Source organism: Lactuca sativa, chromosome 5 (assembly GCF_002870075.4).
Source record: "Lactuca sativa cultivar Salinas chromosome 5, Lsat_Salinas_v11, whole genome shotgun sequence".
NCBI classification, from domain to species: Eukaryota; Viridiplantae; Streptophyta; class Magnoliopsida; order Asterales; family Asteraceae; genus Lactuca; species Lactuca sativa.
Window position 1 is genome coordinate 80515324 of NC_056627.2, and position 72089 is coordinate 80587412.

A 72089-nucleotide genomic window follows, 5' to 3' on the forward strand; every position below is an offset into this window, starting at 1 on the left:
TTGTGAGGTGAGTTATCCTCACTATATCGACAGGGTCTAAGGCACTAAGGCCGGCCCTTTATCGGATGGAAATCCGGGTAGTTGTTATGTTATTGCTTTGATATATGTTTGCATCCTAGTAGTTAGGATGGTATATGTTAGAGACCTAGTTAAGGTCGGAATCCTGGTATATAGGATGATGCTATGTTATTGACTGGTTAGGTTGGTATCCTGATTAGAGTGTGCTATGTATGTGATCTGCTAGATCGGTTGATTAGTGATGAATTGTTATATGATTACATGTTTATGTGCACATGGTTGATTGACTGGGGTTGGGTTGAGGCAGGTCCTACTTTGTGATGTAGGCCAACATACTCAGGGAGGACCGGATATCCCGAAGGCCCAGCGAGCGGTCCAGATAGGCTGTAGGCTCCACGAGGGCGGACCAGACGTGTCGAGGCTCGGAGAGTGGACCAGGCCGACTGAAGGCCTAGCGCGGGCGGACCAGTCATAATGTAGACTCAGAGAGTGGACCAGGTGGGTTGAAGGCCCGGTGCGGGCGGACCAACCACACTGCAGACTCGATGTATGTTGCTAGACTCGGAGGGTGGACCAGGTGGACTGATGTCACACCCCAAAACCGGAACGGCGAAAACGTTCTGGGGTGGATGACGTCATATCAAGTATCACAACACATGCATTATAGTAATCAAATTACAACAAAATATTGCATTAATAGTAATATTTTTACATGATTTACATTACAATATATCAAAGTAATACAAGTAAATATAATAAGTACAGCATGGTACTAAGCTATCTTCATCAATAGCTCCGGGGATGTACCTGTCTAATGCTAACCTGAGAATACAAGTTATTTGAAAAGCGAGTATCAACATTTTTACAAATGTTGGTGAGTTCATAAGTATTTAGTGACATTTCATTCAAATAGCTTTATAAAGTAATAGTTTAAGTGTTTACAGTGCATTAGAGTTCTTTCCAGAAAATCCTATATTTTCTTTAATAAAAGCAGCCTTCTACCAAGACTGGTCAGAGTTATGTGGTAAAAAGTGGTTTTCCCTTAACTGCTATCATTATCAAAATACTGAATTTGAGTATTGAAGAAAGCAAGAGACAACACGGAAATAACATATGCCTCAGTAGTGAGGACTGCTGACTAAGGCAAAGGAATCATAGACTCCAGGAGAGTATCGAACTAACGACACGCCTGGCTCAGTCTAACAAGTAGAGACTCAGACCCTAGAAGATACCAAATGAAAGGTACAGCTGATAAGGTCTAAAACAGTGAAAAACAGACCCCAGACATTATCAAATGAAAGATACGTCTTGTAAGGTCAAAACAGAGAAACAGACCCCAGACAGTATCAAATGAAAGATACGTCTTGTAAGGTCAAAACAATGTGACTATGGAAATGAATTACCAGCATACAGTGTAAATTGCCGGTGAAATACTGTTACCTTAAGGCCAATGAATTATAAAGTAACCCAGGATACTCGTAACCGTACTGACTAGAGTACCAGACGCCCTACAAGCGTCCGAAATATGACATTTGTCACCCGTTGGCTTGGTAGGCCGGGACTGTAGCTAGCAGTCTGGGTGCGGGGTTGTCAATCCCGTATAGATCTATACACACAATGTCCGCTCTCCCTACAGGAGATTCTGGTTACCATCTAGACGATGGAGAAGGCCGTGTCCTGAAGATGCATCCCAAATAGTGGGTAGAGACTTCCAAATAGTGGGTAGTGTGTTTCTAATGTAAGTATAGACTAGAGGTAGAGACTCTTAATTGAACTGACTAGAGAATTCCTGTATGTCCATACTCATATACATAATATATACCTAATGAAACAAACGACCTTCGGACGGCCATCCAATCCAACAGACCACATCTCAACGAAGAAAAGGAAATAGGGCGGACGAGCCTTCCTAAGTCTTTCAATCATTACTTATATGTACCTATATAAGCACAGACATACATCTAACTACGACTGAGTGTGTATCAAGTAGAAGTGATTCTTGTGAAGTAGGAGTGTCTAAAAAGTGAAGTAGGAGCGGTCGCAAGTGAAGTAGGAGTGTCGAACAAGTATAAGCGTATCACGAAGTAGAGACGACAATAAGTGAAGTAAGAGCGTTTATCAGGTATAAGCGACTACAAGTATAAGTGAAATAGAGACAATAACAAGTATAAGCATATCACGAAGAGAAAGCATTATCAAGTAGGAGTTTAAAATACATGAAAGCGAAGCAGTAGCAACTAACAAGTAAGAATATACGTCGTAAAAGGGAACTTTGAGGAAAAGCCTTTATACTCGGGGAAAAATCATAATTTGTATTCTTTTGTAAAAACATGTTTGAAAACCTTTGGAAATCTTTCATAAACCAGTTTAGAATGAATTTAGATAAAACAGTATAAGTAAGAGTTTTGAAACAAATGAAAACCTTTTAGAAAAACCATTATGGTGTCCTACTCGGTAAAACAGTATACAGTGTGGTCAAATCTTGTGCATGCGGGTTATCAATCACATGCGATTGATATGATAACTGGCATGTTTAACTTGTATTCCCCCCCCCCCCTATAAAACATGTAAAAACATTTAAAAGGTTCATTCAGGGGTATGAACTCACCTGGCGTAAGTGGATCCGACGAAGGCGCCGGTTGGGTGCTCGGTGTCAAGTAAAGACTTGGACACACTTAGTGACCTATTTAACATATGATAACATATGTTTACATACAATTAGTATATTTAATACTAATTAAACACGTATATGCACTCAAAGGAGCGGAAAACACTTTGGTTAAGTGTTTGGGGTGTCCCGGGTAGCATCTAAGGGCTCAAATGGCTTAGGAATGGAGTTTACTCTCTGAGAGTAAACTCTTAATACCATGTTTACGGCCCAGGGAATACTCACCATGAGTTTACGGCCGTAAACTCATGGTGATGGGTTCTAGGATGTTTTAAGGCTTCTAACTTGTTCATGGAATTATTCTAGGTCCAAAACTATATAACGTGAATGAGTTTAAGGTCTTTAAGGGCATCTTAATGGAGTTTACGGCCCAGGGACAACTCCTAAGGGAGTTTACGGCCGTAAACTCTTATTTCTTGAGTTTTGTGAAGTTTCAAGCCCCTAATACCTTGCTAGTAATTTATAATGAAGTGTGAGGCCATTTGGGGGGATTAAAACTATCATTTGGGTACGTTTAGGGATGTTTACGGCCCTGGTACATGCCTGGGCCGTAAACTCCTTTTGTCCCTCCATTTTGATGTGTTTAAATGGTTTAAACCCGAAATGATAAGCCCCTAATTTATGTATTAAGTCCAAGGGTGGTTTGGGAGTGTTTTTGGGGCTTTTAGACATGTTTAAGAGGTGTTTATGGCCTTGGCATATGCTTGGGCCGTAAACTCTCTTTTACCCCCTAAAATCATGTGATTTAATGTTTAAACACTCCTAGGCAAATCCCTCAATTTATTTCCAAGCCTTTAGGGACATTTTGGGGTCATTTTGGCCTCTTTTAAGGTGTTTACGGCCTAAGGAGGAGCTTAGGCCGTAAACTCCTCTTCCTTAGCTTCTAAGTCCAATTTTTGGGCTATAAACACAAATCATAATGTTTAGACTAAGCTAGGGTAAGCGGACTTACGATTTGGAAGCGTTTGGTTGCGGATTTGGGTCGAAAACGAATCTAGAGAGAGTATAGAGAGAGAGGGTAAAAAGTCTCCAAATGGAGTTTACTCCCCTTTATATATGGGTGGGAGTTGGAGCTCAGTGGAATTCTACCCAATACTGCCGTTAAACGGGGCTTTTGGTCGCGCCCGATTTAGTGGTCGTAATAATAAAAACTAACTTTTCCAATTAAATGGAAATATGTATTATGTGCTTTTATTTCCTTTTATCACGACTTAACGGCATATTAAATGTAAACAAATGGAATGTTTATTAAATTGACGACCTCTAATTAACGGAACTTTCATAAACTGGAATATTCCGTTAACGGTAACGGGGAAATGAAACGGAACAACTTGGGTTGTCACAACTGAAGGCCCGGTGCGGCGGACCAATCACACAGTAGACCCGAAGTGCATGGTTGTTCTGTTTATGATATGTTATGAGTATGGTATATGTGGTTGGTATTTTAGGGGTAACTCACTAAGCTTTCGGGCTTACAGTTTTCAGTTTATTGTTTCAGGTAGTTCAGGAGATTGTGGCAAGGCGAAGGCGTGATCGTACCGCTCCTCATGTTTTATGTATTTATGATGTGGTTCTGGGAAATAGTCTGATAATAAATGAATTGAAAACCTTTTTGTAATGAATTAATGAATATGGGTTGTTTTTGAAAAGTTTAAATTGGTTGAAAATTTTTGGATGTTACATGTGGATGTCAAATTGATGTTTGGATTGGGGTCTAATTTTGAATATTTCTTGAGATTGGGTTCTAGATATCGAAGGTTGTGACTTGAGTTTCGTTCGACTCTTGACCGTGTTTTGGAATCAAAGTCATAGTTGAATGTTGTAGTCGACTGGGACAAGATCGATTGGTGATCTTTGGAGTTTCAAAGTGGGTGGATTAAATCGGGAAGTTGTTTGTGTTGGATATAGTGTCTAAGTCCATAACTATATTTGGTATGTACTTGACCCGACCCGACATGGTCCATTTCGGTTGCATGGCATCATGCACTTGGATAGACTAAATGAGATAAATAAGACACTTATGGTTTATTAATATATTATAAGTTCTAATATATTAATAATAAGAAGAATAATATTTAGTTAGTATTGATCAATAATTAATTTAGAATTAATTATGTTATCAAAAGAAGACTAATTAAATATATAGGTTGATTGTGTCAATCATCCATAACTTATATAGTGGGCCAAGGCTCCATGGATTATCAAGTTGGGTTAAACCCATAAGATGCTCCGTGGATGCTCCATGGGAGTTACGTAACCCATGGGTCATGGAAATGAAAGGTCATGACAATTAGGGTTTACATGATGAAACCCTAATTGTGACACACTATATAAAGGTTATTCTATTCACCAAAATCAGCCACTAGAAAGAAAGAGGAGGGCAAACCGATTTTGCAAGTGATCTTATTCTCTTAGAGTTTATTCCAAGTGTACTTGGTGTTGTGTGAGACATTTGAGACATCACACTTGAGGTGCTAGGCTCACAATGTTTCAAAGGAATCCAAGCTACAAAGAGGTATGTAATTCTTACTAACTATTAGAATAAAAGATCCCCATGTATGCTAGATAAGATTACGAACCTTGAAAAATCATTTTGCATGTATCTTAGTCAAACATAGATCCAAGGTTTTTAGGGTTGCATGTACACCATAGGAGTGTTAGAATGCTCAAAGCCCAACAGATGGTTCGTCAGTGAATCATTGGAAAGAAGCCTTGAGAAATTTTGATGATGGCTGCTAATGAATGAGTCAGGTAGAATATGGAATTGTCAATTTTGGCATGAATATTTGATTTAGAAGGATTGTTGAGTTGATTGCGAGTGGATTCGACTGATATTGGAAATGAGATGAACTAGAAAACAAATTCTTTATGTTTAATGATGATTTTGAAAGTTTTGATTTTAACGATCCATTGATAAAATCAGTGGATGATGATATTCTTGCAAGTAAAAGCGAAGCCTGTGTTGGAGATTACAAGCTTGATAACGAAAGTTTTTCGTTGAAGTCGATAGTTAATGTCGAGTTTTTATCTTGATTTTGAAATGGGTGTAATGAAATGGGATTCGATGTCAAGAGTCCTTACTTGGATTTGATGTCGATGGATGTAAGTTTAATTTCGAAGGGATGATACCGTTGGTTGTTGGTTTCAAAATGGAAACACTGATTAAGTATTATTTGATTTCGTTATCCATTTTGATCATTAGTGTAGAATAATGACCCATTTAACGAATTAAAGAAGAAAACAGAAGCTTTCGACATTGCTAAACGAATTGGGGGAAGAAAGCATAAATTTTCGAAAGTGATCCCTGCAGTTTCGAAAGTTCGATACATTTAAACATTTCGACATTTGGAGTTACTTTCGATAGTTTGGAAGAAGGAGGAAAAATTTTCGAAAACAGTCCCTAAACTTTCGACAGTTTGGCACAACATAACCAACTTCGACATTTGGGTTAAGTTTTGACATTTTGGCACAATTTCGAAATTTGGAGTTAATTTCGACATTTGGGGTATAATTTCGAAAGTTTGAAGATGTGGTCAGAATTGTCGAAATGAGTTCCTAAAGTTTCGAAATTTTGTCAGATTATACCAAATTTCGAAAATGATATCTCAAAGCTGAGAAAAGGAAGATTTTTCATTTCTGGTCCCTGCAGTTTATGCGAATTGACACTTTCTACCCAGATTCGGAAAAGGGGGAGAGTTTCGCATTTTTGGCTGTTTTGGGCACACCGGGTCACTGCAGAATTTTGAAATTGACAATTTCTACCCATTTTTGAGAAATTTTGCCAAAGGCGGTCCATGAACGAAACTAAAAATTGAAGATCTTTAGGATTTTCCGGAATAAAGCACAAAGTTTATCCACATGTTAAGGGAAGGTTTTGACACTAAAAATTTCAAATAGAGCACGTTCTCTTTCCTTGAAGATTTTATAATCAAATGTCGATTATAAAAAGGGGGAGAATTTTATATGGAAATTCGAACTTGAATTTTTCCTATTACGCGAATTTGAAGACCGGAGTGACCTTGAATTTTTGAAGTTTATGAAATGATACGATTGGATATTTGGAAGTGATTTCGATTCGAAATGGGTTTGAATTTATTGAAGATTTTAGGGGTGTGTTTTTATGCTCAACTTTTGGGTGAATAATTAGAGTTTGCGAAGCTCGTAATCAATCGTTGATGCTCGGTTTGTATGGTCTCATATCCTAGAGCCCAAATTGAAGAATCATGGAAGAATTGAAGATTTAAAATTCATTTCGACATGTGTCACCCTTAAGGCTCGGATCGCATAGTTGCTCGATTGTCGAAGATTTGAATTGGGTCATCTATTCCTAACTTTGAGGGGGAGAATGTTGGGGTGCAAAGTTATCCATGTATGACTTTGTAATGTGTTGACTTTTGTAAGACCCACTTGCATGTAGTGCATTAGCCTTTTGACTCATGAGATAGAGAGTGAGAGAGAGACATGTAAACACCTCCATATAAGGTGGGTTCATTCCACATATAGAGGTGTGCTTGAGAGGTGTAAAAGTTGAGTGTGTAAGTGTGTGTTATTTATGTAGATTTAGATCTAGATCCTTTTTTGTAACACCATACATATTCAAATACATCTCTTAAACACCCAAATCACCATGTTCACTGTGTAATCTTTAATTCTGCATGTCAAACCATGTTCTTAAGTCACTACAACTTTTTAGGAGAAAAAGTGGGTTTTTGGGAGTAAAGTGTAGAAATGAGATTGAAATCTCCTTGAGGTGGGTTTTATATATAATTTGGATATAATACAATAAGGCAAGTGGATTGGCCTTGAAATGTGTAATGGATAATGATTTGACCAATGGGAAGTATGGAAGTGACATAAAGGTGGCAAGTGGGGAGCCACTTGACCCACTTGTATAGTATAATATCTATTTATCTTTAGATATTTCTTAATGTAAAAATATGATTTCTAGTCAATAAATATTTAAGATGTAGATAAAATATGAGTTTAGGGGTCTAAAGTGTGAAAAATATGATTTGGTTGAAAATCCCACCTAAAAAGCTCCAAAACTGATGAAAAATGCGAAACTGATCAAAAATCCGGAAATGAGTGTGAGGGTGCGAAGGTCGGATGCGAAGGGAGGCTCGCTGTGAAGGTCGGAGAAGATGCGAAACTCGGATCAGAAGCAAAATTCCGATAGGATGCGAAAGTCTCTGGATTCGTATGCGAAAGTTTCCAGATTTGGTCCGAGAGGAAGAGTTTCGGTGCGAGACTTGTCGATAACAAGCGAAACTCTCCGGTTCCTGTGCGAAAGTTAGGTTTCGGTCCGAAAGGTGAGGTTCACAAGTGGTAAATGCTCTGATTGCCTGCGAAGGTTCGCAGGTGAATAATAACCGACGAACCCTCCTTGGACTTTTTGGTTTTCTTCTTCGATTTTGAGCTGTTTTAGACCAAGGGAAGGTTTGTGATGGTATGGATGTTCATGGGAAAGTTGGAAAATGTAATTTTTATTACCGAGAGAGATTTGGGGAGCTTTGAGAAAGATTGAGAGAGATTTGGAGAGATTGTGTTTGTAGCCTGTGTTATGGTTTTTACCCCGTAGTGCTAATATTATGGACTCCACTACGTCATGTTACGGGTGTTATCAATCCCCAAAGGATCCATATTTGATTTTATTGAGTTGTTACGCACACACCCTATTTAGAGTTTAAATTTCTGAACACATGAAACTTTCCGAGTGATAATTTGTATTACAATATTAAGTTATACATTAGAAAACATAGAGTAAACCCTAATCATACTAATACTAGTTGAGTTGACTGAGTTGACTCGTTAACTTTGTTTGATCCTTAGTTGATGGTTGTTACACATGCATAGCATGAAAATGTCACGAAGACAACTATCATCCTACTAACATAATCTAGTAGGTCGGAATTGGTGCCTTTGACCCACGAGTACAGTGGAGGAAACTCACCTCAGACTGAAGATATCAAATCACACTCGAGCTGCTGAATCGTGAAATCTTCTTACTAATTCACAAATAATAAAACTCAAATTAGAAATTAGGTTAATAACCCAACCCGAGAGTTCAAATACCTAAATCCCGACTTTAAGGGAAAAAGGTTGATTGATCCTTGCCTTATTGGGCCTACCCCACCGAGGCCTAAATCTGAACCAGGCCAAAAGGCATTCCAAGTCCAACAAAAAGGACCCTATGGCTCAACATAAGCCTAAAAGCTCCATGATGACTTAAAGCCCACAAATGGCCTGATACCATAAAATGCCTAAGGCCCTACTCAATCAAGGAAAAGCCCAACTAATCCCTAGCCCAAAATTCTGAAGGACCACAGATGGATGGACGAGCGGCGTGCCTGGCTCGTACTCTCGGCATACATTGTCGATCTAGAATCGGGGAGCTGGCCCAATATGCCCAGCGTACTCAGGAGTACGCTAGACGTATTGGTCAAACAGTCCAACTCACTCCAAATATCTTAACCCATTAAGCTTATAAGGACCAAACTCGATCTAAGCTCAAGAAAGCGTATTAAGCCATAAAGTTGCAAACTTTATGCTTTTGCAAGTCTTAATGGGGCCCAATCCAAGGATTAAGCCTTCTATCTCCCTTAAGTGGTCACTAACTCATGCGTGGTTGTGTTCTAACCTTCAAGATCCGATTTTTATGACTCCATGCACTCATAAGTGGTCAAAAGGACAACTCAAATATTGGAGTAGTCCATATTCCATGAGACCAAAGTTATGGGACCAAAACTTCTAAACCTACCCACCAAAAGAGATCTAACCAAGGAACCATCAAGGTAAGAACATTTTAGCTCTAAAAGCTTGCAATGAAGAAGATATCCCTGGATCTTGAAGCTCCAACTCCAACAATGCTCCACCACCAAGTTCCTACTTTTACAACATCACAAAAGAACAACCAAAACTCTCAATAAGCTCAATAACACTCTCAAGATGGCTAGGGTTTGAAGATTAGCTAAAAAAGGTAATGGAGGCAGATAAGGTAAGGGGTTTGAAGGACTTAATGAGCTTAAATAGGGTGCAAACCCTAAAAATTAGGGTTTGTCCCTGGCTCACGTACACCCTGTGTAAGCATGGGTACACCCAATATACCTGGGGAACTCCGCGCCTCAGGCAAACATAGGAGTATGACGTGTGTACCTTATGCATGCCTAGCATAATGAAGTCTAGTCCATGGACAATTGAAATACTATGCAAGAGTTTTACCTGCCAAAACGGGTGTTACAATATAAATACTATTGGTTATTTTCTATAGTTGTTGAAAAAGAATGTTATATAGACCGAAGGGTATACCCTTTACAATCAAGGAAGTTGTCTATCTTCCTCTATCTTCTTCCTCTCTTCCACGATCATGGTTATATGGAGAATACCATTTTATCATCCATTTATCTTTTGCCCTTTAACATGGGAAGTATACCCCATAGCCTTTAACTATAAATTTTAAAATAAGTAAAATGCAATAGCAAGACACCTACAAATGATTAAATGTCAAATAAAAATTAAGAAACAGGGGCTATACAAGCAATAGTATTTGGAAATGATATTTTATATTGTCAGATAAAAGTTTAGAAACTCAAAGTAGAAAGTCAAGAAGGAAAGTTAAAAGCTAGAACAGGCTAGGAGCGTGATACCGACAGGGGGGTACCAAAAATTAAAAATTTAAACGTAACTTGTTGAGGCTTTTATTGCAAAGTCCAAAGTTTGTAGCCAGACGAGAGATAAAAATAACAAAACATTGTTATTAGGAGGGGTTGAGTAGAAAGGATGTGGTGGATGCAAAGTTGGATGAAACACAAGCGAGTGGTTACCTATGTCCAGAAAGAGGAAAATGTAGTTTGTAGCGATAATGTAGTTTGTAGTGGTGGTGCTGAAGTGTGCTACACTAGGAAAAGGGAATATATGGGTATGGGCCTATAGGAAAGGGAGATAAACTATAAAGACAATGTGATAGCTAGCAGGTGTCGAAGTTTGTGTGTCGTAAGATATGGTAAGAGTAGCGATCGAAGTAGAGTTGCCTCTAGTCGATAAGTTGTCGACTTATCGAGCCAAAGAGCAGGTATTGCCGAAGTTTTACCGAAAATGGTAACTTGCAAAATTCACTAAGTGGCAACGTGTCCAAGTAATCCTAGAGAGACATAAGACTACCCCCATTGGGGTTTCTTGCGAGCGGATCGTGAGAAAAGTAACATTAAAAAATAAGAATTATGTGATCCTTTGTGAACTAGTTTGCTCCATGCCCTTCTCTCGTCTTAGATTGCAAAGGAGCCCACGTGTATGTGTCCATGTTTATTAATATTTATTAGAAGAAACCAATTACATTTTATATCAAAAACTAAATTTAGTTAATAAATTAACTTTATCTTTAATAAAAAATAAAATAAAATATATCAAAATATTTCATTGATTTTTCTCTATAAAATAAGACCAATATTGATATAGTTTTATAAATATAAAAATCTCCTATCCTAATAAATAAGTACTTTTATGCCACATGGCATTCTCTAAGCCCTCTCCTAGCTTATATTCCCGCTCATTTTATCAAAGTGAAATTCCTAAATTATCCCTCGGCTTTATACAGTCAGATACTTTCCTCTTCAATTTTCATATTTCAATAAGAAAATCAAGAATCATCCTCAAATCTCGGTCCCTTGATTAGTGCAAGAAATCAATTTTCAAAAATCTTATCTTTGATTTTTGTTGATTTCATTGTGATTTCCTACTATTAAAATTTCAAACACTGATAGCAATAAATCAGAACGCTAATAGCAAGAAATCAGGATTCAATCTCCAAATTTGAATCGGTCTTTTGTCGACTTCGTATATACCTCGAAAGCACATTCATCTCCAACAAAGCTAATCATCTCTTTCACCTTCGTATCTCACTCTCATTTCAGGTATGATTCACCTGTGGGTCTCTCATCTTAGTATGCGTCGAGTCACCATTTTGATTGTTGATACTTCTTTTCCCAGACGCCTCTTTGCTCATTGTCTTCATCTTTTCTCTCTCGGCAACTCAATCATGACACTAAACCCCTACTACATTAAATCCCTCATTAATAGATACCAATGTAACCTTTAGGGTTTACTTCATCATTAGAATTTTCGCGAAGCTTTACCAAATCTTACTAGGATAAGCCGTCTGTTTTTCGTGGATCCGAAGATGAGCTATCGCAGGTTCGATCTCTAATATCTATAAATATAATGGGCTCTATAGCTATCAATGTTGATAATGAATTCATGATAATTATTCATTATTGGTACTATTTTGTGCATCCGAGTTGATTGTTTTGGGTTATTAGAACATGTTAACAGGATACACCAGTTTGAAATCAATGCTAAACATGGTTGTGTTATAAATAGTGAAATGAAAAATGTTGAACGCTATGTAAAGGCTTAGAAAAAGTTTAGGAGCTAAACAGTTCCTTAACAAGGAAATCTTTGATTTCTTAATTCGCATTGTTGATTTGCATCGACTAATGAAAGGCATAGCTGTTAATAGTACCTTTAATGGTGAAAATGTCTCCTTATCTTTAGGATAGATCGATCTTACTTGAAATAATGTGTAGCCTGAAATCTTTTATAGCTTTTTGTTGCAAATTCAGTAATATAAACTCAACTGACATGTTTGAAAAAACTCAGAGAAAGGGCTTACAGTTAACACTTCTCTCAAATGTGGTGACATGGTAAAGTAAAGCTTGTAATACTATTGACTAAAGTAAGCCAAATATGCATATTTTTTTTGGTTGATTTTGAGTTTTGGATAATGGCAATTGTAGAATCTTGGTTGTGTTTATTGTATATGAGTTATTTTCCACTAACTATAAAATCATGCACATGATTTTATCTTTTTTGTTTGTAGGGACAATTGTGCATCTAGAAATGCTCTATTTGATAAATTTGATGGCATTGAGGAAGGTGGTCTCAGAGCTTCTTCATCATATTCGTGTGATACATATGAACAAGAAAATGATAAATCTTTAAATTTTCTGCAAGATAAAGTTGTCTTTCTAAAGAGAGTCAGTTCTTCAACTTTAATTTTTAATGAAGCTTAGACACCATCTTTATTTTTCTCAAAATACTTAATTGATAACTGTCAATTTCAGTTGACTGGTGATATACATGAGGAGGGGTAGAGTCATAATCGCATGTTGGATCGAATGGCACACATAGATTATACATACTTCAATTTTATATATATATATATATATATATATATATATATATATATATATATATATATATATATATATATATATATATATATATAATTTCTTTTTTTATTATTTTTTATTTATGGTTATTTATTTAATCAACAGGGCAATGGGATGGATTTAGCAAGGGGGATTATGTTAGGAACTATGGATAGCTTCCAAATGGTAAAAATTTTGATTCATGTTTTACTAAAATGCCCTTTAGTTTGAAAAATAAAAGTTGGTTGTTATTTTGAGTGAAGAGTAAACTACATTAACTATTTTGGTAATTGATAAAGTACGTTGTTGTTTGGCTAACTGCGTAGTTATTTTGTTGACTAAAATGCTCTTTTAGTTTGAAAGAACAATAGTTAGGGACTAATTTGGGTAAAAAAATAAAGTACAAGGTCTATTTTGGTAAATGAAAGCGAATTTTAATCATGCAGGTTTTTGAACAAAAATCAAGTAGAAGAACATGTAAATTTGTGATGTATTTTGTCATGTCATTCTTCATCATATACTACTTGTTCAGGTATGGATTTGTTTTTATATTTCTTTTAAAAAAACTTATTTTATCATTAAATTAAGGTGGTATTATGGCATTATTGTTGAAGTATTTTTTTTTAAATTATAAAATGTTGTAAATTTGATTTCAATTAATTATTTGTAGATTGCCTTTGTTTTTTGCAGGTTCCTGATGTATTATATGTATGATTAAATTGTAACTTTCATGCATCTTTTATAATCTATAGACGTTTATATATTGGTGTTTAGTTTACAAAATGTTTTTTTTTTTGAATTATTGAAATATGTCGAAAGGAAATAGAATTTGTCAAGTGTTTTTGGTTGATAGAAAATGGAATGGAATTCATTTATATTTCTTTGTTATAGTTTGTTAAGTTTTTTAATCCATCAAATAAACTCTGTATGTTATAGGAGAAAAAAATAAAAATTTACCATATATTCTTAGAAAAAATTTAACCTCAGAAATGAAATTTTTAAGAACATTTTGCAATTCATTTATGATGATGAAAAAAGAACCTTGTCCTTGTATTTGTTATGAAGTATACAAAATTATAATTTTTATATAAACCAATAAAACGTAAAATTACTAATAAATAAATAATTAAGGGTAAATTTTATAAAAGCACAACCTATTATACACTTATATTTAAAAAAGTAATTACATTACCTTTTTGTTTAAAAAATACAATCGATGATATGTCTACAACTCTATATATATGAAAACATTTTGTTCTTTTTTCTTTTCCTTCGATAACAAGGAATGTTCTTTTTCAATAAACCATACCATATTGAAGTGATAATGTATTCCTTCTCAGATAATTCTGAAAGCAGGTTTGAAATTAGGGAGCATCTAGATATTATGATCGATGTTAGTTCATGTAATTACATATTTGCATACATATACATGTATCTTTATACTAACATTCTTAAGAGATTAATGGATTATTAAAAAAATCTTGGTTTTTCTCATATAGATTTAACAATAATCTAGAGATATAGTCATTTAATATATTGATTACTGATAAATTATGTGCAAAAGTTGCTGGTCTTTAATTTATCAATAATCCACAAATATGTTGTGCTATTTTATAAAGGAAATTCTTCTTTTTCTAAAATCAATATTAAGAAGAAAGAAATGGAAGAGGGATGTTATAATGAAATAAAAAACATAGAGACATTGTAGTTGAAGATTTATTGGAATGGCAAGTTACAATAGGAAAAGTGATGTTTTAACCAATAAACTTTTTTTTCTTCCCACGTGCTTCCTTGTGGTTGATTTTACAACCTGTATATGTTCAAGAAGAATAATGCATCAAAAGTAAGGGTTTAATAAGAATAAAGCATTTTTTACAACCCACGTGCTTGTCTTCTGAGTGATACTATGTTGCATTATACAAACTCATGACTTTTATAAAATAGGCAGATTTACATGTGTAATTTAATACTTACAAATTACGAAGTTATTAAAAAAAATACAATATTACAATTCATAAGTTTTTCTAAATTAATGATATATTAGTTTATTATATAATCACATTTTTAATTGTATTTAACCTAGTTTAATATAAAATAGATTAAATTGGATTGCTAAAAAACGTACAATTGGGTTGAATTGTACAATTTAAAGAGTTTGAAGAGAGATATATTAATTTTTTATTAAAAAGTTTGATTGAATTAGATTGTTAATCACTAGTACAAGCGAACTATGTAATTTACTTTAAATTTTATAATATAAACAAATTAAATAGGGAATATTACTTGTTAAGGTAATTAACTTTTCGGTATGTTCACATCTGGGTAACTATCTTTTTTTTGTACACATCTAGGTAACAAACTTGTTGTAAGTGTTCACATATGACCATTATGACCTGCTATAGCAGGTTAAATCCTAGATGTGAACGCTTTCAACAAGTTCGTTACCTAGATGTGTACAAAAAAATAGTTACCCAAATATGAACAAAACGAAAAGTAAAAATTAAATTACATGAATGGCCCCTGTGGTTTGGGAGAATTTGTGTGTTTGGTCCCTAACTTATTTTTTTTAACTTGGATGGTCCCTATTGTTTATTTTTGTTGCGCGTTTGATCCTTCTCTTTCTTAAAAAGATTATTATGCCCTTATTAATTTAATTTTTAATTAAATTTCTTATTTATGTATTTATTTTTTTACATATTTAAAAAAAATTACTAGACCCACATATTTGTATCTCTCATCGGATGATCCCTACTGTTTATTTTTTAATTAATTTATTTTTTTAACTCGGATGGTCCCTACTGTTTATTTTTGTTACGCGTTTGGTCCCTGTCATACCTAAAAAACTATTTTGCCCTTATTAATTTATTTTTTAATTAATTTTCTTATTTATGTATTTATTTTTTATATATTAAAAAAAATTAATATACCCCACATATATGTATCTCCTCACCGTAAACTTAAAACCAGATTTGAAAACTTTAAATTGGGTCTTACCGGTCACCATCCCATCTCTCATCGTCCCCAACTTCTATTTCTTTTCCATCTTTAGTAACATCGACATCTTCACTATCCTTCTTTTTTTGGTATTTCAACTTTGGCGAAGCAACAACATAACCTACTGTCTCTTCATCTTTAGTGGGTTATGATGTTGATTCGACGGAGTTGAATGACCGAAAAAAGAATGAATGATGAAGACGTCGATATCACTAAAGATGGAAAATAAATAGAAGTTGAGAAGGAAGAGAGATGAGATGGTGAGGAGATACAAATATATGGGGTCTACTAAATTTACTTAAATATATAAATCATAAGCACATAAACAAGAAAATTAATTAAAATGATTAATTAATAAGGACACAATAGTCTTTTTAGGTAAGACAGAGACCAAGCTCGTAACAAAATTAAACAATAGAGACCATCCGGGTTAAAAAAATAAATTAATTAAAAAATAAACAGTAGGGATCACCCGAGGAGATACAAATATGTGGGGTCTATTAAAATTTTTAAATATGTAAAAAATAAATACATAAATAAGAAAATTAATTAAAAAATAAATTAATAAGTGCACAATAGTATTTTTAGGAAAGACATGACCAAACGCGCAATAAAAATAAACAATAGGGACCATCCAAATTAAAAAAAAAAAAAATAAGTTAAGGACCAAGAAACACAAATTCTCCCAAACCACAAGGACCATTCGTGTAATTTAATTTTTACTTTGCGTTTTCATATTTGGGTAACTATTTTTTTTGTACACATCTAGATAACGAACTTGTTGAAAACGTTCACATCTAGGATTTAACCTGTTATAGCAGGTTATAATGGTCATATGTGAACACTTCCAACAAGTTTGTTACTTAGATGTGTACAAAAAAAAGATAATTACCCAGATGTGAACATACCGAAAAGTTAATTACCTTAATAAGTTATATTCCCAATTAAATAATACTATAATTTTTTGTTTATCCCCCCACCCCCACCAAAAAATAATAATAATAATAATAATTTTAAAACGCCAAACTCCCACCCCATTGCGCAGCCACAAGAACATAACCCGCCACAACGAACACATACTTCATACCTTGTGGCATATGAGATAAAGTTACTCCCACAAGTTAATCATCAATGGCGTCCAACGCCATGGTTCTCCTCTGCCCTCCCACCACTACTCGCCACCACATACCTCTCTTTTCACTCCACAAAACCACCACTTCTCTCCGTCGTATCCCTTATTTCTCTTCTTATTCTACTTCAACCAGATCATCATCGCGCTCAATTTCCGCTTCTTCACGGGCAATGGAAGCTCTAATATTCGATTGCGACGGCGTTATTCTCGAATCCGAAGACTTACACCGCCAAGCTTACAATCTGGCTTTCGCTCACTTCAATGTCCGTTGCCCTCCCTTCTCTGAACCTCTCATTTGGGATATTGAATTCTACGACGTCCTTCAGAACCAAGTCGGTGGTGGTAAACCTAAAATGCGCTGGTTATCTCTCTCACTATCCTCTTTATTTTTCTTTTCCTTATGCTAATTGAGAATCGGTGACAGTAATCGCACTAACGTGATCAGGTATTTTAAGGAGAATGGTTGGCCTTCTTCAACACTCTTTGACACGCCTCCTGAAACTGACATCGATAGGGCAAATTTAATTGACACTCTTCAGGTGTAATCGATCAACAATTGTAGACGAAATGTTATTTCCTAAGCAATTGAAACTCAACTCAACTACTTATTTTGGTGTTGTTAGGATTGGAAGACTGAAGCGTACAAGGATATAATCAAATCTGGAAGTGTAAGAAGTAATAATTGTGTTTTTTTTTGTTGTTGTATAATCTGCTTAATCTTTCCATCTTCAACAACAGGTTGAGCCCAGACCAGGTGTACTAAGATTAATGGATGAGGCTAGAGCTTCTGTAAGATAGTAATCGAACCCTAATATGATCTCTTAGGGTTTTCTTTGTATTGTGACATTGATGTTTCTTGATCTTTTCACTTAATTATTTTCTTAAACTGCAGGGTAAAAAGGTTGCTGTATGTTCTGCTGCAACCAAAAGCTCAGTTATTCTTTGTTTAGAGAATCTTATTGGAATGGTAATCCCAACTTCCTATTTACTTTTTGGGATTTAATTATTAACAATCATCATTTACATTGTTCTTCAATGGCATGTTTCTTAAATTGTTGCCCTTTCTCTTGCTTCAGGAACGATTCGAAGGTCTTGATTGCTTTCTTGCAGGTATATTTATAGTTTTATACATTATAATAAGAAAAAATTATCAACTATAATCTTGTTGCATGTTGAGAGATCATAGTGTTCTATTAAATGGTTATTTTGTAGGTGATGATGTGAAGGAAAAGAAGCCTGACCCTTCTATATATATCACAGCCTCCAAGGTAATAATCACCAAGTACTGATACTGACTAACGTGTACTGTGTTTGACATACATTGGACTGAGAATGAGATTGATGTAAATGAGACAAAACTTTTCTTCTCTTTTTTCTCATCCAAAATGATGGCAATATGGACTCACTCTCGATCTGTCGTATGTGTAAAAGACGTAAATGCCCTTCTCATCTTAATTATTAAAAATTGTTGTGTGTATTTTAGAAACTAGGTGTTTCAGAGAAAGCTTGCTTGGTGGTGGAGGACAGTGTCATTGGTTTACAGGTCAACCATTTGCCATATATTCATATTTACAATACGCAATAAAGATTTATTAAAAAAACAGATTAATTAAAAGACGTAAATGCCCTCGTCATCCTCATCTGCAGGCAGCAACAAAAGCAGGAATGTCTTGTGTGATTACCTACACATCTTCAACTGCAAACCAAGACTTTACAGATGCAATAGCAAAATTCCCTGATTTGAGTGACGTAAGGTAATTTTATAAAAGAATAGATATTTTTATAAAGAAATTTATAATTATAATTTCTTTTAAGTCCGTTGAAATTAACTTGTTGCGTATGTTTATTATTCAGATTAAAAGACTTGGAGGAGTTGCTAGAAAATGTGGTTGCTGCCTAGAATTTCGAATTATGATACAAAATACACATTTCTGTTAATATTATCGGGATTTATTTGTAAAGAAAATGTATCAAGAATGTAGATATATATAAGTTTACAAACAAACCCTTTTTTAAAATTTCCTCTGTGGCATGTGCTTTAAAAAATGGGTATACATACAGTCTCAGCCTCACCAATCGGTCCCACAACCAACATGAAAAAGATAACCCACAATAAGAATTTTACATTATGATACAAAATACACATTTCTTTTAATATTATCGGGAATTATTTGTAAAGAAAATGTATCAAGAATGTAGATATATATAAGTTTACAAACAAACCCTTTTTTTAAATCTCCTCTATGCTCTAAAAATGGGTATACATACAGTCTCACAACCAACATGGGAAAGGTAAACAACAATGACATCTAACTGATGTCACCTGAGATTTCCTTATAAATTCTCATCTCCTTGCTGTGTAAGTGCAAACTTGAAGACACTACTGTGTGCTTTGTGCAATGGAAAGAGTGAAGAATGATTTCATGTTTTTGTAGAGTTCTTTTGGTTTCTCGGCATTGATTGCATGTCCAGCGTTCTTCAAGATTATCAAATCCGCGTTCTCGCCTAAATGTCTGAAGAAAACAAGAAATGAATACACACATGAGTTTTGGACTCATTATGAAAACAATTAAACTTGAAAGATGTTGAGGTTATGATTCATGCATACTGTTTTAGCCTGTGACCTAATTCGATTGGGAATATTTTATCGTGCTCTCCCCATATGATCATGGTAGGCTGCATCATAGATTCAAAAAAACAATAGACAATTAACGTTAATAATAACAATAATCCTTTCTAATAAATGAAAGTTTTTTTACCATTTTTTTTAAAGCTTTTGTCATATGTCATTATATGAGATTTTATAATTATTTAAATTCCACATGTAACTATATGGTATCTTTATTTTTTTTATTAATCAATAATCAATTCACTAATTAATGAGTCTACTGTTATATATGTAAACTATTATATATGTAAAATATTTATTCTATTTAAATGTTCATTAATTTACAAACGTATTTCAATTCAAATGGATGTTCTAATGATACAATTAATATCGTATATTTGATTATATATTTGAATTCAAAACATAGCTTTAATTTTTTTGACTTTTAATTTGAATTCTAACATTATTTATTCAAATTTTATAAATAAATATGTGTATAATACATCTCTATCTCTATCTCTACCAAATAAATATGTGTGTATAATACTAACAAATACATCTCTATCTCTACCTTAATAAATGAAATAAAACACCATCTTCAAAGAAATATTTGAAAATTTTGATTCATAACAACTATTTACAATATGTCAATAATCTTTTTTATCAGTATAGATTCAATAACTATTTATTTATCATTTCGTTTGTATTTATTTTAAAAATTAATTTAAAAAATATTTAATTTTTTTATTAGTATAAAAATGAACTTTTTGCACCATAACAAGGTAGGACAGCTATCTTCGTGCAAGGTACTACATTTCACGTGGAAATGACCAAAGAGTAGACCAAATTGCAATTTTTATGACATGGAGGGGTATTAATGTCAAATTGCAATTTTTATTCCACTCCAAAACTTCCAAAGGTTATAACAAGATAGACATTAAATAATAAATACCCTCGTTAATCTTGTTACTTAACCGTAAAAATAACTCAAAACTTGATATTTTTGTCCAATAAAAAGATTGAATACGTATGAGTTAAGAATATCAATGAACCTGAGTGATTTTGGGAAGATTAGACACTTTTCGACCTTTATATAACGCTTCAATCAATTCTTTACGTTCTTGAACATACTCTGTGTTCATGACATCAATAAAATCAGATAAAAAGCAAGAAGGCACATTCACCGGAGGTTTAAAGAACGCCACCTTCATCAACTCCCTCAACTTTTCCGGCGTCTGAGCCAACAAAATACTCGTAGCATCATCAATACTCTTCACACTAAGCAACCCTTTATCCATATCACTCTCCTCGACACAAACACCAGAACAAGCGATCACCACCTTCTGCACTTTCTCCGGGAACTTCGCCGCCATACTGTACCCCACAAACCCACCGTAGCTCAGCCCCATCACGTGAATCTTCCCAATAACACCAACGACTTCCATGGCTGCGACAAGACACTCCGCCTGAAAATGTTCAGTTCGTTCGGGTCGGGTCGTGTGAGATTCGCCGAAGAATAAAAGGTCCGGGATGTAGACGTTGAATTTGGAAACGAGTGGAGAGATGAAGTCGTTGTATTGCCACATTGCGTTGGCGCCAAAGCCATGGATGAGGAGGAGATTGGGTTTGTTGGGTTTTGGGGTTTTGGGGATCCAGAAGTGGATGACGGTGGCGCCGTCGTGGAGGGTGATGGTGGTTGATTTGAGACCGGTGCGGCTGAAGGAGTACCGGAAACACCGGTCTCGTGATGCTGTGAAGCTGAAACACTTTGCCATTTCTTTTTTGAGTTTAGAAATATAGAGATTAAATCGGAGGGGATGATCGGTTTAGCATTATTCCGATGACAGTTGACGGCGGGAGACGACAGACAGGGTTTTGTTAGGTATAAATGATGATTTGAAACAAGATTTTCGTTGATTGCGTAGTCATATTTGATTCCAGCCGTAAATGTTGTTGTCCTAGATTTTATTTTAGTGTAGAGTAAATTACAAAAGATTTCCATGTGAGTTTATCAAATTTGTAGATTTCGTCCTTACAAAATAATATTTTATTCGGCCGGTCCTTCAATTTGTTGTCTATTTTGTCTATAACGGTATGTGAATTAACTATTTTAATTTTTTCTTTTTTACTTTTCTTGTTATTTGGACAAAATAACATAAATTGTCATTATACTTATAGAAATCAGAAATTCAATCACTAATTTTTGTTAGTATGGTTTATTTTTGTTATTTCAGTCTTAACTTTTTTTTTTTACATGGTAGCTCCTTATAGTTTCAATTTCTAGCGTGAATAATCTTTTACCAAAATAAAAAGACTTGTATACTCTTAATGTTATTTTTTTATTTCATCTTTTAACTTGGGTGATTTAAAAAAAAATACCACCCTCTTCCATTTCTCTCTCACATTAAAGTCAGTCATCACCGTCGCCGCCACCACTTTTAATCGCCACCATTAACCTTAACATTATATCCTCTTCCTTGCCCCCTTTATTTTCTCCATCATCACCACGGTGGTGAAGACAAACACCACTAACTACCACTTTCGTCTTGATCCCCTACAACCAATACCACCAAGAGATTAACGCACATAGCGAGGCTTATTTAATCTGAATTTTATTTATTTTGATGATGAAAATATGGCGAATGTGTTAGGATTTTACAGATAATGGGGGCTAGGGTTTCATTATGGTTTTTCTTATCTAATGACAGGGTTGGGTTTAGACATGTGTCGCTTAGAGTTTCCCTTTCTCTATTAGGGGTTTAGTTCTCCATCCGAAACTAGCTAGTAATAGCAACCTACTTTCCAATTATGACTTTTACTCCTTGTTCTGATTAGTTATCCGATATAACATCAAATTACACACATACAAAGTTATATTACATATTAACAGAAAATAGGTATTACAACTACCACCTTTTGCTTACATCGAATCATCCTACATGCGAATCCATTGAACGTTTCAGCCTTAAACTCTCACAAAACTCAACCAATATGTTTTTTGTCCAAAAAGCTTAGTCAAAGTTAATCCGAACATCTAAATGGAACATACATTCAATCATAACCTACGAATCCTTGAGACCCATCCTTCATCGTTGTCAATGTCATTGGGAACAGGAAGTGATTATGGTCTTAACTCCTTATTTAGTCTTCCTTCATATGCACCAATCTCTTGATATCGCTTGTTTCTTTTCGTATTTTGATGTTGCTGGAAAAAGGATTGAAGTTTACCTTCTGTCTCTCCCTCTCATCTTGCATACATATCTTTTTCTCTCTACAACATCTCACAAAAGGCCACACATACTCAATCTCATGTTAACTCTTACTTATTACCGTTGTGTAGAAGTGAAATCATTATTGAGTACTACTTTTTTCCTTGTGAATCTGAAAGGTTGCAGGGTGTCGGGTTCTCTAGAGAAAATAAATAAATAAATAAAGGGAAGAGTTATTTAGGGGTAATAGGTGGGGTGGTCTAAGTAAATGCGGCATAAGGAAATCTTCAAAAGGGTTCTCGAGCCATGTCTCATCCGGCGACACCACTTGCAGTGCCATTTACAATCAAAACATCACATGTTGCTAACATTAACATGTCCCTGAGAATCATATGTTTGTTTTGGTATTGTCAAAAAGATTCAACAAAAGCGAAACATATGAACTAGTTCTCGAATAGTTACGTGCTACTTCGTTGGTAGAGGGAAACTGAATTTACTACAAAATCATAAATTTTACGTCTGACAACAACCCTTTTCAAAGCATATGATTTCGACGAAACCAACTCATCTCCAACTTAGCTCATTACTTTCATAATGAAGTTGCTTCCATAAAACCCTTACCATACTAAAATCAACGATGATTGTAAGGTGATTTAGTGGAGAAGGTGATGATGAACGAGATTATGGAAAGGTCAATGAAGAAGAACATGGGTGGAAGGGACGCCAGTAGGCTTTAATTGAGGGTGGGGATGTTTTTTCTTTTTGCATGTTAAAATTAGGTAAAAGAAAATATAAATTAAAAAGAAAGGGTATAACAATTATTTTATAAGGGAAAAGGACTAAACATATAAAAAATTGAAACAATAAGGAGCATCTGTGAAAAACGAAAAAAAGCTAGAGGCGAAAACCAAAATTCTCAGAAACATATGGACCATTTATGTAATTTTTTATTTATTCCTTGTTCTATTTTATAACTTGTGTGGCGTTTGATTTCTCTCAGCCAACCAATACAAAACTTTAACAAGGACGTGATGGTTCAAAAAAAGGACATACACAAGGTGGATAACAAGTTGGAATATATGTAGGTCAAAATGGGCGGATCGACATGACAATTTTATTGAATATTGTTATACATTTTTTAATAATGTTTTAAGGTTTTCAAGCAGACAAAATTGTAAAAATGATCTTTGTGGTTGATAAAATTTTATGATTTTTGTCCAAAAAGTTTGACGGTGCATAGTGGTTCAATTTTAGATATTTTTATTGTTTTTGATCACTACACACTTAAAAAGACGACTATACCCTTATAATTTATATTTTTCAATTTTTTAATTGCTGAAAATCAAAAATTAATTTAATTTATATTCTTTATTTATATTTTATTTGTCTTTTCTCTCTAAAAAAAACATGCACACACATACAAGAAATATATCACCCCTAATGGATGTCACCATCACCACCGTCTGCAACCACTAATAGTTATCACCGTCCGCCACCATCACCATTGACTGCCACCATTGACAGCTACCACCGTCCGCCACCATCATCACCGACTACCACCACCGTCCACTATAAATATCTAATCCCACCTTCACCCCATATTTATTTCCTCAGACCTCCATGAAATTTCCCTACCAGCACCACCCTTTTGATTGGAGTTGTCCCTACCTAAATACCGCCACCTCCATCTTTCAATAATTAGGGTTTTTAACCACCACCACCATCGCCATTGAAGATGACGCCATCGTCATTCACCACCATCGGGGTTCTCTACCACTATTCACCGACAACCACCTCCATCTCCCCCCACCCTTAACTTTTCTTCATTAACGAGATGATCCTTCACCACGGACCACCAAACCATCGTTCATCAGATTTTTCCAATTGCCCCTCTCTCTGTAACATCCGTTCCTTGAGGTATTATTTAAATAATGTAAACTAATATTAGCCTTGGAATAACACTTGGACTTGGACCTTTTTGGAGTGGACCTTAGAAAGTTGGGCCAAGAAGATGGGCCGCCCATAAGTCGTATGCCGGGCGTAACCTGGCATACGCGGGGCGTAATGTCCATTGGATTCGAGGGACCTGGGTGCGTACGCCCAGTGTACGCGGGCATATGCCAAACCCTAATTTTAGGGTTTAGGACCTATAAATACCCCATTATAGCCTCCCTTTTTGGCCTCCTCACCTGTCCATCACCCTTAGAGAAACCCTAATTCGTTCATAGTCCTTTCTTGTGTGTGTTTGACATTTTTGAGCTTATTTTGGTGAAGAAAGGTTTGGAAGAAGAAAGGAGAGGTTGGAGAAGAAGCACTTGAGTATCTTGAGCTCAAGGATTTGGAACAAGCTCATCATTTGGCATCAAAAGGAGGTATAAAGCTCATATCTTTCCTTCTAGAATCATAGACCTAGGGTTTTGAAGATTTGGACCTTTTTAGGTCCAAAGATTGGATCTTGGCCATGCAATTTCGTTTTTGAGCTTAGGGTTGCCACCCTTGAAGATCAATGGGTTCCTTTAGCTGTAAACTTGCAAGCTTTGAGGCTTTTATGAAGCCATGAAAGAGATCTAGCCATTTCCATGAAATTTCATTGTCATTTTTAGTGTTAGGCTCATTTGGTGGGTTGCAAGCCACCAAGTGATCAACTTTAGGGGTTAGGACGAAGCATGGGACTCATATCTGTAGTTTGGACGTAGTGTATTAAGGGATTAAGCAGTTTTGGAGAAAATAGCTTAACAGGAGAGTATGCTGGGCGTACACGCCAGTACACGCAACATACAAGCCTTTTCAGCAGTACGTGCAACATACATAGAGGTACGCTCAGCGTACGCTCAATCAGTGGACTTTTGTTATTGGGCCTTGGTTTGGGCCAAGTCTTGGACATAGTAGTAGTGGGCCGTGATGGGCCTTTAGAAGTCAGTTAAGGGCCCAAGGACTAATAGGCTTGAAAGGAAAGCTCATTTGAAGAGTTAGGCCCAATTCAGAAAATTGGGCCATTTGGGGACTTAATGGGCCTTAGTGAGGAATAGAAAGGATTGGGCTTGGGTCATGGCCCAAATGAGATCAAAGGGGTAAAATAGTCATTTTGCCCATAGAAGAACCTTCAGTTTTTGACTAAGTGTTTATTTGGTCATAACAGTCGGGGAGTAGTTGGAGCAGCAGACAGTGTCAACTTTGCATGATTTTTCAGTAGCCAAATTGAGAGGTGAGTTTTCCTCCAGTAGGAACGAGTCTAAGGCACCAATGCTGACCCTTTTATGTAGTTGCAGTATGCTTGGGTAAGCCCGATGTCAAGGTTAGCCCAATGCAGTTATATGTTTCCGGACTTCGGTTCGATGTCGGGGTGGTCTCGAGAAGTAGTTATGTATGCTTGATAACTTTGTGACTCATGCATGTTTATGTTATGTGTTATATGTTCCTGGCTTCGGTTCGATGCCGGGCAAGCCTGATGTAGTATATGTGATTATGTTACATGTTTATGTTTATGTTATGTTTAGTTTATACCGGACTTCGGTCCGATTCCGGGTGGGGCCCGATGCAGTGGGTGGGGCCCAAGTTATGCCGGACTTCGGCCCGATGCAGTTGGTGGGGCCCAATTTATGCCAGACTTCGGTCCGATGACGGGCGGGGCCCGATGCAGTGGGAAAGGCCTATTATGAGTTATATGTGTTATTGTATGGTATGTGGTAGTTTGGGGGAGCTCACTAAGCTTCGTGCTTACAGTTTTCAGTTTTGGTTTTAGGTACTTCCGGTAGCAAGGGGAAGAGCTCGGGGTGATCGCATGGCACACACCACAATATTCAGCTTAGGATTGTTTGAGACTCTGATATTTTATCATATGTTTTGTCACAATATTTGAGATGATGTTTTGTTATACATGATACATGTTTTTCTCCTATGATTTTGTATGATTTATGGTTTATGATGATTTTCAAAAAGAAATTTTTGTACCGTATTTTTGGGATGTTTCAAGTTGGTATTAGAGCCTTGGTTTGAGGGATTCGGGCATACTTCCGGGTGTGTCTGAACTCAAACTAAGGAAATGGTATAAAAATTTTCAAAGGAAAATCATTTTAAAAAAAAGGATTTGGAAAATAGAAAAGAATTTTGAAAAAGGAAAAAGGGTGTGGTGCATGCAATCAGCCGAGCTAAAGTAAGTACTCCCAAATTACCCATACAAGTTTATGCTATGTTATGTTTTCCAAATTTATTAGAACAACATGCTAGATTAGGACTACGGATCTTGGAAGGATGTCTTATGTGCGTGTTATATGTGTATCAGCTTTATGAATTGCATGCTAGTATATATTAGACAGTATGACAATCATAGTAGTACGTGCTTGATTTTGTGTACTCAATGTCCGAATGCTGCTTGCTTTGTGTGTTTAAGAGTTCTAGTTGTCTTTCACTAACTAGTAAACGAATATGTTAAGTTACATATTGCAAGGACTAAATAATTTCAGAAGGCTAGGTCTAGCTTTATTTTGCATCTCTTGTTTGAGTCCAACCGTTGTAAGGTAGGATCTCTCATTTGAAAAATTATATAGTCTGAGTAATATGTAATAGTATTTGCAAGCTAGTTAGGGGAAGATAGCAGGGATTTCTTATGCAGCTGATGGCGGAGAGTAGGTTGGTGATTACCCTAGGGCAAGCCTAGGATGAGAGTAGCAGAGAGCAGTAGTAGAAGAAGGGATTTGGTGGAGTAAAGGCAGTTCTTGAGGAAAGTATGGATAGATCTGGAAGGTAGTATGGGACCGTACTACTGAAAGCAGAGGATACGTACTCAAATCAAGGAAGGCTGAGATAAGACCAAAGAACATATAGTGTATGTGATCCCTCGAGTTATGTTAGTATTCTGACGTTTGTTATGATGTGTTTTTCAGAATGGTGGTTTTATGCCCTAGACCAGCAGATGGCAGTTCAGGTGCTAGGGAGGGATCAGGCTCAGGCTCTGGAGTCGGGCAAGTTAGATGAGCAGACCAGGGAGTTCATCTCCTTAGAGATTACACGCAACATACTTGAGCAGACTCCTGTGATCTTCAGTACGGTCAAGGAGGGTATTATGGAGCTTTTTGAGGAGAGGTTTAGTGCTTTCCGTATTGAGATTGCGGTCATGATGGGGTCGCACACACTCACTTTACGGTAGTTCAGGGCATGTGGAGCTCCCGACTATCATGGGGCTCGGGACCCCATTGCTAGTACCAGGTGGTTGGCAGATGTCGCCAACGCATTCCGCACCAGCAGATGTCCCAAGGGGGACAAGGTTAGGCTTGCGTCCAGTCTTCTGAAGGACAGGGCACATGATTGGTGGGAGTAGGTTGGGAGAGCCATTGGTGATGGTACTATGACAACTCGAAATTTTCATTCGGTCAAACCCTAAAAGTCAATCACTTTGATTTATAAGTCAATTACATTATTACTTATTGTTAGCAAATTTAAAGTTCGTTTGATTATTTTAAAATTATTCTTTAAACGAACGGCTGAAAGAAAGTGCCGTCTCGGGTTTTGAAATTTAAAAACCGCAAAAACCTCGTGTCTTAGAAGTTCACGACCAAACTTTTATGTTTGGGTCGAAAAATCACCCAAAAACCGTGAACTCATGCATAAGCATGAGTTTACTCCCCAAAAACTAGTCATTTTGTGTTTACTCCCCATTTACCACCTCTCAAGTATCATCCTAGAATTAATTCAAGATCTTCAAACTTGTAAGTGTTTTAGCCCTTTCAAGTTAGTATATCACTTAATCTAGTGATTGTACATCCTTTAATCCATCCATTTATGTGTTTTGACTAGTTTTTCCAAAACACCAAGAACACACACTAAGTGTTCTTGGACTTTAAGTTCATTTCAAGCTTCCACAATGTAAGTACTTCTATCCTAGAGTCATTTAAAGCTAGCTATACATGTTTATACCAAGGAAAAGTCCCAAGAACACCAAGAACAAGGTGTTCACGGTTTTGGGAGGCTCCCAAAACCGTAAACACCAAATTTAGTGCCTTAGGGTGCTTTAGGGTGTCTAGATGCTTCACAATTCGTTAGGGACTTGTCTAGATCCATCCTTGATGTGTACATCACCTAAAAGAACAAGAAAACAACCATTTATATGTGTTTACGGTTTGGGGATCTCCCAAAACCTTAAACACCCCTAAAGGTGTTTAAATGTCCCATATTTACTCCTTATGCCTAGAATCTAACCTAGACTATTACCTTGAAGTGTTTAGGACTTGAAAACATCAAAATACCTTAGTCCATGAGAGTTTACAGTAGTAAACTCATAGAGAAATGGTCCTTAGACCGTAAACTCCATTTAGGAGTGTTTTGTTGCCACACAACACTTCCTAAGGCTAAATCATGAAGTAGGAATGCTTGGAATAGCTTAGAAGACTTCAAAACAACAAATGGTCAAAAGGTTAGGAGTTTACGACCGTAAACTCAAGAGTTTACGAACGTAAACTCAAGGGGTGTTGGTCTTTAGGGAGTAAACTCATTTTAGGAGTGTTCCTTGAACCTAAAACACACTAGCCTTTCCCTACAACACTTAGATGCACTCCTTAACACTTATAACACTTATAACACTTATACCAAGTGTTTGTCATGTCCTAGAGTGTCTTGACTTGTTTATTTTGACATCCCCAATTTCTCGGCCAGAAAAGACCGGTTTGTTTATGCTTTATTTTAAAATCAGAGTGATCGTTTAAAGAAAACGGTTGCGGAATTTGTTCCCAAAACAAAATATGATAAGAGTTTATCAAAGCATTTCTTTAAAGAAATGTATTTTCATTATATAACAAAATCTCGGGATGTCATGTTCAATACAGACCAAAAGCATAAACAGAACAAAATAGACCTTACAACAGTTATTTATAACTACTGATCTATAATTCAAAACCTCTCGTCAAGTCCACCAACTTATACTCTTGTGCCATTACCTGTAATGCAAAGAAAACTGAGTGGGTCAGACTTGGGAGCCTGGTGAGCATATAGGGTTTTCAACCCACAATAAATAATTAATTTAATTTCATCAACCAATAATAACCCAATTACCCATTCCCGTTATTCTCACTTTATATCCGTAAGACAACTAACACAAGGGACCTAGTCTAAGAATATTTCATCGGGGGGACAACACATGCTTCGGGGCTTCCTCATCAATATAAGTCAAATAAGGCAACCATGAGGGGGATGGAATATAGCGAATGAACACCCAAGTTCATTAACACCTACAGGTTATGAGCCTGCTAGCGTTCCACTGGACTGTCTAGAAAAGTCTGTGGTCGTCATCCAAATTCAGCTAGATGACTGGATTACAATGACATCGAGGCCTCTCATCCTTTTATCACAAGACAACTATCTACCCATGTTATACCCAACATTTTATTAGATAAAATATAAATTTTAAACATAGTTAAAACCTGTATAGTATGTTCATTCAAAACACATTCCAGATAAAAGATGAGGCACATAAACATAACACATATTTCATAGAGAATAAATTATATCTATGAGATTAGAAGATAACATCGATACACTCACATAACACATATACTTAGTACATTCAAAAAATACTTGTATTAAAATCGTTTTTATGAAAGGGACTATACACTCACTTGATAAGAAGATGATCAGATAGCACTACGGCTTGTAGAAGTAGTATTCTTCGGTAGATCTGGAAGATCTTCACAAAAACCGGACTCCTCGCGGGCAGAGCTTTGGCTCGGAAACTCTTTTCTTCTCGGGATCTTCGGGCTTCGGGATATTTCTTGCATGCAAATCGAGGTAAAACGGGAGAGAGGAGAGAAAATAGCAACCCTAAACGGCTGGCCCTTCAAATCTATTTATAGGGCAAATTTGGCCCTTGCGACGTCGTGACACCCTTTTTCGACGTCGTGGGCTTGGTCGTCACTGCATACGTCATCGCAAGTTGCGTTTGGGGGACTCCCGGAGGTGTCAGAAGACTTGCCACATCGTGGTCTCTGACACAGCTTTGGGGTGCGCGCCCTGAATTTCAGAAATTCATAACTTTCGCATACGAACTCCGTTTTCGACGTTCTTTATATTGACGCGAAGGTGAGATTATGCTCTACAACTCTTGTTTAGACTCCGTTGGCTAATTTTGACTTCATTTTTAATATATTATAAATATATTACTTATATATTATTTTTAGTAGGCCGGGACAGGAAAACTCCGTTCGAAATTCATAACTCCTTCATCTGAACTCCGTTTTCGTCTGTCTTTTTATCGTTGGAATACTATTGATGAGATCTTCAATTCTCATTTAGAAAGTTTTGGCTAAATATCACTCGACCTCAATCTCGAGTTTCGGGCTGCATACTGCTAATGCTGAAACTTCGAAAAATCATAACTTCCTCATCCGAAGTCAGATTTAGACATTCTTTTTATGCAAGCTCTCGGTTTAACGTATTTTACGACTTTTATTTAGATCGCTAAGGCCAAATATCTCTCTAACATAAATTCACTATTTACATCGCGTTGTATCGTGCCGGTTCTTTTGCGAAACTTCGACAGGTCATAACTTCTTCGTTATAACTCGGATTTCGGCGTTCTTTATATGTAAGAAATCCTTGTAACATATAATACAACTTAGTTAATATTAATCCTTCTAAATAATCTTCCATCAAAAAGTCATTTTTTGATGCTTATCGTCTCTAAATTGACTAGCCCGGATCTACGGGCGTTACATTTATTGGTTGTTTAAAGACTATTTGTTTATATACATATGTCTTTATATGTTATTTGGATCTTTGTGCGTGTATAAGTCTTCACTTGACCCCAAGCACTTATCCGACACTTCCTTCCGATCCACTTGCAACAATTGAGTTCATACCCCTTAATCAATGTTTTAAATGATTTTAAATGCTTTAATGGGGGGGGGGGGGGATACAAGTAGAAAACAATATGTTATTAAATCACTCATATGTATTTTATAACTGTGTTTTCATCCAGCAGATTTCACATACTTCAAAATGTGATGCATGAAATGGTTTTCTATCTTAAAATACCTTGGTAAAAAAAGTATTAGTTTTGAAATGTTTATTAAAATGACATCAAGTCATTGTTAATTATTGTTCAAAACTCTTAGATGTCTTAAAAAACCATTTTTACCTTCTAGAACAAAACTATATCTGTTGGGTGTATGGTGTTGCGTCTTGGGCTCGGTTCTTAGCCCTGTTTTGTATCCGGATTGGGCCTATCCATCTGTGATTTATTTGTTAGGGTTTGAGTATTTATAGATGCTTGCATGCATCTTAGTATGTAAGATTTTGGAGTCGATTATTCATAAGGAGTATTGTTTTTATCGATTGTAATCTTAAAAGCCTCTACAGCGGAAGTTCTTTGTCGAGCTCTGCTGAGGGTTGAATCATTTGAATCATTAAGCATACTGTTGATTCCATCTCTTGTTTATTACTTTGTTTGAACCACCAACTGGTCATGCATCAGGTTCGGGTGCTAAAGATAAAGGCAAGAAGGTTACTGGTGATAGTGATGGAGATGAAGATAAAGAAACGATTGCAGAGATCTTGAAGAAGCAGGTCAGGGACAAAGAACTGGATCTGAATGCTCATGTTGCTAGGGAGGACGAGGCAAATGAAAGGAGGATGAAGGAGGCTCATGATCTCCTTGAAAGTCGAAAAACTTTGTTCCTTCCTTGGACTCTTGAAAAGCTTATCAAAGAAGCAATCGAGTCTCCAAGTCTCCTCTGGCTAGAACCTGTGATCTCACTGGATCGAGACAATTCTGTCGACTCACAGTTCGACATGCCCCTGACCCGAAAGGCCTTCATCTTTGATGCTTTCGACCACATTGCTGAAGTCCCTCATCCACACCCGAAGGTTGATAGGGAGTTGATTGATTTCTACATGAGGTATGCTCAACCTCAGTATAAAACATGGAGTGCACAAAAAATCATCAACGTCCGGGTTCTCAAACCTACAAAAGAGGGCAACTTCATCAATGTTCGATTCAAAATCTTGAGGGGATCAGAGAAAACAGAACATGCCATTTCTCTTGCTGATCTTCCCAAATTAAATCCTCATGATTGGATCATTCTGCACAATATCCTCCTCACCAATGAAAAAGAATATGAGCCGATCATAGATCACATAAAAGGGATGTTGGGCTGCTATGTCATGGAGGTTGCCAAGCTGGATCAAGAAATCGTAAGTCTCTTCAGAAAGAAGCCTACCGTCGCCCCAGTCGGTTCTGCAAGTGATTTGAACAAAATGCAGATGGGGAGGATTGACTCGAAGCGAAACTCGGTCATGTTCACAAGAGGAGAAGGCCAGAAGTGTTTGTTTGCCTTAGCAGATAAACATCTTTACTCTACAGCTTGTTTGGAGCTTGTTCTGGGGATCATCCATCGATGTAGGCAAAACTCTGACAGTGACAAGAAATACTTCAACGATATGATCCAGTGGTATATTCGGTTCAGGGTAACTCTTCTCGCCATTATTCCTTGCTTATTCAATGTTACAAAGAAGGCTGATGCTGCTGGGTCTAGTAAGCCGAAGTAGAGTCTCGCCCCATTTGAAGCAAAGGGGGAGATTGTTGGGTGTATGGTGTTGCGTCTTGGGCTCGGTACTTAGCCCTGTTTTGTATCCGGATTGGGCCTGTCCATCCGTGATTTATTTGTTAGGGTTTGAGTATTTATAGATGCTTGCATGCATCTTAGTACGTAAGATTTTGGAGTCGATTATTCATAAGGTGTATTGTTTTTATCGATTGTAACCCTAAAAGCCTCTACAGCGGAAGTTCTTTGTCGAGCTTTGCTGAGGCTTGAATCATTTGAATCATTAAGCATACTGTTGATTCCATCTATTGTTTATTACTTTGTTTGAATCGTTTTGCTAAACCTGTGTAAGATCTAAACGATCTAAGAGATTAATATCTCATCAATATCTATACACTTATGTTCTTATATATGTATTGATGTTATAGTTTTCATCCTTCATTCAGTTTCCCACACTCTTGTGTAGCAAGGGTGTATAAACCTTCTTGGACAACCAATTACCTTCTAGTTAACTATTATAGGGATAGTTAGAAGATACAAAACATTATTCCTATTACAAGGAATTATATCAGAGTCAGTTCATTCATGAGTCTATACTATACATTACATGTTACATGAATATGCTTACATGAATACCTTACATGAATTCCTTTACATAGATACATTTACATGTATACACTTACATGAATACTTGTATCTCGATTCACTAGGATGATTTATTAGTAACTTCTGTGTAAATTGTCCAGCCTATCCCAGTTAAACGGGATATCTAGACGGGACTAACCATTTCGAAACCCACCTGTTAGCAACAGTGGTAGATGAACATCTACGGATGCCTACAGTTATTACTTATACTAGGGGTACCTTTACGGGACTAACCATTCCTTTAGCCTACTGTTCACTACAGAGGTAAATGACCATCTACGGATGCCTAAGGTTAATACTTATACTAGGTGTACCTTTACGGGACTAACCCTTCCTTAAACCTGTTGTACCTACAGAGGAAAATTGAAAAATCTACGGATGTTCAAAGGTTATACATTTCGCAAATCGCGATGTCGTGTTAATCCTAATACAAAAGGATAACAATTACATGATTACATTATTCCTATTACTTTATTTTGTGATACATTCACATAAATGATGAGTTAGACTAAATATTGTTAGTAATAGTCAAAAGGAAGGAAAAAATATCGTTTTTATAGCAAAACATTCGGGTCTTGGTAGAAGACTACATTTCATACTAGGAAGACTACATTTCATACTAGTAGGAAATAAGGGATTTTCTAGGGTTTTCATACTTATTTCAACTGTTTCATTTAAAGGCTTACATGACATTCATAACAGCTTTCCAAAACAAGACAATGACACTTAAATACTTATGAATTCACCAGCTTTACGCTGATACTCGCTTTCAAAATAACTTGTATTCTCAGGTCACTAGTTAGACAGGTACGATAGCCAGGTTTTGAGAAGACAGAGCACAGACAAGACTCGTATTTTATTTTGATTACATATTTTGATGTCTTATTACAATGAAAGAACACACATGTATTAAAACTTTACTTTTAATGCAATGGATGATGTTGTTGCTTGTTTACTAATTTACACTGTTATGATACTTCACATGACGTCCTCCACCCCGGAACGTTTCCGCTGTTCTCGGTTTTGGGGTGTGACAAGTTCACACCGATAATTGAGGTGCAATAGCTTACTAAAGAGTTTCAGAACCTCCACCAGACTACAGATATAGTGGCAGAGATCACCGCCAAATTTAGGGAGAGAGCCCTTCTTGTTCCGCAATATGTGGCAGACGAGGAGATGAAGAAGGCTCGGTATCATGAGATGTTGAGGAGTCATATTAGACAGTTTGTGAGCCGCTCCAGCTGTAAAACGCCGGAGGACATGATTGTTAGGGCTTGCAAGAGAGAGATTGATCTAGAGATGGAGAGAAAGAGGAAGCTAGAGGTGGCGTCTGGCACAGCGGGTTCAGGAAAAAAGCCCAAGGTGTCTAATCACAGGTCTAGGGGACAGCAGAGCCACAGTCGTTGTGGCAAATGTGGTAGTTTGCACGATGGAGTGTGCAAGGCAGGGAGTTCCGGCTGCTTCAAGTGCGACCGAACTGGGCATATGAGTAGGGATTGTACAACTACTACTACCACCACCACCACCACCACAGCATCTGATCTGATTTGCTTTCATTGAAATCAGAGGGGACACAAGAAGTCCTGGTGTCTGAGTCTATCATCAACAGGATAAGTGGTGGCACCTGCTCCTACTACTTTGAGGATTACAGACAGCTGGTAGGGTCGGGCTGAGGCGCCAGTGGCAAAGAGCAGGGTCTTCCAGTTGACAGCAGATGAGGCACGAGCGACTTCTGATGTGGTTACTGGTATGTATATTCTCCATTATCTCTTTATTATTTTTTTATTATTACTCATCTTTATGTCTTTGTTTATAGGATAGTTCCTAGTGAACGACATATCAGATGTGGTACTGTTTGATTCGGGGCTACCCGATCCTTTGTGTCGCTTGCACTTAGCAAGTGATTTAGTAGAGCTACGGGGAAGATAGATTGCCCACTTGACGTTGAAATAGCCGATGACAGGACCGTCAGCATCGTGAGGGTTCATAGAGGATGTACGTTGCGGTTATTTCATGAGTAGTTCTTAGTGGATTTGGTTCCTATTCCCCTACGATGGAATAAGGTTATGGTGGGTATGGCTTGGTTGAGCCCCAACGGGGCAGTGATTGATTGTGAGCTGCAGCTAGTGAGGGTTTGCACTCCTCGTGGGGGAGAGTTAGTGATTCAGGTGAGAGGCCACATCACAGACCAATTCTCTGCTCAGCGGTGAGAGCGAGGCGCTATTTTAAGCAGGGTTGCGCAGGATACATCGCCTATGTCATGGATACCTGGGATAAGGGTAAGGTGACGATTGATGATGTACTAGTGGTGCGCGAGTACCCGGATGGATTCCCGGAGGATTTACCTGGGATACCTCTGGAGAAACAGGTTGAGTTCCGGATTGACCTGGTCCCTGGTGCGGCTCCGATAGCTAAGGCACCATATCAGTTGGATCCTCCAAAGATGCAGGAGTTGTCTACACAGCTGCAGGAGCTGCTAGACAAGGGTTTTATCAGGCCGAGCAGTTCGCCATGGGGAGCCCCGATCCTGTTTGTGAAGAAGAAGGACGGGTCGCATCGCATGTGCATAGATTACCGGGAGCTGAACAAGGTAATGGTGAAGAACCGTTACCCACTCCCGAGGATAGATGATTTGTTTGACTAGCTTCAGGGAGCATCTTGGTTCTCTAAGATTGAACTACGGTCCGGATATCACCAGATGCAGGTCAGAGATGATGATATGCAGAAGACCGCTTTTAGGACCCGCTATGGTCATTATGAGTTTGTGGTGATGCCGTTTGGGCTCACCAATGCTCCAGCCGCGTTCGTGGACCTCATGAACCGCATGTGCATGCCGATGCTGGATCGGTCTGTAATAGTATTCATTGATGGCATCTTGGTTTACTCCAAAACTCAGGAGCAGCATGAAGAGCACCTGAGAGAGGTGCTAGAGACATTGAGGAGGGAGAGACTTTATGCAAAGTTCTCCAAGTGTGACTTCTGGTTGCACGAGGTGCAGTTCCTTGGGCACCTTGTCAACTAAAGGGTATTTTGGTGAATCCAGCCAAGATAGAGTTCGTGATGCAGTGGGAGACTCCGAGGTCTCCAACTGAGATTCGGAGCTTTCTGGGTCTGGCAGGGTATTATAGGAGATTTATCCAGGACTTCTCCAAGATAGCAGTTTCGTTGACCCGACTAACCAAGTAGTCGTTGGTTTTCCGCTGGGGTCCTGAGCAGCAGACAACCTTTGAGACGCCCAGGCAGCGACTGTGTGAGGCGCTGATATGTGCATATTTAGCTATATATTTTGTATAGAATATTAATAAATTTTAGCTAATTTATTACAATTTATGGACAAAAGGTACTTAATTAAGTTTAAATTGTATTTGCAGCCTAAAAGATGAGCTCGGAAGCAAAAGGAAACGGGAATAGCAATCGGAAGCTCGAGAATTGAAGAAAGAAGAAAAAGAGTCAAAAACCCTGAAGAACTCGGCGAGTTGGGTGCCTACTCGCCAAGTAGGATCAAAGATTTGTCAACATTGGCTTTCCTTACCGCGCACAAATTTTAAGTGAGGGACTCGCCGAGTCAGTCTATGGACTCGACGAGTAGCCCCTGTTTTCAGAAACTATATAAAAGGGCTTAAAGTCACGAATTAGGAACTTTCTCTGGAACCCTTAGAGGCTAAGCCGCGATTGAAGGTGCTGCTGGAGCTCTGGAAACCGAGGATCAACTTAGCATTCGATTTTGAGGAGATCAAAGGCAAAATCAAGTTTACTCTTTACTAAATCTTTTGTTTGAACTATGTGTGAACCAATTGATTTCGTTTTTGAGCTAGTTTATGCTGTAATTATGAGCTAAAACTCATATATTCTGTTTAGGGTAGATGACTTTATGAATATGGCTTGATTTTATGATTGGATTAATTTAATTTGGTGAATTTTGTTTTGTTAAGCTTGTTAAACAACCTTATGTGTTAACAACAACTATTTTATGTTAATTACAAGTATATTAAGCTGCATGAACATCTCTTAATTGCTTATCTCGTATGATTTATGTGAAAACATTGTCATATGCCTAGGAATAGCGAACGTGAAACTAGGGTTAACTAGAAAATATGGAAGTTAATGTGTAAGCTTGTGTGACGAACCATCAACAAGAGGTTAATTGAGTTGGTAACTTGATTAGCTAACTACTAGTCTTACCTAACCTGAATCAATAAACTAGGAAATTTATTAGTTTAATCACTTGATCACTGCTTGAATTAATTTGTTTTCTAAGGATTAATTATACCGAACGTGAACCTAATCACACTAATCGGTAACCGATGTCAACTAATCCATTGCACTTGCCATAAAATCAACCATAGGAATAAATGATTCAAACCTAAATAGAAGTCTCCTTTATTATTGAATTCAGTTGATTTTTGTTTGCTTTAGCTGTTAGTTGCTTAGTTTGAGTGTTAGTTAATTGTTTAAGTTTCTAGTCTTGCAAAACTAAAGAAAACTCTTTCCTTTTATTACTTGTTTTAGATAATTCTAGTAATTAGCCTAATTACCGTTCCATGTGTTCGATACCCTGCTTGCTAAACTATACCACCAATTGACAGGTACACTGCCTTTTGTGTGTCTAAATCATATTTAAAAAGGTAGGATTAAAACTAGTGCATTCATCACACATCAAGTTTTTGGTGTCGTTGCCGGGGAACGATTCTAAAATTTATTGCTAGAATTGTCGATCCTTTGTGTAAGATTTATCTTGCACAAAGTTACTGTTTTAAGAGAAGTATTTATTAGGTTAGGTTTTGTTTTTGCTTTTTAGGAATTTTGTTTTAATTTTTATGTTTTACCTTTGAACTCGCCAAGTCCGGTCGTAGCTACTCGACGAGTCCAAGGCGAATTTTCAATTTCGTTTTTTTATTTCATTTTTGTTCTTTTTGCGCGTTTTTCTTGTTTTCTTATAGGTATTATATGACCTGAGGTACAAATACACCTTTGGTTCCTCCATTCGACGACCTGGGATCCGCTCTTAGGAAGAACAAGGATAAATCCGTTAAAGACACTAACCTGCCAAAGAAATCACCTTTCAAAGACCTTAAATCAGTCTTTGGGAAGAAGAAAGGCAAGAAAGTGGGTGATTCTAGCAATCAAAAGAGCGTAGAAAGCAAGATTGATAATTTTGAAGAAAATCCAATTCCAAAAGAAACCGAATACGAGTCCGAATACAAAGAAGAAAGAGACTTAGAAGGCAAACTCACTAACACCATGGCTAACATCGATGAAGTTCCCATGGGTGAATGGAAGAAAAGGATGCGTGACGATACCGGCCCAGGACTCATGCAACCCGCGATTCCTGCAACTTCCAACTTTGAACTTAAGGGCCACATACTTGCCCAACTTAAGGAAATCCCATTCTACGGGAAGGATCATGAAGACACATACAAGTATCTAGACGAGGTCAATGACATAGCTGACTACGTCAATGTTCATAATGTGTCTCATGATACAGTTTTGCTTTGTATGTTACCGGTCACATTTAAGGGAGCCGCGAAAGATCGGTTGAAATCACTTCCTCTAGGATCCATCACCACTTGCGCTAAGATGCGTGAGGAATTTATCGATCAATTTTTCCCTCCCTCAAAAATAGCAAAATTGAAGAAAGTCATAGCAAATTTTGAGCAACAAGCTGGAGAGTCACTTTATGAGGCATGGGAGAGATATAAAGGCTTCCTAAGGAACTTCCCACACCATGATCTAAAAAGTCAACAATAAGTGTCCATTTTCTATGATGGAGTAATGTGACAACTAGGCAGCTCCTTGATTCTCAAGGACCACTCACAAAGAAAGCACCCCTGGTGATAAAAGAGCTAATTGAAGAATTCTCTAAACACTCTAGAGAATATCATAACCCAAGAAATGACTCAACTAGAGGGATGGTGAATGCTATTTCGGATGACATGGCAACAATGATGGCAAAATTAGAAAGCATGGATAGAATAATGACTAAGATGGACCAATCCATCCATGCCATTAGAGTGGGATGTGAAAACCTTAGAGGGCCTCACCTTACTAAAGATTGTGACCTTGACGAGAACGGGAACTGGAAAGTACAAGTTTGTTATTCAAGCGGTGATTGATATGATGATGATTGGCGAAACCCAAGAAAGAATGGCTACCATATAATGAGTACAAGAAGGCAAAGGAAGAAAAGTATAAGCAAAAATGAAGAGGTTTTTATCAAAAAGAGGAGCTAGTGCAAGAAAAGAAATTAGAACTTGAAGATATGCTAACAAGATTTGTAGCTGCATCTGAGAAGAGGCACAACGATATCAATGCTACAATAAAAGAGCAACAAAGCATGCATAAAGAGCACCAAATTATGATGAGAGATCAACAAGATCTACTTAGGAATCAGCAAGCCTCAATTCTCAACATAGAGAAACAATTAGGCCAACTTGCACAACATGTCAACCAAAGAATGTCGGGTGAACTTCCAAGTAATACCGAAAAGAACCCAAGAATAACACATATGAATGTAATAACAACAAACTTTGAGAAAGTTTTTTTCCCTATGAGGCCAATCCAGAAAGATAAATTAAAAGTGGAGTTTGAGAAAAAAAGAAACAAGTCCAGAATCGCAAACAGTGACATGGACTTGACGAGTCCCATATATTGACTCGACGAGTCCGCTGCCTGCTAACAAAAATACCTCTCTTTTAAAACCTTATCAGCCTACTTTACTATTCCCAAGCCGATCCATTTAGAACAAGCAGATTCAAGAGTTTAAAAAGATCATAGAGCATCTTAGGGCACTTCAAGTGAACATCCCTTTTATTGAAACAATCCTTCAAACGCCAAAATATGCAAGCTTACTTAAGGAGCTCCTCACAAACAGAAAGAATATGGCAAAGGCATCAAAAATATTTTTGAATGAATTAACATAAAAGATGGGCGATCTAGGAAGCATCACTATACCTTGCCAGTTTGGAATCTTGGTTACCACTTATGCATTAGCTGCTTTGGGGGCTAGTATAAATATTATGCCCTACTCTTTCTTCAAAAAGTTGAACCTTCCAGAACTTAAACCTATTCAAATGACAATCCATCTAGCTGATAAAATGGTGATCCATCCAAAAGGATTTTGTGAAGATCTTCTAATCAAGGTGGATAAGTCGCTGTTCCCTGTTGACTTCGTAGTTTTGGATATGGAAGAAGACCCCAAAGTTCTAATTAGCCTTCGAAGACAATTCTTGAATACCGCATGTACCATAGTCGATATGCGCGAATCGACACTTAAACTTAGGGTTAGGCATGATTCGGTTACTTTTGTCACTAATCAAGAGAAGGATCATGAAAAATCAATTGAAGATAAGACTTCCTCAATAGAATTGGGTGATGAATTGCTAGAAAAAGATTGCACTTTGGGAAGAAAATAATTCAAAGCAATCCACAACCTCTTTAGATGAAGAGTTTGATGCTCAAAGAGACTTAAGAGAATTAGAGAAGCCACTTGAAGGAAATGAAGACAATGAACATCTAAGTAACTTTGAAGAAACAAACTTGACTTTTAATGAAAAGAATTTGAAATATGAGGAAGCAATTCAAGTTGATAAGAAGGAATGGTTGGAAGATGAAAAGGGCATTACGGATTTGAAAAATAAGGAGCCTAACTCTTCCATTAGATTGCACACAAATAATCAAGAAGTAAAAGAGGATAAGCTAACCATAAGAACAAAACCTCGCGCTTTAGTTTCTACCTCCTTTGAAGTTTTTACTTTGAAAACACCGGATTCTCAAGTATATGAAGAAAGTAAGGTTGAATCAAAGACCCCAAGTGATGGTAGGATGATTAGTGGAAGTGTGATTGAGAAAGATAAAAGTAAAGGAGGAAGGATGGGACAACAAAAAGAAAAAGAGAGGACAAGGATTGTAATGAGGGGAAAAGGGACCAAACGTAAGTACAAGCCAACATCCCTAAAAAGGCGAGGGAAAATATGAAGAAGGATTATATCAAGAAAATGATGACTTATAAAAGGAGTTGGAAGTTGCAAAAAGTGAAGGAGGGATTCCCGTCGGAAGAAACCACTGAAACGTAAAACGGGAAGGAGTCCAGCTAACGACTCCTCAAAACGAAGCGCTTGCGGGAGGCAACCCGATACTTGATGGGTTTTGTCTATAAGAACATCCTATGTGCTCATACAAACCCTAATGCTTGGATCTAGGTTTCTCTATTGTACATGCAATTTATCCAAGACTATAAACCCTAGATCAAGCATATGATAATCAATATAACATATAATTAGGGTTTAGATCATACCTTGATTGTTATGTAGCAATAGCAATCTCAAATCCTTCTTGTATTGACTTTAGAAAGCTTAGAGTCACAAATGTCACTCCTCTAATGGTTCACAAACACCAAGAGCAAGAGGATGAAGAGGAGAAGAGAAGGAGGCTGCCCAAAAACGTGTGGAAACCCTAGAAGGAAGCTTGTCAACGTTTTTGGGGCATAAGGGCTCTATATATAGTGAGGCCATTAGGGTTATCTAACAAGGAAACCCTAATTTGGATGCTTAAGCCCTAAGCAACCCATGGACTCCTTTCCTTAAAGGCCTTGGACGATTTCTAATGGGTTTCCCCATACAATTCATCCACTCCTTAATATAAGGCAATCCATAGCCCAAATTGCAATTATCTTATAATTACAATTCTAGTTCCTTAAGTTTAATTAATCTCTTTTAGTCACAAAACTAATTACCAATTAATTCTTGACTAATATTAATTAAACAATATGATTTCTCCTTTAATATATTATTCTCATAATATATTAATAAATCATATTTAATCCTTTCTCTCCATAATTCATCCTATCAAGTTGCTTTGGTAAAGGCAACCCAAAAGGATCATGCACCATCGGGTCAAGTACATACCAAAATAGTTATGGACTTAGACACTAATCCAACAGTCTCCCATTTGGATAAGTCTAATAACTATTCTGCGTATGACTTCAAATCCTGATCTGCAATCGTAGCTTTCTAAAGCCGCTGTCAACTCTGATACTATCAGATACGCGTGTCCTTTAGATAAGGGATCATATATTCCTCCATTCTAGATATCGTATAAGACATGATTTCTAATCATTCTCTCTGTACTATTTCTCGACTTTCGATTTATGACGACTGACTAATTGAACAAATCAAATTAGCCCTAGCCCGGCCGAGCATTTACGTTTGTCATCACTAAATCATCGAGGGGCCCAAAGATATTGCTTTTATCCTACTTTGAATAAAAGGAACAGATAAACTTTGATTCAGTGCTCGCTTGCACTCACTCACAGAATCACACACAACAATATGTTTTATGACACCAAGTTACTGGTGCGTTTACATATTATCAATGTGCAACTGATTTGCAAGATACAACTCACACATCTCGGTTTCAAGAATATAAGATGTTACCGTCTCACCAATCACTCGTGATACAATTCATGGATTGATCCAAGTGAGCGTGGGTTTAATCCAATGCTCAAATCATATTCATAAGCACTCATGAACGTTGCAGCAAACATTTGCTTATGTCTAATACTCTTTAGACAATCCACACACCAATTCACGACAGTCTGAATTCATACCTACTTCCAACATATGAACTAATGTGGCCCGTTCAAATAATTTGACTGTTCTAAACCAATTAAATTATTCAGGAAGTCAAAACATGCAAAGTGAAACACAAGCATAATACTAATCCCCTATGGCCTCAAACCTTTGAGTATAAATAAAACACCTTTCAATTATCACCATATCGATTACTCATTATTTGTTGTTTCAGGTAATCAACTTTTTACTTGAATTATTACAACACTTGTTCCATGCTCTTAGCATGCACACAATGTTTACCTATGGTTCTTACTTTGTGAAATAGATCAAATGAACACATTTCCAATCATACTCATTTCACAACTCCAAATCCTTTTTCATAAGTGAAAGAATATCAAATTCATGCCACTTATAGAATATGCTAGATTCTAACATTTTATGCAATGATCCTTTCGTAATGTCATAGCACAAAAGTCACACAGACTATTGCCAACAATATTACAAATTCCTCTATTGGAGATTGTTGCAATACAATTCCTTAGATATGATGTCTCTCACTCAAAGTACATTCCTTTGAACATCCTTTTTCATAAAAGTGTCTAATCTAGACATAGATTTTTAATATTCAATTCCCAATATGGACACGTTTCCATATTTTCCATATGACAACTTATTCTTAATAGAATATTATCTATTTATAATAATGTCGATATGGTCCATCCAATACTATACTTCCAACTACTCACAAGCGACCTATCCTCGGCGAACTTTGGATTGTCCTTTGATAGTTGTTTAATTACCTTAGTCAAAACCGATTCTTTTCCTTTTCCCTCTAAATGCGCTAGACATTTGGAAAATTTTAGAATGGTCAAATATTATAGCATTTGCAATCGATCCTAAACCCGAAGCGTATGAGACACGATGCATAATGTCTTACATAAAGATTTGATACTTTATCAATCTTCTGCCATAATATTTTATGTGCTACGTTCTCAAAATTCGAACTATGAAGAGGAATCCCGTAATCATAATCGAAATTTGTGAACACACTATGTATCCCTGACTAAATTTATTAACATTCCACAACTTAAGCCTTTAGATTTGAAATGAAGCATAATATCCTCTCCCTTAATTATAGCAAAACAACTTTTCAACTCTTGCAACTTTGCAAAGTATAACTATTGTTTTCTATAATTAATATTGCTAACTTGCAATACTTTCCATAATAATCATACAATCATAACATTTATGCTCCCACTATCATGATTATTATTATAAAACATAACACTTATGCTCCCACTAGCTTTGGCATGTATTCAGAAACAGCTTAACTTTTAGAAAAACAATACCTATTGAATTTCTTAAGTTCATGTTTCTAATACCTAATGCTTTGATAATCCTTTATCTAAGCTTATAAACCTTTCCTTTAGATAGCTCATATGTGTGTCTAAACAATTCAGACTAATTGCCAAACCTCACAATTGAAATCATGGAAAGGGATACTGTAACCATAATCGAATTCGAGAATACAATTTTTTTACAATCACTATCTTTTTAAAAACTTTCTTAGTGAAAGCATTTCCTCACAGTCGTTTTCATGAAGGAGTGAATCTTATGACACTTAGATTTTAATGGTGTATGTGTTCCTATCCATGTGAATTTGTCGAAACCAAAGTTTACGACAAATTCAAACTCATATGGACTGAACTTTCTTAATCTTGATTTCTTGCCTTATGGTAACACAGCTGCCCACCATGTCTTCCATGTAGTTAAAATCACATTCATAAGCACTCATGAACGTTGCAGCAAACATTTGCTTATGTCTAATGCTCTTTAGACAATCCACACACCAATTCACGACAGTCTTCATTCATACCTACTTACAACATATGAACGACTGTGGCCCGTTCGAATAATTTGACTGTTCTAAACCAATTAAATTATTCAGGAAGTCAAAACATGCAAAGTGAAACACAAGAATAATACTAATCCCATATGGCCTCAAACCTTTGAGCATAAATAAGACACCTTTTATTTATCACCATATCGATTACTCATTATTTGTTGTTTCAGGTAATCAACTTTTTACTTGAATTATTACAACACTTGTTCCATGCTCTTAGAATGCACACAATGTTTACCGATGGTTCTTACTTTGTGAAATAGATCAAATGAACACATTTCCAATCATACTCATTTCACAACTCCAAATCCTTTTTCATAAGTGAAAGAATATCAAATTCTTGCCACTTATAGAATATGCTAGATTCTAACATTTTATGCAATGATCCTTTCGTAATGTCATAGCACAAAAGTCACACAGACTATTGCCAACAATATTACAAATTCCTCTATTGGAGATTGTTGCAATACAATTCCTTAGATATGATGTCTCTCACTCAAAGTACATTCCTTTGAACATCCTTTTTCATAAAAGTGTCTAATCTAGACATAGATTTTTAATATTCAATTCCCAATATGGACACGTTTCCATATTTTCCATATGACAACTTATTCTTAATAGAATATTATCTATTTATAATAATGTCGATATGGTCCATCCAATACTATACTTCCAACTACTCACAAGCGACCTATCCTCGGCGAACTTTGGATTGTCCTTTGATAGTTGTTTAATTACCTTAGTCAAAACCGATTCTTTTCCTTTTCCCTCTAAATGCGCTAGACATTTGGAAAATTTTAGAATGGTCAAATATTATAGCATTTGCAATCGATCCTAAACCCGAAGCGTATGGGACACGATGCATAATGTCTTACATAAAGATTTGATACTTTATCAATCTTCTGCCATAATATTTTATGTGCTACGTTCTCAAAATTCGAACTATGAAGAGGAATGCCGTAATCATAATCGAAATTTGTGAACACACTATGTATCCCTGACTAAATTTATTAACATTCCACAACTTAAGCCTTTAGATTTGAAATGAAGCATAATATCCTCTCCCTTAATTATAGCAAAACAACTTTTCAACTCTTGCAACTTTGCAAAGTATAACTATTGTTTTCTATAATTAATATTGCTAACTTGCAATACTTTCCATAATAATCATACAATCATAACATTTATGCTCCCACTATCATGATTATTATTATAAAACATAACACTTATGCTCCCACTAGCTTTGGCATGTATTCAGAAACAGCTTAACTTTTAGAAAAACAATACCTATTGAATTTCTTAAGTTCATGTTTCTAATACCTAATGCTTTGATAATCCTTTATCTAAGCTTATACACCTTTCCTTTAGATAGCTCATATGTGTGTCTAAACAATTCAGACTAATTGCCAAACCTCACAATTGAAATCATGGAAAGGGAGACTGTAACCGTAATCGAATTCGAGAATACAATTTTTTTACAATCACTATCTTTTTAAAAACTTTCTTAGTGAAAGCATTTCCTCACAGTCATTTTCATGAAGGAGTGAATCTTATGACACTTAGATTTTAATGGTGTATGTGTTCCTATCCATGTGAATTTGTCGAAACCAAAGTTTACGACAAATTCAAACTCATATGGACTGAACTTTCTTAATCTTGATTTCTTGCCTTATGGTAACACAGCTGCCCACCATGTCTTCCATGTAGTTAAAATCACATTCATAAGCACTCATGAACGTTGCAGCAAACATTTGCTTATGTCTAATGCTCTTTAGACAATCCACACACCAATTCACGACAGTCTTCATTCATACCTACTTACAACATATGAACGACTGTGGCCCGTTCGAATAATTTGACTGTTCTAAACCAATTAAATTATTCAGGAAGTCAAAACATGCAAAGTGAAACACAAGAATAATACTAATCCCATATGGCCTCAAACCTTTGAGCATAAATAAGACACCTTTTATTTATCACCATATCGATTACTCATTATTTGTTGTTTCAGGTAATCAACTTTTTACTTGAATTATTACAACACTTGTTCCATGCTCTTAGAATGCACACAATGTTTACCTATGGTTCTTACTTTGTGAAATAGATCAAATGAACACATTTCCAATCATACTCATTTCACAACTCCAAATCCTTTTTCATAAGTGAAAGAATATCAAATTCTTGCCACTTATAGAATATGCTAGATTCTAACATTTTATGCAATGATCCTTTCGTAATGTCATAGCACAAAAGTCACACAGACTATTGCCAACAATATTACAAATTCCTCTATTGGAGATTGTTGCAATACAATTCCTTAGATATGATGTCTCTCACTCAAAGTACATTCCTTTGAACATCCTTTTTCATAAAAGTGTCTAATCTAGACATAGATTTTTAATATTCAATTCCCAATATGGACACGTTTCCATATTTTCCATATGACAACTTATTCTTAATAGAATATTATCTATTTATAATAATGTCGATATGGTCCATCCAATACTATACTTCCAACTACTCACAAGAGACCTATCCTCGGCGAACTTTGGATTGTCCTTTGATAGTTGTTTAATTACCTTAGTCAAAACCGATTCTTTTCCTTTTCCCTCTAAATGCGCTAGACATTTGGAAAATTTTAGAATGGTCAAATATTATAGCATTTGCAATCGATCCTAAACCCGAAGCGTATGGGACACGATGCATAATGTCTTACATAAAGATTTGATACTTTATCAATCTTCTGCCATAATATTTTATGTGCTACGTTCTCAAAATTCGAACTATGAAGAGGAATGCCGTAATCATAATCGAAATTTGTGAACACACTATGTATCCCTGACTAAATTTATTAACATTCCACAACTTAAGCCTTTAGATTTGAAATGAAGCATAATATCCTCTCCCTTAATTATAGCAAAACAACTTTTCAACTCTTGCAACTTTGCAAAGTATAACTATTGTTTTCTATAATTAATATTGCTAACTTGCAATACTTTCCATAATAATTATACAATCATAACATTTATGCTCCCACTATCATGATTATTATTATAAAACATAACACTTATGCTCCCACTAGCTTTGGCATGTATTCAGAAACAGCTTAACTTTTAGAAAAACAATACCTATTGAATTTCTTAAGTTCATGTTTCTAATACCTAATGCTTTGATAATCCTTTATCTAAGCTTATAAACCTTTCCTTTAGATAGCTCATACGTGTGTCTAAACAATTCAGACTAATTGCCAAACCTCACAATTGAAATCATGGAAAGGGATACTGTAACCATAATCGAATTCGAGAATACAATTTTTTTACAATCACTATCTTTTTAAAAACTTTCTTAGTGAAAGCATTTCCTCACAGTCGTTTTCATGAAGGAGTGAATCTTATGACACTTAGATTTTAATGGTGTATGTGTTCCTATCCATGTGAATTTGTCGAAACCAAAGTTTACGACAAATTCAAACTCATATGGACTGAACTTTCTTAATCTTGATTTCTTGCCTTATGGTAACACAGCTGCCCACCATGTCTTCCATGTAGTTAAAATCACATTCATAAGCACTCATGAACGTTGCAGCAAACATTTGCTTATGTCTAATGCTCTTTAGACAATCCACACACCAATTCACGACAGTCTTCATTCATACCTACTTACAACATATGAACGACTGTGGCCCGTTCGAATAATTTGACTGTTCTAAACCAATTAAATTATTCAGGAAGTCAAAACATGCAAAGTGAAACACAAGAATAATACTAATCCCATATGGCCTCAAACCTTTGAGCATAAATAAGACACCTTTTATTTATCACCATATCGATTACTCATTATTTGTTGTTTCAGGTAATCAACTTTTTACTTGAATTATTACAACACTTGTTCCATGCTCTTAGAATGCACACAATGTTTACCGATGGTTCTTACTTTGTGAAATAGATCAAATGAACACATTTCCAATCATACTCATTTCACAACTCCAAATCCTTTTTCATAAGTGAAAGAATATCAAATTCTTGCCACTTATAGAATATGCTAGATTCTAACATTTTATGCAATGATCCTTTCGTAATGTCATAGCACAAAAGTCACACAGACTATTGCCAACAATATTACAAATTCCTCTATTGGAGATTGTTGCAATACAATTCCTTAGATATGATGTCTCTCACTCAAAGTACATTCCTTTGAACATCCTTTTTCATAAAAGTGTCTAATCTAGACATAGATTTTTAATATTCAATTCCCAATATGGACACGTTTCCATATTTTCCATATGACAACTTATTCTTAATAGAATATTATCTATTTATAATAATGTCGATATGGTCCATCCAATACTATACTTCCAACTACTCACAAGCGACCTATCCTCGGCGAACTTTGGATTGTCCTTTGATAGTTGTTTAATTACCTTAGTCAAAACCGATTCTTTTCCTTTTCCCTCTAAATGCGCTAGACATTTGGAAAATTTTAGAATGGTCAAATATTATAGCATTTGCAATCGATCCTAAACCCGAAGCGTATGGGACACGATGCATAATGTCTTACATAAAGATTTGATACTTTATCAATCTTCTGCCATAATATTTTATGTGCTACGTTCTCAAAATTCGAACTATGAAGTGGAATGCCGTAATCATAATCGAAATTTGTGAACACACTATGTATCCCTGACTAAATTTATTAACATTCCACAACTTAAGCCTTTAGATTTGAAATGAAGCATAATATCCTCTCCCTTAATTATAGCAAAACAACTTTTCAACTCTTGCAACTTTGCAAAGTATAACTATTGTTTTCTATAATTAATATTGCTAACTTGCAATACTTTCCATAATAATCATACAATCATAACATTTATGCTCCCACTATCATGATTATTATTATAAAACATAACACTTATGCTCCCACTAGCTTTGGCATGTATTCAGAAACAGCTTAACTTTTAGAAAAACAATACCTATTGAATTTCTTAAGTTCATGTTTCTAATACCTAATGCTTTGATAATCCTTTATCTAAGCTTATAAACCTTTCCTTTAGATAGCTCATACGTGTGTCTAAACAATTCAGACTAATTGCCAAACCTCACAATTGAAATCATGGAAAGGGATACTGTAACCATAATCGAATTCGAGAATACAATTTTTTTACAATCACTATCTTTTTAAAAACTTTCTTAGTGAAAGCATTTCCTCACAGTCGTTTTCATGAAGGAGTGAATCTTATGACACTTAGATTTTAATGGTGTATGTGTTCCTATCCATGTGAATTTGTCGAAACCAAAGTTTACGACAAATTCAAACTCATATGGACTGAACTTTCTTAATCTTGATTTCTTGCCTTATGGTAACACAGCTGCCCACCATGTCTTCCATGTAGTTAAAATCACATTCATAAGCACTCATGAACGTTGCAGCAAACATTTGCTTATGTCTAATGCTCTTTAGACAATCCACACACCAATTCACGACAGTCTTCATTCATACCTACTTACAACATATGAACGACTGTGGCCCGTTCGAATAATTTGACTGTTCTAAACCAATTAAATTATTCAGGAAGTCAAAACATGCAAAGTGAAACACAAGAATAATACTAATCCCATATGGCCTCAAACCTTTGAGCATAAATAAGACACCTTTTATTTATCACCATATCGATTACTCATTATTTGTTGTTTCAGGTAATCAACTTTTTACTTGAATTATTACAACACTTGTTCCATGCTCTTAGAATGCACACAATGTTTACCTATGGTTCTTACTTTGTGAAATAGATCAAATGAACACATTTCCAATCATACTCATTTCACAACTCCAAATCCTTTTTCATAAGTGAAAGAATATCAAATTCTTGCCACTTATAGAATATGCTAGATTCTAACATTTTATGCAATGATCCTTTCGTAATGTCATAGCACAAAAGTCACACAGACTATTGCCAACAATATTACAAATTCCTCTATTGGAGATTGTTGCAATACAATTCCTTAGATATGATGTCTCTCACTCAAAGTACATTCCTTTGAACATCCTTTTGCATAAAAGTGTCTAATCTAGACATAGATTTTTAATATTCAATTCCCAATATGGACACGTTTCCATATTTTCCATATGACAACTTATTCTTAATAGAATATTATCTATTTATAATAATGTCGATATCGTCCATCCAATACTATACTTCCAACTACTCACAAGCGACCTATCCTCGGCGAACTTTGGATTGTCCTTTGATAGTTGTTTAATTACCTTAGTCAAAACCGATTCTTTTCCTTTTCCCTCTAAATGCGCTAGACATTTGGAAAATTTTAGAATGGTCAAATATTATAGCATTTGCAATCGATCCTAAACCCGAAGCGTATGGGACACGATGCATAATGTCTTACATAAAGATTTGATACTTTATCAATCTTCTGCCATAATATTTTATGTGCTACGTTCTCAAAATTCGAACTATGAAGAGGAATGCCGTAATCATAATCGAAATTTGTGAACACACTATGTATCCCTGACTAAATTTATTAACATTCCACAACTTAAGCCTTTAGATTTGAAATGAAGCATAATATCCTCTCCCTTAATTATAGCAAAACAACTTTTCAACTCTTGTAACTTTGCAAAGTATAACTATTGTTTTCTATAATTAATATTGCTAACTTGCAATACTTTCCATAATAATCATACAATCATAACATTTATGCTCCCACTATCATGATTATTATTATAAAACATAACACTTATGCTCCCACTAGCTTTGGCATGTATTCAGAAACAGCTTAACTTTTAGAAAAACAATACCTATTGAATTTCTTAAGTTCATGTTTCTAATACCTAATGCTTTGATAATCCTTTATCTAAGCTTATACACCTTTCCTTTAGATAGCTCATATGTGTGTCTAAACAATTCAGACTAATTGCCAAACCTCACAATTGAAATCATGGAAAGGGAGACTGTAACCGTAATCGAATTCGAGAATACAATTTTTTTACAATCACTATCTTTTTAAAAACTTTCTTAGTGAAAGCATTTCCTCACAGTCATTTTCATGAAGGAGTGAATCTTATGACACTTAGATTTTAATGGTGTATGTGTTCCTATCCATGTGAATTTGTCGAAACCAAAGTTTACGACAAATTCAAACTCATATGGACTGAACTTTCTTAATCTTGATTTCTTGCCTTATGGTAACACAGCTGCCCACCATGTCTTCCATGTAGTTAAAATCACATTCATAAGCACTCATGAACGTTGCAGCAAACATTTGCTTATGTCTAATGCTCTTTAGACAATCCACACACCAATTCACGACAGTCTTCATTCATACCTACTTACAACATATGAACGACTGTGGCCCGTTCGAATAATTTGACTGTTCTAAACCAATTAAATTATTCAGGAAGTCAAAACATGCAAAGTGAAACACAAGAATAATACTAATCCCATATGGCCTCAAACCTTTGAGCATAAATAAGACACCTTTTATTTATCACCATATCGATTACTCATTATTTGTTGTTTCAGGTAATCAACTTTTTACTTGAATTATTACAACACTTGTTCCATGCTCTTAGAATGCACACAATGTTTACCTATGGTTCTTACTTTGTGAAATAGATCAAATGAACACATTTCCAATCATACTCATTTCACAACTCCAAATCCTTTTTCATAAGTGAAAGAATATCAAATTCTTGCCACTTATAGAATATGCTAGATTCTAACATTTTATGCAATGATCCTTTCGTAATGTCATAGCACAAAAGTCACACAGACTATTGCCAACAATATTACAAATTCCTCTATTGGAGATTGTTGCAATACAATTCCTTAGATATGATGTCTCTCACTCAAAGTACATTCCTTTGAACATCCTTTTGCATAAAAGTGTATAATCTAGACATAGATTTTTAATATTCAATTCCCAATATGGACACGTTTCCATATTTTCCATATGACAACTTATTCTTAATAGAATATTATCTATTTATAATAATGTCGATATGGTCCATCCAATACTATACTTCCAACTACTCACAAGCGACCTATCCTCGGCGAACTTTGGATTGTCCTTTGATAGTTGTTTAATTACCTTAGTCAAAACCGATTCTTTTCCTTTTCCCTCTAAATGCGCTAGACATTTGGAAAATTTTAGAATGGTCAAATATTATAGCATTTGCAATCGATCCTAAACCCGAAGCGTATGGGACACGATGCATAATGTCTTACATAAAGATTTGATACTTTATCAATCTTCTGCCATAATATTTTATGTGCTACGTTCTCAAAATTCGAACTATGAAGAGGAATGCCGTAATCATAATCGAAATTTGTGAACACACTATGTATCCCTGACTAAATTTATTAACATTCCACAACTTAAGCCTTTAGATTTGAAATGAAGCATAATATCCTCTCCCTTAATTATAGCAAAACAACTTTTCAACTCTTGCAACTTTGCAAAGTATAACTATTGTTTTCTATAATTAATATTGCTAACTTGCAATACTTTCCATAATAATCATACAATCATAACATTTATGCTCCCACTATCATGATTATTATTATAAAACATAACACTTATGCTCCCACTAGCTTTGGCATGTATTCAGAAACAGCTTAACTTTTAGAAAAACAATACCTATTGAATTTCTTAAGTTCATGTTTCTAATACCTAATGCTTTGATAATCCTTTATCTAAGCTTATACACCTTTCCTTTAGATAGCTCATATGTGTGTCTAAACAATTCAGACTAATTGCCAAACCTCACAATTGAAATCATGGAAAGGGAGACTGTAACCGTAATCGAATTCGAGAATACAATTTTTTTACAATCACTATCTTTTTAAAAACTTTCTTAGTGAAAGCATTTCCTCACAGTCATTTTCATGAAGGAGTGAATCTTATGACACTTAGATTTTAATGGTGTATGTGTTCCTATCCATGTGAATTTGTCGAAACCAAAGTTTACGACAAATTCAAACTCATATGGACTGAACTTTCTTAATCTTGATTTCTTGCCTTATGGTAACACAGCTGCCCACCATGTCTTCCATGTAGTTAAAATCACATTCATAAGCACTCATGAACGTTGCAGCAAACATTTGCTTATGTCTAATGCTCTTTAGACAATCCACACACCAATTCACGACAGTCTTCATTCATACCTACTTACAACATATGAACGACTGTGGCCCGTTCGAATAATTTGACTGTTCTAAACCAATTAAATTATTCAGGAAGTCAAAACATGCAAAGTGAAACACAAGAATAATACTAATCCCATATGGCCTCAAACCTTTGAGCATAAATAAGACACCTTTTATTTATCACCATATCGATTACTCATTATTTGTTGTTTCAGGTAATCAACTTTTTACTTGAATTATTACAACACTTGTTCCATGCTCTTAGAATGCACACAATGTTTACCTATGGTTCTTACTTTGTGAAATAGATCAAATGAACACATTTCCAATCATACTCATTTCACAACTCCAAATCCTTTTTCATAAGTGAAAGAATATCAAATTCTTGCCACTTATAGAATATGCTAGATTCTAACATTTTATGCAATGATCCTTTCGTAATGTCATAGCACAAAAGTCACACAGACTATTGCCAACAATATTACAAATTCCTCTATTGGAGATTGTTGCAATACAATTCCTTAGATATGATGTCTCTCACTCAAAGTACATTCCTTTGAACATCCTTTTTCATAAAAGTGTCTAATCTAGACATAGATTTTTAATATTCAATTCCCAATATGGACACGTTTCCATATTTTCCATATGACAACTTATTCTTAATAGAATATTATCTATTTATAATAATGTCGATATGGTCCATCCAATACTATACTTCCAACTACTCACAAGCGACCTATCCTCGGCGAACTTTGGATTGTCCTTTGATAGTTGTTTAATTACCTTAGTCAAAACCGATTCTTTTCCTTTTCCCTCTAAATGCGCTAGACATTTGGAAAATTTTAGAATGGTCAAATATTATAGCATTTGCAATCGATCCTAAACCCGAAGCGTATGGGACACGATGCATAATGTCTTACATAAAGATTTGATACTTTATCAATCTTCTGCCACAATATTTTATGTGCTACGTTCTCAAAATTCGCACTATGAAGAGGAATGTCGTAATCATAATCGAAATTTGTGAACACACTATGTATCCCTGACTAAATTTATTAACATTCCACAACTTAAGCCTTTAGATTTGAAATGAAGCATAATATCCTCTCCCTTAATTATAGCAAAACAACTTTTCAACTCTTGCAACTTTGCAAAGTATAACTATTGTTTTCTATAATTAATATTGCTAACTTGCAATACTTTCCATAATAATCATACAATCATAACATTTATGCTCCCACTATCATGATTATTATTATAAAACATAACACTTATGCTCCCACTAGCTTTGGCATGTATTCAGAAACAGCTTAACTTTTAGAAAAACAATACCTATTGAATTTCTTAAGTTCATGTTTCTAATACCTAATGCTTTGATAATCCTTTATCTAAGCTTATACACCTTTCCTTTAGATAGCTCATATGTGTGTCTAAACAATTCAGACTAATTGCCAAACCTCACAATTGAAATCATGGAAAGGGAGACTGTAACCGTAATCGAATTCGAGAATACAATTTTTTTACAATCACTATCTTTTTAAAAACTTTCTTAGTGAAAGCATTTCCTCACAGTCATTTTCATGAAGGAGTGAATCTTATGACACTTAGATTTTAATGGTGTATGTGTTCCTATCCATGTGAATTTGTCGAAACCAAAGTTTACGACAAATTCAAACTCATATGGACTGAACTTTCTTAATCTTGATTTCTTGCCTTATGGTAACACAGCTGCCCACCATGTCTTCCATGTAGTTAAAATCACATTCATAAGCACTCATGAACGTTGCAGCAAACATTTGCTTATGTCTAATGCTCTTTAGACAATCCACACACCAATTCACGACAGTCTTCATTCATACCTACTTACAACATATGAACGACTGTGGCCCGTTCGAATAATTTGACTGTTCTAAACCAATTAAATTATTCAGGAAGTCAAAACATGCAAAGTGAAACACAAGAATAATACTAATCCCATATGGCCTCAAACCTTTGAGCATAAATAAGACACCTTTTATTTATCACCATATCGATTACTCATTATTTGTTGTTTCAGGTAATCAACTTTTTACTTGAATTATTACAACACTTGTTCCATGCTCTTAGAATGCACACAATGTTTACCTATGGTTCTTACTTTGTGAAATAGATCAAATGAACACATTTCCAATCATACTCATTTCACAACTCCAAATCCTTTTTCATAAGTGAAAGAATATCAAATTCTTGCCACTTATAGAATATGCTAGATTCTAACATTTTATGCAATGATCCTTTCGTAATGTCATAGCACAAAAGTCACACAGACTATTGCCAACAATATTACAAATTCCTCTATTGGAGATTGTTGCAATACAATTCCTTAGATATGATGTCTCTCACTCAAAGTACATTCCTTTGAACATCCTTTTGCATAAAAGTGTATAATCTAGACATAGATTTTTAATATTCAATTCCCAATATGGACACGTTTCCATATTTTCCATATGACAACTTATTCTTAATAGAATATTATCTATTTATAATAATGTCGATATGGTCCATCCAATACTATACTTCCAACTACTCACAAGCGACCTATCCTCGGCGAACTTTGGATTGTCCTTTGATAGTTGTTTAATTACCTTAGTCAAAACCGATTCTTTTCCTTTTCCCTCTAAATGCGCTAGACATTTGGAAAATTTTAGAATGGTCAAATATTATAGCATTTGCAATCGATCCTAAACCCGAAGCGTATGGGACACGATGCATAATGTCTTACATAAAGATTTGATACTTTATCAATCTTCTGCCATAATATTTTATGTGCTACGTTCTCAAAATTCGAACTATGAAGAGGAATGCCGTAATCATAATCGAAATTTGTGAACACACTATGTATCCCTGACTAAATTTATTAACATTCCACAACTTAAGCCTTTAGATTTGAAATGAAGCATAATATCCTCTCCCTTAATTATAGCAAAACAACTTTTCAACTCTTGCAACTTTGCAAAGTATAACTATTGTTTTCTATAATTAATATTGCTAACTTGCAATACTTTCCATAATAATCATACAATCATAACATTTATGCTCCCACTATCATGATTATTATTATAAAACATAACACTTATGCTCCCACTAGCTTTGGCATGTATTCAGAAACAGCTTAACTTTTAGAAAAACAATACCTATTGAATTTCTTAAGTTCATGTTTCTAATACCTAATGCTTTGATAATCCTTTATCTAAGCTTATACACCTTTCCTTTAGATAGCTCATATGTGTGTCTAAACAATTCAGACTAATTGCCAAACCTCACAATTGAAATCATGGAAAGGGAGACTGTAACCGTAATCGAATTCGAGAATACAATTTTTTTACAATCACTATCTTTTTAAAAACTTTCTTAGTGAAAGCATTTCCTCACAGTCATTTTCATGAAGGAGTGAATCTTATGACACTTAGATTTTAATGGTGTATGTGTTCCTATCCATGTGAATTTGTCGAAACCAAAGTTTACGACAAATTCAAACTCATATGGACTGAACTTTCTTAATCTTGATTTCTTGCCTTATGGTAACACAGCTGCCCACCATGTCTTCCATGTAGTTAAAATCACATTCATAAGCACTCATGAACGTTGCAGCAAACATTTGCTTATGTCTAATGCTCTTTAGACAATCCACACACCAATTCACGACAGTCTTCATTCATACCTACTTACAACATATGAACGACTGTGGCCCGTTCGAATAATTTGACTGTTCTAAACCAATTAAATTATTCAGGAAGTCAAAACATGCAAAGTGAAACACAAGAATAATACTAATCCCATATGGCCTCAAACCTTTGAGCATAAATAAGACACCTTTTATTTATCACCATATCGATTACTCATTATTTGTTGTTTCAGGTAATCAACTTTTTACTTGAATTATTACAACACTTGTTCCATGCTCTTAGAATGCACACAATGTTTACCTATGGTTCTTACTTTGTGAAATAGATCAAATGAACACATTTCCAATCATACTCATTTCACAACTCCAAATCCTTTTTCATAAGTGAAAGAATATCAAATTCTTGCCACTTATAGAATATGCTAGATTCTAACATTTTATGCAATGATCCTTTCGTAATGTCATAGCACAAAAGTCACACAGACTATTGCCAACAATATTACAAATTCCTCTATTGGAGATTGTTGCAATACAATTCCTTAGATATGATGTCTCTCACTCAAAGTACATTCCTTTGAACATCCTTTTTCATAAAAGTGTCTAATCTAGACATAGATTTTTAATATTCAATTCCCAATATGGACACGTTTCCATATTTTCCATATGACAACTTATTCTTAATAGAATATTATCTATTTATAATAATGTCGATATGGTCCATCCAATACTATACTTCCAACTACTCACAAGCGACCTATCCTCGGCGAACTTTGGATTGTCCTTTGATAGTTGTTTAATTACCTTAGTCAAAACCGATTCTTTTCCTTTTCCCTCTAAATGCGCTAGACATTTGGAAAATTTTAGAATGGTCAAATATTATAGCATTTGCAATCGATCCTAAACCCGAAGCGTATGGGACACGATGCATAATGTCTTACATAAAGATTTGATACTTTATCAATCTTCTGCCACAATATTTTATGTGCTACGTTCTCAAAATTCGCACTATGAAGAGGAATGTCGTAATCATAATCGAAATTTGTGAACACACTATGTATCCCTGACTAAATTTATTAACATTCCACAACTTAAGCCTTTAGATTTGAAATGAAGCATAATATCCTCTCCCTTAATTATAGCAAAACAACTTTTCAACTCTTGCAACTTTGCAAAGTATAACTATTGTTTTCTATAATTAATATTGCTAACTTGCAATACTTTCCATAATAATCATACAATCATAACATTTATGCTCCCACTATCATGATTATTATTATAAAACATAACACTTATGCTCCCACTAGCTTTGGCATGTATTCAGAAACAACTTAACTTTTAGAAAAACAATACCTATTGAATTTCTTAAGTTCATGTTTCTAATACCTAATGCTTTGATAATCCTTTATCTAAGCTTATACACCTTTCCTTTAGATAGCTCATATGTGTGTCTAAACAATTCAGACTAATTGCCAAACCTCAGAATTGAAATCATGGAATGGGATACTGTAACCATAATCGAATTCGAGAATACAATTTTTTTACAATCACTATCTTTTTAAAAACTTTCTTAGTGAAAGCATTTCCTCACAATCATTTTCATGAAGGAGGGAATCTTATGACACATAGATTTTAATGGTGTATGTGTTCCTATCCATGTGAATTTGTTAAAACCAAAGTTTACGACAAATTCAAACTCATATGGACCGAACTTTCTTAATCTTGATTTCTTGCCTTATGGTAACACAGCTGCCCACCATGTCTTCCAAAAAGTTAAGCAGCTCACCCTTTCCTATCAATGTACTTTCCATTGATCAAGGTGCCTGCCTTTTATGCATTCAAATGAGAACTCATAGAACTCACATGCATAATTAACTCAATTGGAATGGCACAGAAACAAAATAATGTCAACACGATAGGTTGTAAACCTCAACTCGTGTGCTAGTGATGATCAATGAGGTCTATTTTGATTTGTTCTTGAAACCTTTCAAGACCATTAAGACTCCCACTGACTCCTCGACATATAAGATTCTTTTGCCAATAAACATTTCTTGACAAACAAATATTCAATAGTTAGTGTAGTTTTTATCAAAACACTTCATAAATTGGTCCTAGTTGGTCTTTGTCTTATCCTAGACATCACAATTTTCCACATTTTATGAATGTTATAAACCTTCTTAATACTTATCACTCAATGTCACAATCTTAATTCTAAGACTTGTTTTGGAACGAAGTATGATTGACTTCTTGATTTAACCATTTCTTCAATTCTTGATTCCACTTCTTAGACATACAATTGTACTAAGACTCACTTAGAGGATCAATTGAGATGTGGTTCTTAATCATTAAGACCTATCATAAAGCATAAAATGTACTATCCCTTCTTCTTAGAATGGAGAAACTTTTATCTTTCTGCCAACTTGATTCTTCTTATTCGTTCTGCTATTGATTTAAACTTTTTCAATCAATTCAGAATTACACTTAATCTTATAAGTATAATCATATTTACTTAACCTTTAGTAAATCATGATGAATATCTTTGTTACTCTTCTGGTGGACTTTGATCAACACACAACTTTGTGTACTTGATCTCCTAGTCCTTCACTTGACACTTTGTCAATGAATTAGTCTAATTTCCAAATATGAAATTTCTCATTCATCGTGCAACCAAGTTGCATGATTCCAAGTTTCTGTCCAATTGAAACTTGACTAGAAACTCTCCCTATTTGGGAAATTCTCGACATTTCCACAAATAATATAATTAAGAATCAAATCCATTATTGCTAATAATAGAAACATTTAAACATCAATTTTTCATATACGCCATTGCAAGGATAAATAAATAATATAAGAATCAAAATTTATTTTATTGCGAAAATATTTGTCCTTACAACGCAATTCATTGAAAAACTATGCTAATACATCTTTCTTAGCAATCTAATTTTAACTCTAAGTAGCAGCTCGAGAATCTTATCTTCAAGTAATATGATCGAAATCCATTCCTTCACGGTTAGATTCTGCTCAGTTCTTCCCTTAAGCTTCCTCTCTTTTCTTTGATCCTACAAAACATCAATTGTAATCTTATCACATTATGTATTAAGAATCTAGAATAGAAGCTTAAAAGAGTTAGTCAATGGATTGTACCTAAAGCAGAGCCATACGTTTTGACTCTCCCATCTCTTAGATCTCTTAGGTAAATAGGGCAGCTTCATCTCCAATTCCCCTTCTCTTGGCAATAAAAGCAAATTGACTCTTTTGGAATAGAACATGGAGCTACTTCAGACATTGCCTTTCTCTTATGATCAAACTTTTCGATCATAGCATGTCTTTCATTGCCATTGTATATATCCATAGAGGTCTTGAAGGCAGATTCACCAATCAACTTTGCTTTTCTATTGCGCCAAACCATCGCTGATTCAGCAGCAATAAGCATATAGGTGAGATCTATTGATGGGTTTTAGCTATAAGAACATCCTATGTGCTCATACAAACCCTAATGCTTGGATCTAGGTTTCTCTATTGTACATGAAATTTATACAAGACTATAAACCCTAGATCTAGCATATGATAATCAATATAACATATAATTAGGGTTTAGATCATACCTTGATTGTTATGTAGCAATAACAATCTCAAATCTTCCTTGTATTGACTTTAGAAAGCTTAGAGTCACAAATGTCACTCCTCTAATGGTTCACAAACACCAAGAGCAAGAGGATGAAGAAGAGAAGAGAAGGAGGCTGTCAAAACATGTGGAAACCCTAGACAACTAGTTCATTACGTTTTTGGAGCATAAGGGTTCTATATATAGTGAGGCTATTAGGGTTATCTAACAAGGAACCCCTAATTTGGATGCTTAAGCCCTAAGCAACCCATGGACTCCTTTCCTTAAAGGCCTTGGACGATTTCCAATGGGTTTCCCCATAGAATTCGTCCAACGTTATAATATAAGGCAATCCATAGCCCAATTGCAATTATCTTATAATTACAATTCTAGTCCCTTAAGTTTAATTAATCTCTTTTAGTCACAAACTTAATTCTTATTAATTCTTGACTAATATTAATTAAACAATATGATTTCTCCTTTAATATATTATTCCCATAATATATTAATAAATCATATTTAATCCTTTCTCTCCATAATTCATCCTATCAAGTTGCTTTGGTAAAGGCAACCCATAAGGACCATGCACCATCGAGTCAAGTACATACCAAAATAGTTATGGACTTAGACACTATTCCAACAGTCTCCCACTTGGATAAGTCTAATAACTATTCTGCGTATGACTTCAGATCCTGATCTGCAATCGTAGCTTTCCAAAGCCGCTGTTAACTCTGATCATATCAGATACGCGTGTCCTTTAGATAAGGGATCATATATTCCTCCATTCTAGATATCGTATAAGACATGATTTCTAATCATTCTCTCTGTACCATTTCTCGACTTCCGATTTATGACTACTGACTAATTGAACAAATCAAATTAGCCCTAGCCCGACCAAGCATTTACGTTTGTCATCACTAAATCATCGAGGGGCCCAAAGATATCGCTTTTATCCTACTTTGAATATAAGATGTTATCGTCTCACCAATCACTCGTGATACAATTCATGGAGTGATCCAAGTGAGCGTGGGTTTAATCCAATGCTCAAATCACATTCATAAGCACTCATGAACATTGCAGCAAACATTTGCTTATGTCTAATGCTCTTTAGACAATCCACACACCAATTCACGACAGTCTTCATTCATACCTACTTACAACATATGAACGACTGTGGCCCGTTCGAATAATTTGACTGTTCTAAACCAATTAAATTATTTAGGAAGTCAAAACATGCAAAGTGAAACACAAGAATAATACTAATCCCATATGGCTTCAAACCTTTGAGCATAAATAAGACACCTTTTATTTATCACCATATCGATTACTCATTATTTGTTGTTTCAGGTAATCAACTTTTTACTTGAATTAATACAACACTTGACCCATGCTCTTAGAATGCACACAATGTTTACCTATGGTTCTTACTTTGTGAAATAGATCAAATGAACACATTTCCAATCATACTCATTTCGCAACTCCCAATCCTTTTCACAAGTGAAAGAATATCAAATTCTTGCTACTTATGGAATATGCTAGATTCTAACATTTTATGGAATGATCCTTTCGTAATGTTATAGCACAAAAGTCACAATGAATATTGCCAATGATATTACAAAGTCCTCTATCGGAGATTGTTACAAGACAATTCTTTAGATGTGATGTCTCTCACTCAAAGTACATTCCTTTGAACATCCTTTTGCATAAAACTTTCTAATCTAGACATGGATTTTCAATATTTAACTCCCAATATGGAAACCTTTCCATATTTGCCATATGACAATTCATTCTCAATAGAATCTTATCTATTCATAATAATGTCGATATGTTCCATCCAATACTATACTTCCAACTACTCACAAGCCACCAATCCTCAGCGAACTTAGGATTGTCCTTTGATAGTTGTTTAATTATCTTAGTCAAAACCGATTCTTGTCCTTTTCCCTCTAAATGCACTAGACATTTGGAAAATTTTAGAATGGTCAAATATTATAGCATTTGCAATCGATCCTATACCCGAAGCGTAGGGACACGATGCATAATGTCTTACATAAAGATTTGATACTTTATCAATCTTCTGTCATAATATTTTATGTGCTACGTTCTCAAAATTCGAACTATGAAGAGGAATGCCGTAGTCATAATCGAAATTTGTGAACATACTATGTTTCCTTGACTAAATTTATTAACATTCCACAACCTAAGCCCTTAGATTTGAAATGAAGCATAATATTCTCATCTTAATTATAGCAAAACAACTTTTCAACTATTGCAACTCTGCAAAATATAACTTTTGTTTTCTATAATTAATATTGCTAACTTGCAATACTTTCCTTAATAATCATACAATCATAACATTTATGCTCCCACTATCATGATGATTATTATAAACATAACAGTTATGCTCCCACTAGCTTTGACATGTATTCAGAAACAGCTTAACTTCCAGAAAAACAATACTTGTTGAATTTCTTAAGTTCATGTTTCTAATACCTAATGCTTTGATAATCCTTTATCTAAGCTTATACACCTTTCCCTTAGATAGCTCATATGTGTGTCTAAACAATTCATACTAATTGTCAAATCTCACAATTCGAATCATGGAAAGGGATACCGTAACCATAATCGAATTCGAGAATACAATTTCACAATCAGTATCTTCTTAAAATCTCTCTTAGTGAAAGCATTTCCTCACAATCATTTTCATGAAGGAGGGAATCTTATGACACATAGATTTTAATGGTGTATGTGTTCCTATCCATGTGAATTTGTTAAAACCAAAGTTTACGACAAATTCCAACTCATATGGACCGAACTTTCTTAATCTTGATTTCTTGCCTTATGGTAACACAGCTGCCCACCATGTCTTCCAAAAAGTTAAGCAGCTCACCCTTTCCTATCAATGTACTTTCCATTGATCAAGGTGCCTGCCTTTTATGCGTTCAAATGAGAACTCATAGAACTCACATGCATAATTAACTCAATTGGAATGGCACAGAAACAAAATAATGTCAACACGATAGGTTGTAAACCTCAACTCGTGTGCTAGTGATGATCAATGAGGTCTATTTTGATTTGTTCTTGAAACCTTTCAAGACCATTAAGACTCCCACTGACTCCTCGACATATAAGATTCTTTTGCCAATAAACATTTCTTGACAAACAAATATTCAATAGTTAGTGTAGTTTTTATCAAAACACTTCATAAATTGGTCCTAGTTGGTCTTTGTCTTATCCAAGACATCACAACTTTCCACATTTGATGAATACTTTTCACTCAATGTCACAATCTTAACTCTAAGACTTGTTTTGGAACGAAGTATGATTGACTTCTTGATTTAACCATTTCTTCAATTCTTGATTCCTCTTTTTAGACATACAATTGTACTAAGACTCACTTAGAGGATCAATTGAGATATGGTTCTTAATCATTAAGACCTATCATAAAGCGTAAAAGGTACTCTCCCTTCTTAGAATGGAGAAACTATTATCTTTCTGGCTACTTTATTCTTCTTATTCGTTCTGCTATTGATTTAAACCTTTTCAATCAATTCAGAATTAAACTTAATCTTATAAGTATAATCATATTTACTAAACGTTTAGTAAATCATGACAAATATCTTTGTTACTCTTATGGTGGACTTTGATCAACACGCAACTTTGTGTGCTCGATTTTCTAGTCCTTCACTTGACACTTTGTCAACGAATTAGTCTAATTTCCAAATATGAAATTTCTCATTCATCATGCGACCAAGTTGCGTGATTCCAAATTTCTGTCGAACTTAAACTTGGGCGATGAGAAACTCTCCTTATTTGGTAAATTTTCGACGTTTCCATAATTAAGAATCAAATCCATTATTGCTAATAATAGAAACATTTAAACATCAATTTTTCATATACGCCATTGCAAGGATAAATAAATAATATAAGAATCAAAATTTATTTTATTGCGAAAATATTTGTCCTTACAACGCAATTCATTGAAAAACTATGCTAATATATCTTTCTTAGCAATCTAATTTTAACTCTAAGTAGCAGCTCGAGAATCTTATCTTCAAGTAATCTGATCGAAATCCATTCCTTCACGGTTAGATTCTGCTCACTTCTTCCCTTAAGCTTCCTCTCTTTTCTTTGATCCTACAAAACATCAATTGTAATCTTATCACATTATGTATTAAGAATCTAGAATAGAAGATTAAAAGAGTTAGTCAATGGATTGTACCTAAAGCAGAGCCATACGTTTTGACTCTCCCATCTCTTAGATCTCTTAGGTAAATAGGGCAGGTTCGTCTCCAATGCCCCTTCTCTTGGCAATAAAAGCAAATTGACTCTTTTGGAACAGGACATGGAACTACTTCAGACATTGCCTTTCTCTTATGATCAAACTTTTCGAACATAGCATGTCCTTCGTTGCCATTGTCTATATCCATAGAGGTCTTGAAGGCAGATTCACCAATTAACTTTGCTTTTCTATTGCGCCAAACCATTGCTGATTCAGCAACAATAAGCATATATGTGAGATCTATAAGGGTCACATCGCAGTTCATCATATAGTACTCTCTTAGGAACTCACTATACGAGTTAGGAAGTGACTGAAGAACCCAATTAACAGCCATCTCCTCACAGACAACGGATCCCAACATTCTTAACCTGTCAATGTGTGACTTCATCCCTAGGATGTATGCACACACCGACTTTCCCTGTTTATGTTTACTTGCCAAAAGGGATTGAGTGAGCTTGAACTTTTCAAGCCTTCAAACTTGTGGGTTAGGGAGAATAATTGGAGGAGGTGGAGGAAGTGAAGCATGATTTTTTGTTCCTCGATCGAATCGTGGAATATCATCTTCATGTGGAAAGCTTGTTCCACGGGATTTGGGAAGACCATAGTTGTCGTACTTTGACATCTACAAAACGGGAGAAAACAAATTCAAGTTAGTTGATTGATTGAGTCCTTAGTAAATCACCTAAATGAGATACTAAGGCTAGGACCCAACACAATATGCTACAACCTAGAAAAGGGATGCCGTAATCTAGTTGCAGAATATTTGAATTTAAGTGAATGATGATTCACTAATTTCCACCATGAAAAACGAAAAAGAAATTTAAGTTTTAAATCTATGAAAACTCCTAGATCCTTTGAGATTCATTGAACTTTTCAATGGCATGTTTAAATCTCGATATGCCCCTCTAGTTTGTGACTGGGATGCCGAGGATCAGAAAGCGGGTGTGAATAACCATGCAAACTTACATGGTACCCTCACATGTTACAGTCACCTATTCGATGTGCCGGTAAACCACACATGCTCCACCGAACTATGACAAACATTGAGTCACCCTTTGCTACCTTTGCTAAGAACCATTTAGTGTGCCGGTTAGCCACACACGCTCCACTAACGTCTTCGCAAGGGCACAAAGTGTAATTTCATGGAATTGCATCAATTCACTTTTGCCTAAGTAACTAAGATTGGGAATTTGTAAAACTTTTAGTTACTTTTGTACTTCATTATACTTATAATGGAAGGTTTTGTCCTATGCTACCTGTTCAGCTAACAACCCTCCACTAGTCAAGAGTGCGGTGGGTAAGAGTGGATACCCATTCAATCGCCATTTTATAGGCAATTTCCTTAAATACCCCTTATAGACCAGCTTCGTGAATGAGGCCTACTAACGGTAAGACTGACTTTTACTCATACATATATATAATGTTAGACTTTTAATGTTATATATAGTATATGGTGTATTTTACACTTTTAAAATACTAGGTGGTCAAATTTAACGATTATACTTTTAATTCAATTAAATTGTGAATCAAAAACTTTTATGGATTTATTAAACCTCTTTTAATTATACACTTTAATTAATTAATAAAATCATAAGGGTGCGATTGGAACTTTTCAAAACAATACTAGGGTTTTAGAATTTAATATTCCTAGATTAAACGTTTAATCAACTTTTAAATTCCAAAACTTGAGGACAAGTTTTGAAACATTTCAAAACATTAGGGTTTAGAATTTAAATATACATCAAAATTATACTTTTAATCAAAATTTAAATTCCAAAACTTGAGGGCAAGTTTTGAAACCTTTTCAAAATACATTAGGGTTTCAACTATTTAAATTTCAAAACAAAACTTTTGAGTTCAAATTTAAACTATAAAACCTATAGGGGAAAATATGAAACTTTTCATAACACAAGGATCAAATAACAAATAATATAAATTAAACAATTAATTTCATCATTATCTATATTTGACCTAATTTCAATTTCTTGCAAAATAAGTTACCCAATTAATACAAATAATCCAATCTTTATCATATAAGGAAGTTATTATCTAATCAATTGGTAATTATCTTTTGTTTAATCAAGGATATACTCATAAATATGATTAAAATCGGATGTTAATGACCTAAAACAGATAAGGCAATTATCCATGAGAAAAACAACAAGAAATCCCGAAATCCCCTCTTTTTGACGCTCGAACTCGCCGAGTACCTATATGGACTCACCGAGTAGGGGCCTACTCGCCGAGTCCACAATGGGACTCGCCGAGTTCATCAGGCAGTCTCATAAAAATTGAATTTTTCAACTTGAACAAACATACAAGGCATTTATCCAAGACTATAAACCCTAGATCTAGCATATGATAATAAATATAACATATAATTAGGGTTTAGATCATACCTTGATTGTTATGTAGCAATAACAATCTCAAATCCTCCTTGTATTGACTTTAGAAAGCTTAGAGTCACAAATGTCACTCCTCTAATGGTTCACAAACACCAAGAGCAAGAGGATGAAGAAGAGAAGAGAAGGAGGCTCTCAAAACATGTGGAAACCTAGACAACTAGTTCATCACGTTTTTGGAGCATAAGGGTTCTATATATAGTGAGGCTATTAGGGTTATCTAACAAGGAAACTCTAATTTGGATGCTTAAGCCCTAAGCAACCCATGGACTCCTTTCCTTAAAGGCCTTGGACGATTTCCAATGGGTTTCCCCATAGAATTCGTCCAACCTTATAATATAAGGCAATCCATATCCCAATTGCAATTATCTTATAATTACAATTCTAGTCCCTTAAGTTTAATTAATCTCTTTTAGTCACAAACTTAATTCTTATTAATTCTTGACTAATATTAATTAAACAATATGATTTCTCCTTTAATATATTATTCCCATAATATATTAATAAATCATATTTAATCCTTTCTCTCCATAATTCATCCTATCAAGTTGCTTTGGTGAAGCCAACCCAAAAGGACCATGCACCATCGGGTCAAATACATACCAAAATAGTTATGGACTTAGACACTAATCCAACATCTATAAGGGTCACGTCGCAGTTCATCATATAGTACTCTCTTATGAACTCACTATATGAGTTAGGAAGTGACTGAAGAACCCAGTCAACAGCCATCTCCTCACAGACAACGAATTCCAACATTCTTAACCTATCAATGTGTGACTTCATCCCTAGGATGTGTGCACACACCGACTTTCCTTCTTTATGTTTACTTATCAAAAGGGCTTGAGTGAGTTTGAACTTTTCAAGTCTTCGAACTTGTGGGTTAGGGAGAATAATTAGAGGAGGTGGAGGAAGTGAAGCATGATCTCTTGTTCCTCGATCGAATCGTGGAATATCATCTTCATGTGGAATGCTTGTTCCAGGGGATTTGGGAAGACCATAGTTGTCGTACTTTGACATCTACAAAACGGGAGAAAACAAATTCAAGTAAGTTGATTGATTGAGTCCTTAGTAAATCACCCAAATGAGATACTAAGGCTAGGACCCAACACAATAAGCTACAACCTAGAAAAGGGATGCCGTAATCTAGTTGCAGAATATTTGAAGGTAAGTGAATGACGATTCACTAATTTCCACCATGGAAAACAAAAAAGAAATTTAAGTTTTAAATCTATGAAAACTCCGAGATCCTTTGGGATTCATTGAACTTTTCAATGGCATGTTTAAATCTCGATATGCCCCTCTAGTTTGTGACTGGGATGTCGAGGATCACAAAGCGGATGTGAATAACCATGCAAACATACATGGTGCCCTCACATGTTACAGTCACCTATTCGATGTGCCGATAAACCACACACGCTCCACCAAACTATGACAAACATTGAGTCACCCTTTGCTACCTTTGCGTAGAACCATTTAGTGTGCCGGTTAGCCACACACGCTCCACTAACGTCTTCGCAAGGGCACAAAGTGTAATTTCATGGAATTGCATCAATTCACTTTTTCCTAAGTAACTAAGATTGGGAATTTGTAAAAACTTTAGTTACTTTTGTACTTCATTATACTTATAATGGAAGGTTTTGTCCTATCCTACCCGTTTGGCTAACAACCCTCCATTAGTCAAGAGTGCGGTGGGTAAGAGTGGATACCCATTCAATCGCCATTTTATAGGCAATTTCCTTAAACACCCCTTATAGACCAGCTTCATGAATGAGGCCTACTAACGGTAAGACTGACTTTTACTCATACATATATATAATGTTAGACTTTTAATGTTGTATATAGTATAGGGTGTATTTTACACTTTTAAAATACTAGGAGGTCAAATTTAACAATTATACTTTTAATTCAATTAAATTGTAAACCTAAACTTTTATGGATTTATTGAACCTCTTTTAATTATACACCTTAATTAATTAATAAACCATAAGGGTGTGATTTGTACTTTTCAAAACAATACTAGGGTTTTTAGAATTTAACATTCCTAAATTAAACTTTTAATCAACTTTTAAATTCCAAAACTTGAGAGCAAGTTTTGAAACATTTCAAAACATTTAGGTTTAGAATTTAAATATACATCAAAATTAAACTTTTAATCAAAATTTAAATTCCAAAACTTGAGGGCAAGTTTTGAAGCCTTTTCAAAACATTAGGGTTTCAACTATTTAAATTTCAAAACTAAACCTTTGAGTTCAAATTTAAACTATAAAACCTAAAGGGGAAAATTGAAACTTTTTATAACACAAGGATCAAATAACAAATAATGTAAATTAAACAATTAATTTCATCATTATCTATATTTGACCTAATTTCAATTTCTTGCAAAATAAGTTACCCAATTAATACAAATAATCCAATCTTTATCATATAAGGAAGTTATTATCTAATCAATTGGTAATTATCTTGTGTTTTTGGCAAGGATATCCTTTAAGAAACAATAAAATTCGTATTTTATAGGTTTAAAACGAATATGGTAATAATCCTTAAGCAAAACAACAACAAAATCCGAAGTTTACTCTGTCTGACGCTCCGACTCGCCGAGTCACACTCTGGAACTCACCGAGTAGGGCTGACTCGCCGAGTCCAGGTAGTGACTCGCCGAGTTAGGTCGAACAGAAGGCCAAAAAATGTTTTTTTCAGCTACATAATGCATCAATACAATAGAAACCAATCTAGGCTCTGATACCACTGATGAGTTTTGTCTATAAGAACATCCTATGTGCTCATACAAACCCTAATGCTTGGATCCAGGTTTCTCTATTGTACATGCAATTTACCCAAGACTATAAACCCTAGATCTAGCATATGATAATCAATATAACATATAATCAGGGTTTAGATCATACCTTGATTGTTATGTAGCAATAATAATCTCAAATCCTTCTTGTATTGACTTTAGAAAGCTTAGAGTCACAAATGTCACTCCTCTAATGGTTCACAAACACCAAGAGCAAGAGGCTGAAGAGGAGAAGAGAAGGAGGCTACCCAAAAACGTGTGGAAACCCTAGAAGGAAGCTTGTCCACGTTTTTGGGGCATAAGAGCTCTATATATAGTGAGGCCATTAGGGTTATCTAACAAGGAAACCCTAATTTGGATGCTTAAGCCCTAAGCAACCCATTGACTCCTTTCCTTAAAGGCCTTGGACGATTTCTAATGGGTTTCCCCATAGAATTCGTCCACTCCTTAATATAAGGCAATCCATAGCCCAAATTGCAATTATCTTATAATTACAATTTTAGTCCCTTAAGTTTAATTAATCTCTTTTAGTCACAAAACTAATTACCAATTAATTCTTGACTAATATTAATTAAACAATATGATTTCTCCTTTAATATATTATTCTCATAATATATTAATAAATCATATTTAATCCTTTCTCTCCATAATTCATCCTATCAAGTTGCTTTGGTAAAGGCAACCCAAAAGGACCATGCACCATCGG

General features: G+C 35.3%; 2 protein-coding genes, 1 non-coding gene and 1 pseudogene across 3 annotated transcripts; 2 read left to right on the top strand and 2 right to left on the bottom strand.

The window, feature by feature from the left end:
- The first annotated feature begins 11858 nt into the window (after nucleotides 1-11858).
- On the top strand, nucleotides 11859-13602 carry LOC111917849 (bet1-like SNARE 1-2; annotated as a pseudogene).
- Nucleotides 13603-16916: 3314 nt separating this feature from the next.
- Nucleotides 16917-19032, top strand: LOC111917844 (haloacid dehalogenase-like hydrolase domain-containing protein At4g39970). Its single transcript, XM_023913482.3, has 10 exons — nucleotides 16917-17375; nucleotides 17460-17553; nucleotides 17638-17682; nucleotides 17753-17803; nucleotides 17907-17981; nucleotides 18091-18124; nucleotides 18227-18282; nucleotides 18498-18557; nucleotides 18662-18768; nucleotides 18869-19032. Exons 1-10 carry the CDS (start codon nucleotides 17014-17016, stop codon nucleotides 18912-18914), a joined length of 930 nt encoding a protein of 309 aa, XP_023769250.1. The 5' UTR covers nucleotides 16917-17013; the 3' UTR covers nucleotides 18915-19032.
- A 76-nt stretch (nucleotides 19033-19108) lies between these two features.
- LOC111917845 (uncharacterized) lies at nucleotides 19109-21572 on the bottom strand. Its single transcript, XM_023913483.3, has 3 exons — nucleotides 20675-21572; nucleotides 19623-19690; nucleotides 19109-19527 (listed from the first exon to the last, which is right to left on the bottom strand). The coding sequence occupies exons 1-3, from the start codon at nucleotides 21395-21397 to the stop codon at nucleotides 19395-19397; spliced, it is 924 nt and encodes a 307-aa protein (XP_023769251.1). The 5' UTR covers nucleotides 21398-21572; the 3' UTR covers nucleotides 19109-19394.
- An 18058-nt stretch (nucleotides 21573-39630) lies between these two features.
- LOC111917851 (small nucleolar RNA R71) lies at nucleotides 39631-39737 on the bottom strand. Its single transcript, XR_002859042.1, has one exon. It is a non-coding gene; the product is annotated as a small nucleolar RNA R71 (small nucleolar RNA).
- Between the last annotated feature and the right edge of the window lie 32352 nt (nucleotides 39738-72089).

Excerpts from the sequence above, each read along its gene's own strand:
- LOC111917844 (XM_023913482.3), top strand. The coding sequence starts at position 17,014 with ATGGCGTCCAACGCCATGGTTCTCCTCTGCCCTCCCACCACTACTCGC. Across the intron at positions 17,683-17,752 it reads ATATAATCAAATCTGGAAGT|GTTGAGCCCAGACCAGGTGT; the intron begins GTAAGAAGTAAT and ends CTTCAACAACAG. Across the intron at positions 17,804-17,906 it reads TGGATGAGGCTAGAGCTTCT|GGTAAAAAGGTTGCTGTATG; the intron begins GTAAGATAGTAA and ends CTTAAACTGCAG.
- LOC111917845 (XM_023913483.3), bottom strand. The coding sequence starts at position 21,397 with ATGGCAAAGTGTTTCAGCTTCACAGCATCACGAGACCGGTGTTTCCGG. Across the intron at positions 19,691-20,674 it reads ATCTTCCCAAAATCACTCAG|CCTACCATGATCATATGGGG; the intron begins GTTCATTGATAT and ends TCTATGATGCAG. Across the intron at positions 19,528-19,622 it reads TTAGGTCACAGGCTAAAACA|ACATTTAGGCGAGAACGCGG; the intron begins GTATGCATGAAT and ends TGTTTTCTTCAG.